Genomic DNA, 58,484 nt, shown 5'->3' on the forward strand with positions numbered 1-58,484 from the left:
AATAAATGAGCAACTGCTCAGTCTTTACTTTAAAATCCATTAAATTCACTTAACGGAAACACGTCAACTTGGGGGGGAAAAATAAACTCACATTTTTTGCTAAGTTTTTGCGCTCGGATCGGGTGGGTTTTCAAAATAGACGTAAACTGCAATGGAAACACATTCGTATCATACGTGCCACGTCTATAACATCCGATCAACAACCGGATGTTATATAAGTACTGGCGAAAACCACAAAGAATACGGCAGGAAGTGGTAGGAGGATAATGGCTTGTTTTTGTGTATTTGTTTTGTTTTTTTTCGGACAGTGTACACGTGGCCTCTCCAGACCTCTCACAGCATCGGACAGCTCAGCAAAGGTCGTTTTATCGCTCCAGCGCGTTGAGTCTCTGCTGTAAAATCGCCGACAACGTAGCTGCGCTCAAGTAGGCGGGGCTTGTCGCTCGTCTCCTCTGATTGGCTGACGGATGATTAGCGCCAGCGCCGTGGCTGAATGGCGGCTTGTTCTTAACCAAAGGGAACAAAACGAACTTGAGCCGCTGAGGCCGCCGCGGACTGGCGCCACGTTGCCACGTCTTCCTCCTGGATCCCACGAATAAACATTTATGGTCGTGGCGTATTTCTTGGTCTGCAAGGTGTTACACCAAACAAAAAACACAAACACTTTATTTGGGAGAGAGCTCAGATCTAGCGCTCTCAAGCTTTATCTGACGGCCGGTGCTTCATCCCTGCCATTGCTGCCAAAATTTTTGTTGACTTATCGCGTATTCCTCAGTGGTTTTATTTTAATGGAAACACGGCAATTGTGAACTTGTTTGCTTTTGTTTTGTTTGGGTTTTTTCCCCACATTGGCAGAGTATTGACAAAAATTTGCACACGACGTTTGTCATGGAAACGCAGCTGTGAAGTCATTGGAACCCAACTGATTCATGACCCACTAAAGCAGTGGTGAGCAAAGTGGGTCCTGGAGGGTCCGGCGTCCTGGAGGGTCCGGCGTCCTGCATGTTCTAGTTCTGTCCCTGGTTTAACGCACCTGGATCCAATGATGGCTCGTTAACAGGCCTAAGGAGAACATTGACCTGCTGAGAAGGCTGTTGGTACCACCAGGGAGAGAACTGAAACATGCAGGATGCCGGACCCTCCAGGACCCACTTTGTGAACCCATTTTATGACTTTTTTCTTTTTTTGCAGTGTGTGACTGATGGGAGATATTTTCATGTTTAATGGTGAGAAACCCCCCAGTGAGGTTCCGGTGGCCAGTCTCCTCCTTCCTGTGTGCTGTAGGCGGGCCCCGGCCCCGGCCCCCTCCCTCTCCGTCTGCATTAAATCCTCCAGCTCCTGTCCGGGTGCAGCACACTGCGGTCTCCTTGCAGGTGGGAAATAGCTACACACACCCAGGACAGTCACAATGTAAGTATTTACAACATATCAGGACATTGAATGTTTTTTTTTTTCCTTCTAAACTCCTCAGTAAGGTGCATCTGATTTCTAATGTTGTTGAATCCCCTCGGCTTGACGTGCAGGTAAAGTTAACGTTTGCGTCATTTATTTTTTTTCTTCTTCTTAAGCAGCGCGCGCTTGTATGCGTACGTCGCTGCGCATTATCTGAAACGGCGCGTTGATTTTTCAGTCATATTTAGAGACATTACTTATTATTATTATTATTATTATTATTATTATTATTATTATTATTATTATTATTATACATTTTAAAGCTCTTGGCATTCTTTGCTGGTCTAAGCTTTTCCAAACATACTCGGGTCAGGAAGATGGAGTCCTGCTGGTCGCGGCTCCTTCCTGACCTTAAAACGCCTTTGGTTTGCAGGGCAGACTGATGATGCAGCAGATTTCTCTCCCTCTCTCCTCGGTGCAGCAGGAACAGGAACACGTGTCCAGTTTCATCTCTGCAGTGATGAAACCCAGTCCTGACTGCAGCAGCAGCAGCAGCAGCCTCGTTCCTGACTGACACCTTCCTCTCTCCTCCTCCTCTTTTGACACTTTTTTTTTAATTTTTTTTTTTTAGTTTTACATCTTTGTTTTCTTCGTTCACTCTCCGCCATGTTTTCTTTGCTTTTCCACTTTCTGAACGCCGTGTGCAACATTTGCAGCTACTTCTTTAAAGCTTTTTTCAACGTGGCCTGAACCAAAGCAACAAGAAAAACAACAACAACAAAAAAATGTTTATGTGAAGAAACATCTTTATGTGCTCTTCTCCAGGGCTGCCATCATTGCCGTAGCTATTTTGGCCCTGGTGGTTTCCGTCGAAAGCAGCGTGGGGTAAGTCGACGGCTTCAGTTGTTTAATGCGAACGCGACGTGGATCACGACCAGACACGATTTCAACCGGAACTCTAAACCAATGCTGGGGAAAATCTCGTGAAACGTTCCAGCTACAGCGACTGTCTTGGAGTATTTACAGATGCGGCGCAAATAGATCAAAAAATCATTAGAACTATAATCGAAACACTAAATTATTTCAGTGATTCTGTTCTAAAAGTGACACTGTTCTCAGAGTGATGCATCCAAGCATCACAATGGAAGGTTTAGTGGAAGGAAAAGCTGTGATAGAAAAAGACTCACAACTGTTAGGGATATATTTGGGGCTAAAATACAAAAAAGTTAGTGGTGAAAGTGTCAAAAGTGTATAAATTGTCACCTTTTTTTTTTTTTTTTAAGGTGTTTGATTTTGATAAACAAAGCGAATCACTAACACAGCTATGTACAATCCAGACTGGACTAGTTTTATTTCCCTTTAGCCATAACGTTTCATGGACTAACAGACCTCCTGAAGCATTCTGCATGCCCGGCTCCATGTGGATTTTATTAAGTGGACACGTGTTTACAGTTTACAATAATTCACAAATGTGTATTTAAGAGGAAAATCAGCTGAACTCATTTAGCACAAATATGGCTCCCAACGCTGTACAGGCAATGAAATATGTTTAATATCCACTAAAAAGGCTATTTTGAAAAAGCACTTTTGACTCATCGGGCATATATTCTAATTTATTGAATCCGACTATAAATTAGGGACGGGCGTTTATCGTACCGTTTATCGTGTATCGTGAAAAATGTATCATGATCAGCATTTTCACTTGGCGTTGTCTTGATGAATTCCAATTAACGTTAAATAGAAAACGGTGTTATAAGAGAAGTTCTGTTTAATGTTTACTGTTCCACGAGAGCATCAAATGAGTACATTTGAAAATAGGATTAAATGCCGTTACTGTGTAGTTTATATAAATCGCACTTCATTAACTAACTGTAACCTTGAAGAAGACGATGTGAGACGGGAATGTTTTTCTAGAGAAATATTTGTGTTTGATGTCGAGCAGTCACGGCTTAAAAAAAAGAATATATAATTTCTTTTTATCGTTATCGCAATAGCGCCACAATATCACCACGAAGTTCTAAGTCCATATTGCCCACCCTGACTGTAAATGATTTTTTCCCCCCCCCCACTGCGTTGCAGACCAAGCACCAACACCAGCTTCTGCACCGAGTCGAAGGAATGTCTGGAATATGAACTGGTCTGCAAAACGGACGAGTATGAAGTGAGTCTGAACTTCCGACAAGAAGCGAAAACACACCTTTTTTTCCCCCTCTCCTCACATTTATAAGTGTGTGTGTGTTCAGGTGCGACACCTTACCCCCACTCGCTGGGTGTCGACAGACGCCGAAGCCTACTTCATGGGAGTGGGAGCAGCCCTGGCTTTCAGGAGACTCTTCCAGTACATCAACGGAGCAAACGACGAAGGTGCGAACACGAGGGGAAGAGTGCGACTGGGCGCGTTTACACCGTTTCATTTGATTGATTTGATTTTTCCTTCTGTGGCTGTGTGGGGGTTTCCGGGTTTAGGCGTGAAGATGGAGATGACCGCCCCAGTCCTGGTGAAGGTCCCAGAGGAAACCAAGCTGTGGGAGCCGGCCGTCTACACGCTCAACTTCCCGCTGCCGGCGGCCTATCAGGACAAGCCGCCCGCGCCCACCAACGACAAGGTGAGCTGGGACTGCGGAAGGATGCGGTTTCTTTTGCGATTGTCGGCTTGCAGGTTAAACTCTGCGGTGCAGAATTCGATCAGGGCTTTTAGCTTAGAGATCAATAGGAAGCACCGAAGCAGAAAATTGAGTCTGACGTCAGACCAGGTTTCACTCAGAGGAAGAGGAATAACCGGAGTAATGGTGGCACCTGAAAGGAACCGTTTTCAGAGCTTTACAACATGTAATGATGTGATTCCTTCATCAAAACATACCTGGAGTGTTGTTGATTCTTTCATGCATGTTTGAGAAATCCTTGAATCTCCCGTGGCAACCAGTCAGCTGTGCAAAACAAATAGCAAACACCTAGTGGAACCGCACACCTGCTGAGTTCAGCATGTGAGTACGGCAACCTTTCAGGGTCATAGTATGTTTCTGCCAAAAGCTCGGACATTTTGAGATTAATCTCAGAAATTTTCTTTAAAAAAAAAAAACGTGGAAATTTCCGAGATTAATCTCAAAATGTTCGAGTTTTTTTCTTGCAAATTTTGGACTTTTGTAGCTCAGAAATGTCCTTGTTTTTTATAGAAAAATTCCAAGATTATTCTCATAATTTCTTCGTTTTTTGGCGGAAATGTACTCTTTTTTTTCTATCTACAAAGGACCTATACGTCTTATACGAGCTACTTCTCAGTGCAACTCTGGTAAAATCATAGTTAAAAGGTTAACAGAGGAGCCATGTCGTGATGATTTCCTGAAGGCGGAGCTTCAGAAAGAACAGGAGCTTCTTAAAGAGACAGAGGCCCAATTTCAAGGTGTTAAGTTACAAAGTAAAATTTCTCTTAAGTCAGATTTGATACGTATATAGCACTTTAATAAGAACTGAAGGTAACCTAGTTACTTGATTGTGCTATAAGATGATACTTTGTGGCTGGAAAATACACAATACTACCCCTTTAAAAAAATATTCACATTTTTATTCAGGACATTCGGCTTTTATTGGGCTTCTGTGCACAAAGTAGTGGATTATTTTTAAGTGGATAGAAAGTGGCTCACAGGTTTTATAAATAAAAATCTTAAAAAGAGTGGCATACATGTTTGTCCAGCCCCTCCAATGAAATACTTTATAGAACCTCCTTTTGCTGCTGTTGCTGTTTTAAATCTTTTTTTATGTGTAAGTAATACTTTATTGCAGGTCTTGATCCATGGACCTCAAGGCCCTAATGAGGTCCAGAGATGTAGATTGGAATCAGTCCATTAAGAGATCCCAGTATCTTGAAATGCACTGGCAGCCAATGAAGTTTCATTAGAATTGTCACATGATTTTCTGACTTTGAAAAATCATAAAATGTTCACGTTTTTCTAGAAAATTCCTGAGATTAACCTCAAAGTTTGAGTTCTGGCAAATTTTGGACTTTTTCAAACTCAGAGGTTCCCTTGTTTTTCTTGGCAATTTCTGACGTTTTTTCTGACGGACATTCTGTCCCTTTTTTCTATCGTTTTCATATTGGGGCCTTTTTTCGGCCTTGATACGCCGCCGTACATGGAAGACCACTTTAAAGGTCTCAACGCCAGGGGTTGGTTGTAGTTTTTGCTACTCACTAGTGTTTTCCTCGCTCTGGCTGCCCAGGTGTATTTTACGGCGATGCCGGACATGGACGTGTACGTGAGGAGCTACGGAGGCTGGATGTTGTCTGTCACCTCCAGGCTTCACTCCCACCTGCTGACCAAAGAGCTGGAGCGAGTTCGCGCCTCCTACAACCACACCTATCACTATGGGGTCGGTTACGACAGGTAGGGCGCGCGCCGCTCCCGTCCTGCTTGTTCCAGCGGGTTCCATCTTTATTCTTTTCAACACACTCCTGTTTTGCTCTCCTCTATGTGTCTGCAGCCCCTTGAAGCTCCTGAACCGGCATAACGAGGTGTGGTACGTGGCTGAAGGGGAACCGGTGTGCACAGACCCACAGGAGCCCACCCCCGCACACACTCCCCGCCCCACGCCGACCCACCTGCTCGCGGACTCGCCGTCAGAGATGCTGTCTGACTCGCCCTACCTCCCTCCGTCCAACCTGTCCTCAAACACCACCTTTAACTCCTCTTCTTCCGCGCTGCTGCCCTCCGACCCCTCGGCCGTCCTCCCGTCCGAAACCCCGGCGAGCAATGCGTCCGAGCCTCGCACCGAGGCCGCGTTCAGTCACCCTCCGTCCTCCGCCCTCATGGCAGAGGACCCAACGGCGGCCAACGCCTCCGCCGGCCCCTCGCTGGAGCCGGAGCGCGAGGTCGGCGCGTGGAACATCACGACCGGCGGCTCTGTGGACACACAAGCTAACCCTGGCACCGAGGTCCAACCGGACGATGCCCATTAGCAACACTGAAGCTATCGACGTTAGATATACAGAAGCGACGCACTCTTTGGTTGTTTATTTCTCCAGTATGCAATCCGCTCTCATTTTACCACAGCTTTGTTCCTGCTCCACCCACAGTATCTGTTCACTGTGTCACTCCCAAGTTATCTAACTGCTGCATTATAGGTAGATGTGAGGTTAAACTATATTAATCAGATTTAACTGTGAGGACTTCAATGGGTATCTGCTTTAACCTGATAACCACAATGCAGGGATTACCTACAGTAGACCGTTGTGTCTGTAGAAAGTGAACGGTCTTGATGTGAAGAAGTTCGACTTTCTGCGCAGCTCCATCGCCGACTTTCTTCTTCTGCTGTACGTGTGGCGACATGTCAGTGCAGTCATTGTAAAACCAGCGTGCGCGTTCAACGGGATCTTTGCTGCACAAATAAATAATCACACTAAAGGTTAACTTAAAGTAATAATATTTTAGCATTTTTTTCCTTGCATTTTATTATTTGAATTAGCTTCCAGGGAAGGAAAGAGCCATCTAACAGTGAAGTAAGCAGTCCTGCTTAAGGCGCTCAAACTTAACTAGGGCTTGAATTCTCAGTTAAAAATGTATTTTTTTTCCCTGGAAAATTCTGTAACATAAATAGCAATACATGTCCAGCACCTTTTAAAATCATTTAATTTCTGACAGCATTTGTATTATTTAAAATCCTCGATGTGTCTATAGTTTTTAGCCAATCAATGGTAATTAAAAGAAATCTGCGACCATTAGATTAAGTCATTTGTCAACGTTTTGAACTCTAAACAGTAACTAAATAACTAAACAGTAACATAAATGCTTGTTTTTTGTTTAGTTTTTTTTTTTCTTCAAAACTGAGCGTGGTTGAAAGAACGCCAACACAAGTTAATCTGTCTTTCCCACAGAAAAGTATCATTCACTTCACTCTGCTTCAAGTAAAACCGCTTAACAAATCCTTCTGCTTTCGTTAAACTGGCACTGCTCTTGTGTAATTGTGTTCTTTAACAGTATTAAAACTGCACCAAAGATCCCAGAGAAACACGCTGCACCAAACCAATGCAATAAAATGTATGTATGTAACTTTAAAACAATTATTCTGTAGCAATGCATCTCAGAGCTACGTGGTAAATCTTCTGAGGAAGGCGCAATAAAGTGGTACACTCTTGTTGAACACTTATGAATTATTGACTTGAATCAGTTACTCATCTCATCAACTCCATTCAATTGACCTTTGTTTTTCCCCAACAATCTGAAAACAAGAAGCTTGAGGAGGACTGTGGTGATGTACTCCTCAGACTCAGTTTTGGTTTCTCCGTTTTGAGATTTATTATAGTGTTCAAAAATGCCTCACATTTCTGAAATAAGAAAAAAGAATGACGTAATCCACTGGGATCCAAGTTTGTATTTATTGGTCGGCTATCAGCATTCATCTCCACCTGAGAGCGCGACAGTCCGGGTTCCTCTCACACATCATTCGGTATTATGCTGAAAGTTTACTGTACAAAAACATGTTTTAAAATCAGCATCTAATGCACACACATGGTCAGCTTCATTAAGTCACAAGCTTACATTGTGATGTCACTTCACCACATAGAGTAAAGATTCATTCATGCTGCAGTTACGAAAACTGCCAGAAATAAATAACATCCGAACGAGGTCCTCCAACTTCATCTCTGCATCTCTTGTTTATGGCTATTTAATGTGCTTTCATCCACATGGCAACAGGTACTGGGAGAGTGAACGTCAAAGTAAAAAAATAAATAAAAAATCAAAAGTTCAGTCAGTCGATCTGTCTTGCAAGGCATTTTTCGAGGCCAAGAGAAACAGGAACTATCCAAAAGTTGTTGTTGTTTTTTTATGTGCAAATAAAAAGTGTTGGCTTTTCTTTCAACGAAAAGTTCAAGTTTGAACTTCAAACAATTAATGGGTATAAATTGAGTAAATCAGCAACCTTTTTTAAAAGAAATGCCCCATGTCCTCTTTTAGAATACGCTTCTGTTCTGCTATATTTGCACAGTGGACATTTTTAAAGATGTAAAGGGAATAGAAGTATATTTTTCTTGTACTTAAAAAAAAAAAAAAAATCTAACACACGAGGATCCATCTGTGTTCACATAAATAACTTTGTTGTTTATCCTTTTTCACTGAAATAACCTAAGTACAGTCGTCCTCACTTGGAGACGGCCACCTTCTTAGTGACGCTAGCCCTCCTGCTGCCGCCGCCTCCCGCTCCGCCGCCGCCGCCCTGCCACAGCTGGCTGGGGATGGTGAAGGCGTCGACGCTCATCCCCATGGTTTTCGACGGGATGGAGCTGAACTGCTTCCTGTCGGAGCTGTATTTGAAGATGGACTCCACCTGGCCGGAGCAGACGGAGCGCGGCCCCACGCCCGCCAGCCGCACCAGCTCCTGGGTGTCGGGGTTCATGGTGTAAACGCCCCTGAACTGACAGCTGGAGTCGCGGAAGAGAATGAGGAAGTGGTTGGCGGAGCTCTTCTCCATTTCCTGGAGGAGGAGCAAAGTGAAGAAATTAACATTTTTATTCTGATTTTTTACGCGCAATCAGAAGAGTTTCTGTAAATTAAAAGAAAAACAGAGAGAAGAAATGAAACCCCCACCTCGACTATCTTGTTTTTTTGTGACTCGTTCACCTTTCCGGCCAGGCAGCAGCGCGACAAAGCGTTGTGAATAATGAACTTATTGGACTTGAGGCTTGGCTCTTTAAAGAGTTTTGGACCTGAAAAACAGAAAGCCGTGACCGAAAACTGAAAATGACGGCATTCAAACATGCGCCGTTTCCACCTTTTACTTTCTCCTTCGCTCACTAAGACCCCCGCCTCACATTTCACTGGTGTTCAGAATCTTATTGTCATCATTCAGTGAGTGCAGAGCCTGAAAACATTTAGTTTAGACAAACTTGCAATTGTGTTTATTTTTAAACGGGCAGTGTTGTGTAAAATCAACTTTTCTTGAGGTTTGCATCATGTAATGATGTTATTTCGTCATCAAAACCATAACTGGACTGTTAATTTGATTCTTTCATGCATTTTTGAGAAATCCTTTAATCTCCCACGGTAACCATTCAGCCGTCCAAAACGCCTGGGCGGACCTAGCTCCGCCTCACAGCGCACCACTCCTCCTCAACTCCCCCACTCAGCTCCTTCAGACTAGCCAGCAGCAATTAGCGAACACCGGGTGGAACGTCTGCTGAGCTCAGTATACGAACGACTCCTCAGAGCAACGCTGGCAAAAACATTGTGATGACTTCCTGAAGGCGGAGTTTCAGAAAGAGCAGGAGATTTTAAAGTGACAGAGGACTAATTTTAAGGTGTTAAACTACAGAGGAACATTTCATTTAAGTTACATTTGATAGCATTTTTTTAACAACTGAAGCTAACATACTCCAGCTCTTGATTGTGCTGTAAAATTGCATTGTGTGGCTGGAGAATATAATATTGCCCTTTTAATCACTTATCAGTTCAGCCAGGTCTGCACATGGCTCATGAAGATGAAGCTTTAATCACACTTGTAAGTGAATGTCTGGCTAACAACTATCCTTAAATGATGATAAATTCTTAAATATGACTATTACCTTCATCTAAAATTTGAATGTCTTAAAAGAATTTTGTGATTATCTTCAGTTTTTCCTTTTATTCTTATCAGTAGGAGTATTTTGTTTGTACTTTACTGCTAGCCTCAACAACTGATGTCACGTCAGTTTATTATTTTATAGATTTACGTTCAGGTGGGAAAGGTAGACGACTTTATCAACATCTTCAGGTGATATCTACTCTATGTCTGACTTGATCAACAACAGAACCGACCAATAGAAACGACAGGACTTGTTCCCTCGGAAGGAAAGCGACTCACATTTACCAGACTTGATTTGTTAGTTATTCAGCAGGAGACTCTGACGTGGTGCTAATATTTCTTACAACACTGAATGCATGTCTGCACCGTTTAGCGCTGTACCTGTGTATTCTGGGGCAGGCGAGGTCCCATTGGAACCAGACTCCCAGTCTCTGTCGCCGTTCTGATTGATGGGTCTGCTTGGCGTCACACATGGCGAAGGTGAACCAACACGGCTGCTGGAGAGAAGACAAACAGCAGAACGCTGAGCCTTCGTCTCATTACACGACCCGGTTCATCTGGAGGGACGAGACCCGGGGGGCCTCAGCTGCAAATGTTCCCTCATCATTGAATATGGAAAGTAGCATTTTGCTAAATCTGATGTATTTACAGCATTATTGGAAATGATGTGTTGGGACCATTGTTGATAGAACAAAGAGAAGGAGAAAATTTACAGCAAAAAATTCAGGGATTTTCTAGAAAAAAAACGTGGAAAGTTTTGAAAATTTTCAAAAGTACCAAAATACATTTTTATGCACTTCCTTTTGGAATAATTTTATACGGTAAATTTCAGAGATATTCTTAGCCAAGATTTTACAAGCTGTGACAGTCTGTGGCCCTGTTGGCAGCAATGATATGCACATTTCCTATCCAATAAAATTCCAAGAATTAAATTTCCGAATTTCTAAAGTATGAGTAAAAAAAGAAAGAAAGATGAAAAATCAACATTTCTATTTTTTTTTGCTTGAAATAGAGACTTTAGAACGTTGGGTCTTATTTTGAGGAAAAGGCGTAAAGCACTGTCCAACGCGGCGGCGTACCTCTGGGCTTTCTTTGCGGAGTCGCCGTTGTTTCCAGGCTCATCTGCAGCTGCAAGGTTTAGCGAGGAGTGTGAGTAGACCTTCGTCAGCTGAGAACCTGAGGAAGCAAAAGTTCAGTCAGTTCCAACGACTGACACACGCCGCTACCTCGTTTTTTTCCCTCCTTCTTCTTCTTTCTTATTTTACCAGTAGCCCCTTTGGCTGGACTCAGAGACAGCTTGGTTTCCTCCCGGGTCATGCTGCGAGGCCGTGAGCGGGTTTTCTTCGTGGCCGTTCGACCCGGGTGGTTGGTCGTTTTCTGCTTCAGGACTTTGTCCAGGTCCTCCATGATCCTCAGCTGCTGTCGCCGCTCGTACTCCCCTCGTGTGAAGTCGCCGCGGCGTGCGGGGGTGGCAGGAGGGGTGGGGGACGGCGAGGTGTTGGAGGGCGACGCCGCTCTCCTTTCAGAGGATGTTGGTCTGAGGACCAGAAGGAGGAAGGTTTACGTTACGTTAGCAGCTTGACTTTAAGCGTTATATAATAGGTCTGCACAGGATCCACCTGTTTTCTCTCTCCTGCTCAGGCCATTGTCTCCTCCGTTTCAGCTCCTCTGCTCTCTTCTGTTGTCTTTCTAACAGCAGAGCTCTCCGCTGAGCCATCTCCCCTTCACTGTGCACATCCTCCTGCAAACACACAAATGCGCCATCATCCACATAATTGGCAAAGTCCTAAAACGGGCAAAATGCAAAAAACTTTAACAGAAAACCAGGAACCTTGAAGGGGCGGTATAATGTATTTTCTAGGCTCCTAGTGCCATTTTATACTACAATCAAGTAACTAAGTTACTTTCAATCATTGTAAAAATGTTACATATGTCAAATATGACTTCAAAGAAACTTGATTTTGAAATTTGTCGCCTTGAAACTGGGCCTCTGTCTCTTTAAGAAGCTCCTGCTCTTTCCTGCTCCCTGCTTTCTGCACATCATCACAACAGTCCTCTTATATTAGGCCATTTACAACCGTCTGCACTGAGAAGTACTTTGTAGTTTTAATAATTAATTGAGCTTAATGCACTCTTTGATAATTAGGATCAACTGGAATGCATGTGTGATTGAACTGAAATGACTTTTTTTGCTAAGTGCCTCGAGGCGACACTTATTGTGAAATGGTGCTATATAAAAATAACTGAATTGAATTAAATAGCTTTCTTTATACTGAGATTAAATTAGTCACTAGTTGGTTGCACTGGATTTTAGCCAACAGTATCTTTTCAGACTTTTATTTGTAAAATAAAACGTTGAAAGTCAAGTTTAATTTTCCTTCTACTTTATAGTTCTGAATCAGTCTGCGTTGGTCTACCACATGCTTTATAAAATGGGGAACTACAAATTCTACATTTTGTTTTTCCGTTCTTATTCATGCTTGGAAAATATCTAATCAAACTCTGTGCATGTAGCGAGTAAACAGGAACCCAGGGAAACACTGGAAAGCAGAGAGTTTTAGAAAACTACATTTGTTCCTGAGTTTCCGATATGCTGAACTGCTGTGATTTTGTTGCTGTGCAGCATTTTTAAACACTAACCTTGAAGAAGAACCCGACTCCTCCTCTTGTCCCATGTTCTTCTTTCTTTTCCCCACCTGGTTCTGCTGCCTCGGTGGATCCGCTGTGCTCCCCTGCTGGTTCTGTTTGAGCTTCTGGCCCATCGCTGCCCTCTGCTGCTCGATTAAGTGGGTTTGTTGCGTCTTGCTGTTGAGGAACTGGTCCTCTTGCAGCCTCGGCAGCAGATTCTGTGTGGTCACTCATGGAATCAGAGGAAAACTCCTGGCCCTCATCAGTCGGTTCGTCGCTGCCCCCTTCTGGCCCTCCAACAGATGACAGAGACACCTCAATCAGGCTGCAGGGCTGCCTAGGGCCGTCGTCTCTTTCTCCTTCACCTCCTGCGCTGAACGCAGCAGAAAGGGACAGCGTGTCACTCTCAAACGAGCACTCAGAAGGAGCGCCGGAGCTGCTGCCTCCGGCGGCCCTCGGCCTCTCTTGTCTGAACTGAGCCAAGACCGGCAGTGCCCCGACGGACTCCGAGTCCTCCTGTTCCAGCTCCAGGCTGAACTGGGTGGGCGTCTCACTCGAGCCCGTGTCTGAGGTGCTCTCGTCAGGCAGCGGCGGCGGCTGAATGGGCTGAGGAGGCTCCTGAGGGGTCCGAGGTCCGCCGATGCGGAAGGAAGACGATGTCTGGACTTGACACTTGCTGGGAGAGACACGGCGCAGGTGCGGGATGGTGTCCACGTTCTGGGTTGGCGTCAAAACGCGGTTGAGCGGAGGGAACTTGAGCTCAGAGGGCCGTGGGTGGGGCTGGTTGTGGTGGGAACGGGTGCTGTGTTTGGGGCTGCGAGGAGAGGAGGAGGAGGAGTGGAGCTTAGTTCGAGGAGCTGGGCATGAGCTGGAGATGACCGCTTTGGGAGAGGCGGAGGAGGAAGGAAGGTGGGAGCGGCGGGATGGCAAGGGTGGGGTGTTGGAAGCGGCAGGGATCACCCAGGCCTTAGTGGCGCTCCTGGAGGGAGTCCTGGTCGGTGTTCTTGGTGGTGTCTTTGTTGGTGTGTGAGGAGGAGTTTTGGAACTACTTCGTGGGGTGGTTTTGGGCATATTCCTAGGTCTTTGGCTGCTCATGAGCTGCTGCTGCTGTTCCGTAAGTTTCTGCATGTCCTTTTGGAGAGACTGCAGGGCTTCACTCAACTTCTGCACCACCTCATTGTATTCCACGATGACACCTTCCCCTCCTTTCTCTGCGCCTTTTTTTTCTTCCACCTCAGCTCCTTTTTCTTTCTCGTCTGCTTTCTTACTGTCCACGGAGAAGGTGACCTGTTTCTCCAAACGAGGAGGGTTGGAAACAGGCGGCTTGTCTTTCTCCGTCTCCTTCTCCTCCTCCTGTTTCAGTTGCTCCTCCATTCGAGTCAGACGCTCCTCCAGGGTCAAGCCATCCTCCTCTGCGCCCTCCACTCCCCCCTCGCCTTGCTCTCTTTTCAGCTGAAGGAAAGCATTTTTTCCAAGTCTCTGCCTGTGCCTTGCAAAAATAGCTTCGATGCGTCTCTTTTGGGCCTCGATATTTTTGCGCTTCTCTTCAAGCCGGGCACCCAGCTCCCAGGCTTCAGAGCCCGGCTCTGGCCCTCTGAGCCCCGGACTCCCCTGCTGACTGGACACTGGCGTGGAGGGAGTGTATGGAGTGCCTTGGGTTGGGGTCGTTGGGGTCGGAGCGGAAGTCAACTCTTCCCCGGGAGTGGCGGGGTGTCTCCGTCTGTTGTCTCGGCGCTCGGCGAAGCTCGTCATGCGTGGGCTGCTGTTGCTGTGACTCTCCCTGCCGGCAGACGGCCGAATATTCCCGGGGGCGTTTCTGGGAGCGTCATCCGATGCTTCGGATGAGTCAATGCTGCCATCTCTCAAGACGGAGTCATCGTCACGCGACATATCAGAGTGCTTTCTTGATCTCTCTCTCCGACCTTGTCGTTCAGCACTCCCAGCATCCCCTCTGACCGGTCGGTGCTGGACGCCAGAGCGACAAGGAGCCGAGCTGCTGAGCAGGGGACCGTCCTCTTCAGCGGAGTGCAGAAAGAACCCTGCAGGAGCTCCCTCTGGACACAGCCTTGGCTCCGGCCGGCTTGTAATCCCATCGCGTCCACTCTTCTCAGTCGATCTTCCCTTCTTTCTATCTTTGCCACCGGGTATGTGAACCACCTGCCGGGCCTCCTCGATGGTCGGCAGCTCTCCCAACGGTGCCGTTTGTGCATAGGGCACCCAGGAGGAACGCTGTGATGGGGCAGAGGCGCTGACCAGGTGGCTCAAGTCCTCCGGAGGGCTGAAGGGGACGCGAGTCATCCCTGCTGCCACTGCGCTCAGAGCCGGGATGCCCGTGGCGAGGTTGTCGGTGCTGACAGAGCGAAAGACAGAATCTATTGGGTTTCCCATGACAATGTCAACATCACTGTCCAGGCCGAATGGGATGCTGAAAGTCACTGCTGACAGAGGACGACTGCGGAGGGGTGGGTGACGACACAAAGATGGATGCCAACGAGCGTTTGAGAAGCAGAAACCACAAAAGCCAACATAAGAAGAGTAAAGAAATTAAAATACGAATATGACACATTTACAATAATAATAAAAAAAGAAGCTTTCGTGTTTACCTACCTGATTTGTTTCTTTGTCCAGCTCTTGTTTTCTGCGAAGGGTTGTTAAACACAATCAATGAAAGTGTAAGAAAGTGTACAATGCTGCTGGGATGCAAAGTGTAGCTTATCATACCTGGAGACACTGGGGAGGAGATGGGCACAAAAGGCTGTTTGAAGATGAACGATGGAGAACCACTACCAGAGAAATGAGAGAGTTAGAGACATTCCATTATTTCGGTTTTAGCATTTCTGAGTGTTTACGTTTAACAAATTTACAGACAGCAAGCAAACATAAAAAACATCTCTTAAATAACCTGAAACAGAAAAGAAAGTTTAATATCATCCCTCTACATTGACTGCCTTTAAGCACAAAGGCGACTTCACTCACACCTAAGATTTGAACCTTAATCTACGAAACACTCTTTTCAGGTTGCTCCAAATGTTCTTGTAAAATCTGTCTATGCAAATGAAAGCCATGGATGTCAAAATGTGAGAAGTCTAAAGTCTCGGTTATACGTTCGCACCTGAAATGCCTTGAGAGAAATAGAAGACGAAGGACCTCCCATTGACTTTTTGTTCCCTCATTTGAGGTAAAACAGCATTCACTGCAGCTTTTGGTTTAACAATGGACGTCTCACCAAACGACAGCAGAAGTGCGTTTCTAATACAATTGTATCTTCTAGTTTTCCGCCATTTTAGAATAACAATCGCTTCTATGTTTTTATCAATTGCAAATGATTTTTGCAATTAAATGGTTTCCAATATCAAATGCATCAAGTGTGTCTAACAGGAAGCTGGTACCTGTTGCTGTTCCCAATGACAGGACTTGTACAGTCAAGCAATCCTGAGACATCTAGAAGATACACATGCAAATACAGGATGTGTGTTACCGAAACACGCACATAGCCATGATAGAAGCAAATGAAGCGTGGTGGAGGCACTAACCTGTGAGGTCAATGGTTTGGATGGGCTTCACAAAATCAGGCTTCTTCACCTCAAACCAGTCCAGCAGCTCTGCGATGAAGCTCATCATATTCAGCTGCAGGGGAATAAATAGTTACACTGCCATTTATTACAATACTGTCAGTCTAAATGATAAATATTGCTGATTGACATTATCCAAAGACCACAACAAAAAGCATTCCCACTAAATCCGTTGCTAAGGTCTCATGTCGATTGCTAACTAGCGGTCGCTAAGTGATCATTCCTTCTCCATCCCGGTGCGTCTGAAAAGCAATAAGTCGACCACATCCCACCCGACTGTTGTTCTCCAAGAGGCTTTTTGTACATACAAACATATACTTGAGAACATCTACACTTTTTTCATCTATAAAGCACTGTGCAAACATTTTAGACCAGCATTTCTTTATACTTTGATGTCTACTTAGCCCTCCACTTGTCCACTTTGTCATTTATTAATAGATTCCACACAGAAATAGCCAGCTGCTAGGAATAAGCGGAAAGGCACCCAAAGTCCAAAATGTGGAAACAGAAGAAAATTATGAAAGACAGCAATACCTCTTTAAATGATTAAAGGAAAGTCTGGCTTTGCTAGCTCAGAAACTAGCATAGAAACGAAAAGAGAGCTAGCTTAGCAACAAAATAATTAGAAATAGCAGATGACACAAGATCTTTGCAGGGTGCTTTATATTTGATATCTAGCAATATCAGCATCACTGTGACAGATCTGTATGCCTACATGCAGAGCTGGTGGAGCGTACAGCAGGTCCTCCACAGCCAGGGGGCAGCAGCTCTGTAAGTTGCTCTCACAAAACTCCTTGATCAGCTGTAGGTTGTAGACGCTGTCGGCCACAGACATGGTGTCCTTCAGACAAACATCTGGAACCAGAGCAGACAGCAACACATGAAAGTGTGCTTTATGGTGGTGATTCATGGATTCTGTTGAATTTCTAAATGTTTTAAACCTTTCCATTACTACTTTGACAAAAACAAAAACTTAGAGTAATTTTTTTGTCTGGTTTCTAGTGGAAATACCCTGGTACACTTGAAATAAGACAAAACTAACAAGTAACTTTTCAGCTAGATATAGGAATTTGCTTTAAGTAAATAATTCTTTAATATTGATGAAAAACTACTAGTTCCACTGGCAGATGTAACATAATATTTCATCCATGTAGTAAGTGGAATAATCTACCAGCAGAACAAGTCCTTTTTCAACAACATTAAGGAATTATTGACTTAAAACAAGTTTCTATATCTTGCTGGAAAGTTACTTATAAGTTAATTTTGTCTTATTTCAAGTGTACAAAGACCTTTGCACTAGAATTTAGACCAATAGTACTTTAAATAATTTTGCCTTTTTGCGGTGTGTACATGATCAGATGTTGGCCAATATGCATTTTTCTGTTGTCAATGCTTGACTTAAATAAACACATAAGCTTTAGTTGAACGGTATGTTTTCTTGTCTTTCTTAGTTTGATGTTTGGCCAAAAGAAGCAGATTTTCCAACATGTTATTTTTTTCCTTTTCATATAATCCTTGTAAGATTATGTTACTGCAAGAAACCATGATCGAGTCTCTTATTTTTGATTTTTGACTGCGGTGTATGTTCTTGTTAGTACCCTCTAGAGGTAGCAGGCTGGGGCAGTAGTAGTGTAGAACAGCAGCTATGGCGCAGCCATTAGACAGATCTTTGACCGCAGAAACCAAAGGGAAAGTGGGAGTCAGCTTGGACTGCACTTTGTCCTTTCTATAGCGAATCTAGAGGAAAACAAGACAGAACAGCAAAAGATGTTTGGACAGGGAGCTAAAAAAGGAAGAGCTCCCCAAACAGAGACAAAGGAAGAATAAAGAAAGATGAACTCAGAGAGGACAGGAATCAGTTGTGTTGAGCACAAGTGCAACTTTGAAGTAGGCTTAAAAGAAGCAAACAAAATAAACTACAGGGTTCCCATGCAGTCTGGGAGAGTTTGGAATTTGTTTAAAGTTATTTCCAGGAAAACAGAGAACTCTGAAAATGTGCGGAGTTAAGAATACTTTAGCTTAGACTGTTGGCCGTGTAGGAATTGAAGGTAGGAACCCTGTAGACATGAACCAGCCAGCACCAGCCTTCCATCGCATGAGAACCAAAAGCAATGACTCGAACTGTGAAGCCAGGCAATTTGCAGTGAGAAGAAAATCCCACACAAACAAAGCACAAGCCGCATTTAATAAATACAAACATACACACACGTACACCAACCAAATGGCTGCCGGGCAAAGCTCAATCGTGAAAAGAAACGGTCATGAAAACAGCCTTGGTTAGAAAAATGTGCGTGAAAAACAAGAATTTGTTATCCAGCGTCCATGCAACGAAAACAGAAAAGTTGGACCACTTCTGGTAGTTTAAAGTCTTTGAGATTAAATTAAAAAGACGTGAATGTTACTGCTGAGATGGTTTATTGTCCAGGTGAGACAAACGGGAGGGGGGGGGGAAGATGTTGCATGACTCTGAGTGCATTGACTGTAACTTCTGCCGCATTGTTGGAGGAGGTTGAAGATGTTCCATCATCAAACATCGACGATCTGCCTCCTTTAGCACGGCTTTCTAACACAGAAACATGAGTGGGAGTGAGCTGTGCTGAAAGCAGATGATTTAGATCCCAATCGTCCAACCTCGGGGTTGGAGCGGCTGTTAGTGCGAAATCCTACGGTGGCCCTGAAGTGCAAACCGCTTCAACAGTTTGCTAAACACAACTACAAATTTAAAGATACGACCTACTCAAAAATATAACAAATTTAGCTGAGTACAATTACAAACTACAAAACACAACGACATTAGCAAAATGGTAGAGCAAAATAGGAAACCTCAGACATCGCTGATTGGATGACACTACTTTTGGCTTCAGAACCAGTAGTTGTTCTGGTTTTAGCGTGTCTGTTGAAAATATGAATGCTAACGTAGCCACAGCTATCCAAGAATATTTTGAGTAAGGACATACTATGAAGCTCAGCCTTGTTTTTTTTTTTTTTTTGCAGTTTGGCCAAAACATAGCGCTGTGACTGACTTCCCGTCTATCTAAACAAAGATTATTTTATGGTTCTAAAGACAGAAGTGGAGTCGTCCAGTCTCTTCTGTTTCTCTAATGTCGTTGTGTTTTCTTAATTTGTGCTTGTGCTTAGTTAATGTTGTTGTGTTTTTGGAGATCTGGTTGTGTTTTTAAATGTGCAGTCGTGTTTAGTGGTTCGTTGACGTCGTTTGCACTTCAGGGCCACCGTAGAGGTCAGTCAGTCGGGTCGAAGGTGAGTGGTGTGGCGATGGATCGGTGGGTCAGTCGGATGGCAGTGAGAGAAGAGCGAGGTGTAATACGTTACCACAGGAGGCTTATTCCCCGACTCCTTCAAACAAAAAGCGATAGCATGCTGGATGGGGAGGGATGGCAGAGAGAGGGAAACAGGCATAAATGACAAGGGGGCCGGTCACTATGGAAACCTCCTGAAGGCGGAGGAGGAGAGAAGAAAAGAGGGAGGTACTGGGCCACGTGAAAATATTCAGACCTTTTGAGCTTTTACACATTTTGTCACATCATAATCACATTTGGCCAGTGATGGAGGCCAATACGATGTGGGATATATTTGTAAAGCTGAGGCAAAATGATTCAAGGGTTTTGAATTTTTTGGACAAATAAAAATCTGAAAAGATACCTACCAGTACGACCCACTTTAGTCTGATTCCCCCAAACAAAACCAGTACAACCAGCTGCCTTCTGATGTCTCCTGACTGGCAACTAGATTTCACCTGTGTGTAATTTTTAGAGGTGGGCAGATTTATAGTTTTAAGTTTTAAGTTCGGTGTCAGTATCGGATTGATACTAGCATGATAAGATCAATACTTTAGTTTCAGAGTCCCTCTTGAAATTCTATTTTATTTTTAGCATAGTCATTTTTCAACTCTATACCTCAAAAGGAAAAAAAAAAGTTTTGTTTTGATTTGTTCTTAAATGATCATTTTTTGCACTTTGTTTATGCAGGAGAAGTTGCACACAAATATGTTTTGTTTTATTGTTTCTGTTTATATAAGTGTGTATAAGACATCTATAAACTCTGTGATAGATGTTAACAAAAAAACAAACAACAACACAAAAGTACATAAAGATCAGAAATATCATGACATATTATACTTGAATAAAGAGTATTGGCATCAGTAAAAAGTATCAGTATTGGCGATACTGGTCCTGTATTAATTTATCTCAAAATATGCAGCATCACACACCTCTAGTAATTTCATCTAACTACAAACACTGCAATCCTCTGAAGGTTTGCTAGAGAACATTAGTAAACAACCTCAAAGAAGTTTCTCGGACTTTTTGGCTTGTATACAAAACTGTATGTGGGGGAAAACTGGGTGGAACTAAATAAAGGACAAAACTAAAAGAAAACTCATTAGAGAGAAAAACGAGCCTAAACACACACACACACACACACACACACACGCACGCACGCACACACACACACACACACACACGCACACACGCACACACACACACACACACACACACACACACACACACACACACACACACACACACACACCCAGAGCTAAACCAGAGTGGCTAAAAACATGCAGATCTAAATCCAGTCAAGAATTTGTGGAAAAGTCTTCAAAATAAAAATCTTTCTGAATGTGCAAAAATGTTACTTTCTAAATGTGCAGGGCTGGTAAATGGTATTGAATTAAGAAGTTGTTCAATGAAGTGTTTTAAAATTTATTTTTATTTCCACTTGTAAAAATGTTTGAGAATTTTTTTTTTTTTTTTAGCATTTTCTTCCAATTATGAACCATTTGTGTTGGTCTATTACATAAAACCGCTAAAAAATAAAAATAAAAATACAGTGATGTTTGTGTTTGTAATGTGACAAATGTGGAAGAGTTCAGCGGGCATGACTACTTTTGCATTTCACCTCCACCTTCTCTTTCTAACACCCCCATTCTCTCCCTCCACTCACTTAATCCGATGATTGAACGGAGACATCAGAAACATCAGAAACATTTGTAACAAGAAGCGCCTACAAGTCACGTAACACAAACAAATGCTCCCTTTAACTCCTCAGAGGATGTTTTCACCGTAATGATCCTTCACAAAAAATAAATCAATCAATAAAAAAAAAAAAACTATTTCCCAGGAGGACACATAAGAAATATGTGCGACATTTGCAGCAGGCACAGTAAGGTCAGCCACAGCAGACAAAGACAGTTTTAGAGACACGAACAGGACAAGAGAGGAGGAGGACACTTACGGGGACCAGTTTCCAGTACCAGCGGTTGGACTGACACTGAAGGGAAGCAAAGAAAGACACAGAGAGAGAAAAGACACAAGCAGGCCGAAGCCGCTGTTAGAAGCTGCGACGTCGCTAAATGTTAGCAATTAGCAGCAGTAAGGATCTTTAGCTATGGTTTTAGGCGCGGTGTTAGCCGTTAGACGACACAAGCTGCGTTTCCATCGACCGCCTGATGTTTCAAAACCGAATTTAATGAAAACACGGCAATTAAAAAAATAAAAAGTTTTCTTTATAAGTTCTGGCGCTAGGGTGAAGTGTTTGGTTTTTTTTTCCGTAAAACTGCAATGGAAACATTTGTTTTCCCCCCAATCGCACAAGTCACGTGATCAACAACCGGATGTTGCCGTTGGCGCAAACCGTGAAGAAGACGACAAAAAGGAAGTGACAGGAGAATGATGGCTGGCGCATTATGTTTTTTGTTTTTTTTTAACGATTTATCACTTAAAGAAACTTATTCATTTGTGATTTTATTTGCGTTTTCTTACTTAATGGAAACACCACAATTGCGAATTTGTGTTTTTTCGACGTTAGCAGAATATTTGCAAAGTTTTGCACACATTTGTAATGGAAACGCAGCTACATTGTGGTTAGAACAATGTTTGGTGATGGTTGAGGTTAGCAGATGAAGGCCAGTGAAGGTATCATGTGACGGATCTGTGAACATGCGTTTTAAAAATGTATTTTATTTTTTTTATTTTTTACCGATTCTTGAACAGGCTGCAGGTCGGTGCATGTTTGTGACTTGGGAAGCTCCTCTTCCTCTGTGCTTTCTCTTAACTTCTGGTTCAACTGAAAGTGCAGAACACATGAGAAACAAACACAAAGTTATTACCGAAATAAGAAAAGCATTCCTTAAATCCATCCATCTATTTGTCAACATTCTTTTCCACTGTCGCCATGTGCTTTCAGAGGATGAGGGATTAATGCAAAATCAATCGGGGAATCAACTACAGGCTTCCTTACACATCACCTGTTACCGGCTGGGCTTTTATGATCAACTCGTTTTAAAGTATGAGATATAAACTCATAATGTTGACTTTCAAAGTCATATTTATGAGATTTAAAGTCAAAATTATAAGATATAACATCATAATTATGAGATAAAAAGTCATAATTTCGACTTTTAAAGTCATAACTATGAGATTCAAAGTCATAATTTTGAGATATGACGTAGTAAGTGTGAGATACAAAGTCATAATTGCAACTGTTAAAGTCATAATTATGAGGTACTGGAGCAAGCCTTCTTTGAGAAACATCGTGACTTTCTGTCCAATAATTATGACTTTGAAAGTTGAAATTATAACTTTAAATTTCATAATTATGACTTTTATTCCTGTAAGTATGACTTTAAAACTCATAATGATGATGCTAAAACTCATAATTACGACGTAAAAACTCAGAATTATGACTTGATGTCTGACTTTTACTTTTTTCTTTTATGACAGAAATGGGCTTCTATAGTGTCATGAACATTTACCTGTGCCAAAAGTTTATTTTTTTAAAGTACATTTGATGAAGCCTAACAGAAAACTGTCCATTTTCTTTTCTTTTTTTTGTAGTAAAATAATTTAAATATTTCTTTGACTGAGATATTGTGTCTTCTTCATTTTTTCATATAAAACTACTGTCTCTTTACTGACTGAAACAAATGCTCTTAAAATTGTGATCACCAATATAAACTTTGAGAAAACCAGACAGAAACCAGAACTCTGGTCGGTACTGGAACCTCACCCGGTTGACCCAGAACAGCAGAGCGTTCTCCCACGGCGCCCCAACGCCGATCTGCTCCGCCTCGGCCGCCATCTTGACCTGCTCGGTCGTCTCTTTGGCGGACAGTGACATCAGCGAGTCGATGAGGGCCAGATGCGCTTTCTGCATCGATCAGACGCACGACAGTCTGATCAGTACCAAGGGAAAACGGATCCAACACTGGCAGCAAACGGATCGATGTTCTTGGTTTTTACTGTTTTTTCAAATCGCTGATGATCAACAAAATTTTAATGCCATAAAGCCCCTCAATGTCAAAGTGAAAACTTATTTCTACAGGATGATGATTAAATAAAAATATTTTACATAAGTGATTCCCTTCACTAGATGTGGATTAGGAGAAGAGAGAATATTTATTCAGTCACTCATTTCATGTTACGTGTTTTGAATTAAATGCCCTTATTTTGTAGAAATCATTTTCACTTTCAATTGAAGGTTTATTTTTGTTATTTTGCCAAATTTTGTTGATCACTTTTGATTTGTGAAAGCAATGCAGATATGTTTTCTTTGTACTATCGCAGCATAATGTGAGGATGCACCGATATAAACATTTGCGGCAATATCAATATCCGATATTAGTATTGCTAACCGATATTTACCGATATTCTATGCGTGGACCGTCACACGACCAAACAAACATCACATGATCATCCTCTTTCACTCCCCTCCAGAAACAAAGGGACACATGGTGGAAATAAATATTGATTGCAGCTTTATTGATCGGACCAATAACGCTATGTTAAAAAATAACTAATATCGTCCGACACCGATGTTGGTGCCGATATATCGCGCATCCCTGGTATATTATGCAAAGTTACACGCTGACTTTGACACAGTTCATGTTATAACAGTAAATGCTTACGTAAATATAAATATATATTCAACACTTCCTTCTTTTCATTGCCCTTCTCTGGAGACCTAGCACACTCAGACTCACCGTGTTGATGGGGTTCTTGCTCAGGTCCCCCTCGGTGACGTCGGCCTCCTGCACCTTCGGGCAGAACCCTTTCTTGGTGAGGAACTGCAGCAGAGCCGAGTTGTCGGCCGGGGGCTCCTGTGGCGCCGGAGCGGGGCCCTTGTTCCCCTGAGCCAGCAGGGCCTGAGTTCGACAGTAGATCTCTGGGGAGAGGAGCAGCTTGGCGACGGACGGCTTCAGGTGCTCTTCTTCGTACTGGTCCCTGTACAGCGGCTCCCGGAGCTCCACGGGGACGTTTTCTGGCAAAGTAAAGAGAACCTGGAGTCAGACAGTCCGTCTGGACGCACAACTTTGAAATAGACCAAACTTCTAGTCAGATTTAGGATCCTTAATCAGAAGATGATCAAGAAACTCATCTACAGGGGCTTGCAAAGGTATTCATTAGCCTTGGACTTTTCAGTATTTGTACTGAGATTAGGTTACACACAAGTGGTCAGGCAACATGTGAAGGCAACTCAGCAAAATGGGGAAGGTGTTTTTGTTTTGTTATTAGTAAAAAACTAAAAAAAAATGTAAAAAATAATTTATTTTTCGCTTCACAGTTTTACAGCACTTTCTGTTGGTTTTTCCACATAAAATTCCATTGAAATATACTGTATGTATGTCTGTGGCTGTAAAGTGACAAAAATATGGAAAAGTTCAAGAACTATGAATACTTGCATTGAAGACTATAGAGGAGGTTCACTGAGTTGTTTTAGTTAATGGCGAAAAACAAGACAGCTGATGCGACACAAGAATATTTTCTTGAATAGGCTGAACGTTTCGGCTTTGTAAAACACGTCCAAGGAAATATTTGAGTGATCGCGATGACTTTAAAAAGTACGATGTAAATTCAGGCTGTTTACCATACAGTGCCTTTAGAGACGGGAAATGATGGAAGGTCTTCTAATTTTTTTGGGGGGTGGTTGTTAAAGCATGTTTTAGGTGAAACAAATTTAATTTGCTGGTTCCTACAGAGAAACAATGAAATATCATCATTGGCTCAATAATAGCGAAGGAACTGTGGACACGTAAACTAATAGAAACTCATTCTGAATATACATTTCTACAAAAGAGGTGATTTGTTGATGTATTAAGATCTATGTCAGTTTATATATGTTATATTTCACTCTAAAATGTGCCAAGTACATAAAGAGACCTCCTGTTTTGTCCTTGTTAGCTAACCGATAAGTAAGGCTGAAGCTGAACAGTGATGACATCATGGCTACTAAGGAGAGCAATACTCTTTGTGCCTGAAAAATGAAAGATAGCATAAAAAATTTGAACGAGTTCATTAAAAATGATAAAAATCTTCATTACAGCTGTTTAGAATAAAGGTACTTATCTATGATTTTACGCGCAGTAATTTGGTGCAGATAGAGGAAATGTTTGACCTTTCTGCAGATATGAGATGTAAGAAGAAGAAAGAAAAAAAAGGTCAGCTCTGCATTGTCCTCTGATAAGGAAATCCCTGGTGAGGCTCTGCTGCAGGTTGGAGCACTTGAAACTGCAGCCTTGCTGCGCTGGGTGATGTGGAAGGAGAGAAAAGAAAAGAGAAGGAAAGATTAAAAAAAAACCCACAGTAAGTTCTGGAAAAAAGCCAGAGGCGATTTTCCTGACAGTGGGAATTAGGTGACGGTAAAGTCAGGAGAGGATAATGTCATCATGTGCATGAACAGCTCAACTCTGGCATAGAGAGAGAGCAGTCATCTCAGACCAGTGTGAGTGGATCATTTCATGACCCACATTCCTTGTTCTGGATGATCCTTAAAACTGGAAGGAAACAAAATCTCAAGACTCTGCAGCTCTTCCAAAGCAGCTGCTGTTTTGTGTCTGAATGTGACATCTAACGAGGCCAAGACGTGATTTGATCTCTCCTGATTTGCGTGGCGTTTCCTCGTGTAAGCCCCGCCTTCCCCTCATCCTCTGACCGCGGCCCTTCATCAGCAGGACTTTACAGCCGAGTGACACGATCCGCTGAGCGGAGGCGGGGGGGGGATGCTGTCTTGCTCTTTCTGCTGCTCCACGGGCAAAAAGGGGCCTTTGGTCGCCATGGAAACCGTGCAGCCATTTGTCCCGATCAGGGCTGAGGCAGTGAGACGGGACTGCAGAGCACGGGCCATGATGTAAACAACACTAACAAGAAATAAGTTACATTTTGAGGCACTGCACAAAAAACACAGACGTGGGAAAACAAACATGTTTTCAATCTCAGCAGGGATTGGTTTGTAGATTCCATGTTGTGGGAAAGTCTACTTTTCTCATGTTTAGGTCCACAAATGAAGAAGTGCTTTAATGTCACCATCAGCGCACATTTCTGCTGAGGCGCATCGCATTTCGCCAAAGAAACTATAATTACGGAGAGAGAAACGAGTTACGGATCTCGGAAATGAGATAAGATCTCGTCATTACGCGAAAAAAGTCCCATGATTACCAGGAAAGATCGAGTATTTACGCAATCTTTTCTCCAGACCGCTCAGGTCTCCGAACATGAAGAAGCTGTATTTATCTTCTATGCACCACAAATCCAGCATAGAAGGATGCTGGACTTGTCCCATTGTAGATAAGTCCCATTATCTACATCAAATAAAAGATTCCTATAAAAGCCTTTACAGTTGAAATGTAATGGTTTTTGCATGAGAAGAAGCCGGGTCCTTTTTTGTGTGTGTTTTTCCTAACTAGAGTGTAAAACACAGTGACATCACCGTGTTACGCAGCAGAGTTTGGACCCTGACACGACCAGCCGATGATGAACGAAGGACGTCTTTAATTCACAAGCTGACGAAGCCAGAAAGAGAAAAGCTCAGCTGGGTCAAGCCTCAGATTTAGCCTCTATAATGTGCAGATTTCAGGCTTATCCACCCAAAATACCAGCGACTAATCTGTCGCCCTCTGATGAAAGAAAATTGGGCAATTAAAGTCCAAGAACAACTGGAACAGCAGTGGGATTTTTCAAAATAAAGTCATGCTGGCCAAGACAAGAAAAATTTGTCACCTTCACAAGTGAACCCTAAAGAGCTTTCATGGTCAGACATGCTGCTTGATCAGTACGACAAGCAGAGAGTTTGAATCAATCAAGGATTAACTTACTAACCTTACTATAAGGCCTGGTGGTGGTGGTAGCATCATGCTGAGGATATGATCAGGGGCACTGCCAAGAATCTTGGACCCCCTGACAAAAAATTTTATTGGGCCCCCCCACGCAGCTGCTGCTACAATTTCTTGAGTCTATCTGATCTATCAAAAGCGTCACAATTTTAAAGGCTTGAAACGGCCTCACTTTCTTTGTTCCAATACTGATAACTAGCACAATATTTACTGCTCATGAATTTTACATCAGACAGTCTGCAAACAGTTTGCAAGTAGGTTGCGTAAATATTTTTCTATTAGTTTTAGATTACTGAAATATTGACCTCAGTGAGCTAAGCTAGGTTGGCTGTATCAACTAACTCTTTCTGTGGTTGCCTAGCAACAACCCATTGAGTAACCTGGGCAGCAGCAGCTTCAGATTTTGTCGCCTTTACTCACAACTGCTTCAAAATAAACAAAATATAACCGTGTGAAGAGAAAATTGTGGATAAAACAGGAAAAGGGGGATGCCCCAAATTTGGCAACATTTCAGTTATTGATTTCGACAAAATTATCGACATCGAGGGATATGAAAAACTCATGTCGTAATTTATTGTGATATTAAACTTGTCATCAGCACCGCCCGTTTAATATCTTAAACTAAAACATTAGATTCAGAAACGGCAGAAAGGTGTGTTTCAGTTAAAGGTGTCCGTGTATGGACAATCTTAGAGGTAAAAAAAAAACTAAATCTGTTTCTGCATTTAAGAGCATTTGAAAAGTCATTATGATGAAGGGTTAGTGTTGAATTAGCTTCAGTTGTGTTGTGTATTTTTGTAACAGTCTTCTGAATTTTCTTTTTATGCTAATAAAAAGTTCATTCATGATTTCTTTTACTTGTTATACTATTCATATTTATTGAGTGAATACAATTTGAATAAATGAAGAATATGAAAAGAAAAACAGATTTTCGACGATATTCCAGGTAAGACCAGTGGCTGGACAGATCATAAATTAGCCTAAAATGAAAACGAACGACGGATCGATGCCACGTTACTGATCGATAGGAAGAAAAACGTCACCCAGGCATCAGAAAGGCAGCACGAGACGAGGCTGCAGCAGACTGCGCGTTCTGTCTGCGCGCGCGCATCTTTGGAGAACAAATGACGGCGAAATGCTGATTTCGCAAATGTGTCTCCATGGACGTTTTTGTATTTCCGTTATGGTGACTGACTTTTGTAGCAGATGTTTCCTTAAAAACAAAGAAACAAAGAAAGAAAAAAATACTCCGTTTTCTCACCGTGTCACCTTCACTGTAAACCAGCACGCGCTCCCGCAGGAACCACGCGTGCGTGCGTAACACTGACACAATTATGAAGCTGTGACCCATTTACAGCCGTGTGCGGCGCACGAAACCCGGTTCCTAACGGAGACGGGCAGAAATAAAGCATCTTCTGTTCGGACTGACTCGGTAGAAATAAATTAAAACCGCTCCACGGGGCTGACGGACGGACTCTAGTCTCACAATGGGCTTTGTTGCATTGCAGCCCGTGCAGCTCCTTCACGCGTCACGGTCCACGGGGGGGGGGGGGGGGGGGGGGGGGGGGGAATTTCCTCCTGATAAGCCTCATTTTCACGTCTAATACTTGGGTGAAAGCCTCGCAGCAGTTCAGCGCCCCATCTACGGGGGGGAGTGAGGAGGGGGACGCCGGTAGGCCGCGGCGGCAGGAGCGGCGTCAGTCCGTCCGGGCTTGTTCACTAAGGAGGACGCCGAGCGGAAAGATGCTCACGGTTCCCCCCCAGGAGAACAACAACAGCAGCAACAACAACAACTCAGAGCTCCATTTATAGCGGGATCAGTCATTAAAGCGCCCCACCCCAAGAGGCGCCCCCCCGGTGATGGGGGGAGCCTATACCTGCAGAGCCGTACGACTTGGACAGCAGCCACCGGACGCTGGCGCACATCCTGGCCCGGGCGAAGTCGTACTTGTCAAGCGGCTTGATCTCCGGCACCGTGAAGGTTTTCTTCATGGCGCTGGGAGAGTCCACCATGGCTGCGATGTGGAGGAAGAAGGAGCAGCAGCAGCAGCAGGATGATGATGAGGAGGATGAGGTGGAGGAGGAGGAGGAGGAGGAGTAATGAAGGAGGACCCTGTGATGCAAACACGGGCTCACACACACAGGAAGCTTAAAAATGTTTTAAATACATTTGCTGGTATACGTCACTTACGGTTGGAATTTATTAATAATCACTGCATGTGGAAAAGACAACGATTCACTTCAATCAATGAAAATGATTGAATGGTTGAAAACGCCCCCCGAAACGTCACATCTCTGACAGAAAGCAAGCTGCGCTCAATATCTGCATCAAATCCTTTATTTTTGCTTCGTTGACACCTGTAGACGTCAAGTCGGACACTTTTTATCCTTTCTGTGTTTTTTTTGTTTTTTTCTTTGTTTCTTTCTTAATAAATACGAAACATAAACGCCCTCGGTGACAAATTTGAAGATTTGCGTTTGGGGAGATTCCCGTAGCAGTATCCCGATCTCTCCACAAGAGGGCACCCTTCATCAAACACACATCGTCCTGATTCACTACGATTTCTAATCGATTCATAATCAGATGAGATCTTTAAAATTACTTACTATAAAGGGTGAACGCCACACTTTTCGAATCTTTATTACATTTAGAATAATAATAAAAAAAAACAACATTTTGGTGTCACTTTTCAAATATGCCTTAATTTTTTAGTCTATGAGATCCATTCAAAACACGTGAATTAGATTGTGAAAAAGTTCAAGATTTTATTTTATTTTTTTTTTTGCTGAAGGATTAAACAGTGCTCTGTGAGATGTTCAAAACGTTGAATAGCATAGCATGATATTATATCCCATTTAAACAGCGAGCTTCTTCTCTGACCCGTTTTATCCACGATGATGTTTAAGGTTCTCCAGCAAACTTCACCCAACCTTTACAGAACCGCGACGGCATATTAGGGCCATTGCACATGGAAAAGATCTGAGTTTGAAAACTAAAAAAAGATTAATCCAAACATTTCAGGGTTTTTTTTCTAGAATAGAATAGAATAGAATTACTTTATTCATCCCAGCAGGGAAATTATTTAATATTCTAGCAAATTTTAAACTTTTCAATCTTAAAAACGTCCTTATATGTTTATAGACAAATACTGAGATTCTTTTCCCGAGAGGTTTTGTATGCTGCACATGGCTGTAAATGGGTCAGAACTTCATTAACACAAAACAACTGTTTCAGTGTTTATTAAGTTTCTGGTGGAAAACCTATGTCGGCTCTAAGACGAAGCGGAACCGAACAGATGAATGTATCGTGAGAAGTACAAGCTCTGCCCACTAATCAGGTACTTTTGAAGGCAACTGGTTTAACGTGATATTATTTATTGGCATCAGAGTAAAGGGGCCCTTAACACAAATGCATGTCACTTTTCAGGTTTTTATTTGTAAAAAAATAAAAATGCTGGACAACATTTCAGTTTCATTCCACCGTGCCATAAAATCCCAACAAAGCACATTTCTCCAGTGCAGTTTGGCAGTTTTGCACATGACTTTATGTGCAAGACGCGCATCCATCTAGAGGTCAAACTTGTTCTCCGTGTCTTTGGAGCAGAAAGCGGCGTCAGCTCTGGAGAATGTGGAGGAACCGGTTTGTTCTCGGTTCTTCTCAGAGCCGGGAACCATCAAGGAAATAAAGTCAAGGTGTCTCGTGGTCGATCTTTCCATCAGATACAGAGAGGGCGGATCTTTGAACGATTCTTGACGATGATACGCGTATTAACGGACTCAGACAGGTGTGAAGGCTGATCTCAGGAGGATCGAAGCCGACCGGACTGAGGTGAGTCGGTTTCATTCTGTAACAAGTTGCTTTGTTTAAGCAAACGCTGCGGCCATTCCTGTGTTTGGATGGTAAATTGAGTCTTACATTGAAAGTCGTCTCACTCTGTTGCAAGCTTTAAATGTTTACTTCATGTAGCTACCTTTATGTAAAATCTAAAAAGGTTGTTTGATTTCTCTTTTCTTGTAACATTCTCGATTTCAGTTCAAATACATACAGTACAGACCAAAAGTTTGGACACACCTTTCTAATTCAATGGGTTTTCTTTATTTTCACGACTATTTATAAGGCAAGAAATCCCACTTATTAACCTGACAGGACAGGTTGACCTATGAAGTGAAAACCATTTCAGGTGACGACCTCTTGAAGCTCATCAAGAAAATGCAGAGTGTGTGCAAAGCAGTAATCACAGCAAAAGGTTGCTACTTTGAAGAAACTAGAATATAAGGGGTATTTTCAGTTGTTTTACACTTTTTTGTTTAGTGCATATTTCCACATGTGTTATTCATAGTTTTGATGCCTTCAGTGTGAATCTACAATGTCAATAGTCATGAAAATAAAGGAAACTCATTGAATTAAAAGGTGTGTCCAAACTTTTGGTCTGTACTGTATATTATTAGGCCGGTAAAGAAACCAGCCCCTTGTCCTACTCTGCTGGCTTCTTACAAAAGTTCACTATCGCTTCCTGGAGGCGTGGTCTCAGTTGAGGTTTTGAATTTGACCCAATCGCTAATCGTTTGGTCGTGACGATTAGCGACTTGACGCTATTGAACTAATCGAAAATTTACTCCGAAAGAAATATTTAATAATCGTCTTTAAAGAACGATTTTTACCGTACCAAGATATTCTGGTGGGAAATGTCACACCAGAGGAATATTTAGCTGATTTTTAACATCAGCTAAATAATCTGAATATTACTTTAACCAAAACGGATGTTTTATTTGATCTCGTTGAAACAGAATTTGTATATGGTGCTAACTTTGTTTTATTTTTTTTAGCGTGAATATATTCATACCTCCAAACATTTTCAACAAAAGCATATTTTCCAGATTATATTTTCCAATATTTATATAGAATCCTTCAAACTAAATTCAAACCTATAACTACTCAAATCATACCTGCAACCGATTTGATTTTTAACATTAGAAACTATTTGTTCTGTAATTGTTAGCTGCATTTGTGTTTATAACTGTTCACGTTCTGTTTAGTCTATGCCGACGTCATCATTCACAACGTTTTCTATTCGCTGATTGGCTCGTTGAAATTCTTTTGGCGGGAATCCGAGCGAACGAAAGTCCAGTCCGAGACGTGAAGAGAGATTATAATTGGCCAAGCTGATATATCCCAATGATATGTTTATTTCATTGCGTTTGTTTTTTTTTAATTTAAATTATATCCAACTTACCTGTGATTTTTTTATTTTTCATTCCACAGATATGGGCGACTCCTGCCTGACAAAAATCTTCTTTTGGAAAAAGAAAAAGAAGTCGCCCTTTTGCAACGCCTTCAAGGACCTGAAGAGGGCGCTGCCGAAGAAGAAAAGGAAGAAAAGCAAAAAGAAAAGCATTCTGAAGCAACTTCACCTGGAGAACTTGAAGAAGGACAAGAAGCCCAAGAAGAAGTTCGCCTCGATACCTCTGACACGAGACAAGAAGGCGCCCAAGTCGACGAAGATCCTCTCGCTCGGCAAAGAGAGGAAGGAGTCAAACGCTTCAGAAGGACAAAAGGAGAAGGACAGAGACGGGCTGGGTCGAGTGGGAGACAAGATCAAAAAGACATTCTCTCCGGAAAACAAGAAGGAGCTCAGCACGGAGCCAGAGGTCGCTCCTCTGAAAGAAACGCATGAAGGCAAAACATCTCTACAGAAACTGAAGGACATCATGAAACCCAGACGCCAGTCGGAAACCAACGCCAACTGAAGGGAAAAAGAACAAAACAACTTTAATTGGAAGAAAAGAGACAAACATGTATTTAAAGCTTTTAATGACAGATTTATATCGTTGCTAACCAAACAAAGAGCTGTGGTAAAAACTAGAAAGTTTGTGACTTATTAGCCTGTCAGTTTCACTTCATGTTAAATGTAATTTGCTTTATTTCTAATCCTGGTTGCTGCACAGCTTGATACCAAAAATAAAAGAAAGTAGAAGCAACATCGGTTTGATTTTTGCACGAAGCCGAGCGGCTCCTGGGATATCAGCACAAAAACAAACAGATCATCTCAAATCAGCCCTTAAAAAAAAGTTTGGAGTACAGAGACGTACTGTGCAACACAAAACTTGCAGCGGTAATTGTTAGAAAAAGAAAAACGCACAGAGGCTCTCTGTGCGTGAGCCAGCCTGATGTGTAAAAACATTTTAAAACTCAAAAACACTGCAACAGTATCCACAGGCGTTGAACGTTTCCCACATAAAACCCACAAAGTATACATTTTACTGGGATTGTGTGTGAGAATCCAACAGAAAGTCACATTATGTGAAAAGGGGAAGTGAAATACGAGATGTGTGGCATTCATCTGAACCCCCCAAAAAATCAAACATAACCACTTCCCTTCAAAACTCACACAATTAGTTACATTTAGGCCTTTATTGAACAGATGCAAGAAGAAATCCGTAGGCAGCTAACATGCTCCATGAAATCTCCATGAAATCATGTACTTTACTTTTTTTTACATATTTTCATTTTGCAGTACTTTGTGGTGATGCGTCACATAAAATCCCCAGTAAAACATATTGAAGTTTGTGTTTGTAAGGTGACAAAATGTGAGAAAATTCAAAGGGTGTGGATACTGTTGCAAAGAGCTGGACTGGGATAAATAAAATAGTTAAAACAAAATAAAAAATGTAGCTCCTAAAATCTGATTCTGATTCTAACTGATGAAATCTCCCAAATAAAAACAATAAACCATTAAAAAAAAAAAAATCTAGTTCTTAACTCTAAAATAAAAACAGTAAAAAGGAAAAGGTGTCAGCAAGTCCTTCCTCTGCCAGCTCAATGTCAGATTAACAACCAACAACGAGACGGATTCAAGACGGCACAAAAAAACAGTGATAAGTTACAACGTTAACTATTTACAGTTAATGGCTTGCTTTATAAAATAATCTCTGGTGCAAACAGACATCATCATCATCATCATCTCTAAGCTACGTCGCAAACATTTAGCTGCCTTTTTGTAGAAAAAGCGGGAAACGATGGAGGGGAAAAAAAGTTTTTCATAAACTAGCTATTTATAATCTGGATTCTTATGAAATCAAGGTGAGATGGTAAGTATTAAATGTCCCACAAAGCGTAATTCGGAGCGTTTTTTAAGCTACCGTTGTTCGCTTTAGCAATTATGTTTCTAATCTACAGGAAGAGAGGTTGATGAGTTGATGTAGCAGCTTTTGCGCGCACATAAGCACAGTGTGGCAGGGCTTACATTGCATTGGTCTGTTTCAAAATGGCCACCTTGGTAACAGTCCTTTCACTTCTTCTGCACGCCATCATGCTGTTCTTGCTGCTGATTTGTGGAGTGCTTCTAAAACCGGAGTGCAGCTCGCATTCAGAGACAGTTCAAGTCTATTAAAAGGAGGATTGAAATCGCTCGGATTTCATGTCCGCCTGCTGGTCAGAGGCGCGCCATCGTCTTTTGAAGCATTCGAACATCGGTAGATGCCGTCAAGGGAGCGTTTCAGGTCGTGTCAGTGGAAGCCGTCTGAGGCGGCGGCGTGATCCTCCGACACGTGGTTCATGAGCGGCGTCCCGTTGGTCTTCGTCGCCTTCCGGATGGTACGAAGCCTCGACTCCTGCAGGCAGACAGCAGGAGAGGCGAAGATGGGAAGAAGAAGAAGAAGAAGAACAAGAAGGAGGAGAAATAACAGGTTGTTTGCAGAAGGGTGAGTGGAAGTGGAATGGAGAGAAAAAGAAAGAAAAACAATGGAGAGGGAGTTAGTCAAGTCCAAACCAGCAAAAAGAGGCAAAGAACCCAAGAAGAGAAAGACATGAAATAAAACACCCCAACCCAACCAACCAAACAAACACAACTGCTAGAGTGGCGCTTTCTTTTAAAATACAGTCTGTTCAGGGTGCTATGTCACAAGGGGGCGCCAAAGAGCAATAAATAAATAAATCTTTAGTTTATGACAGTTATCACTATTTATGATCCAACACTAAATTAAGAGGTTGATTTTTTTTTAAAATCTGGACCGTTTTAATATTAGTGTAATCATACATATTAGAACTAATCCAACCGCATCTGGATTCAGAACCAAATTTGACTGAAACGAGAACAAAACCCAAAGTAGTTAAGACTGGGTGAACATGGGCTCAATAAGAGATTACAGACATTTTAAAGTTATTTTGTTGTCCTCAGTGTTTATCAGATAATAAAGTTATTGTGTGTTTCTTTGCTGCAGCATGTCATTAAAAAAAAAAAAGAAAGAAAAACGAAAGAAAGACGTTCAAATGTTAAAATGTACCAACCAGAAGTTTTGGTTCATTTTATGCTGATTTTATGTGACAGACCAACGTAAAACCAAACTGCGACGTGGAAGGAAAGCGAGATGGAATTTGTCTTCATTTGCTTTACCAATAAAAACTTCAAATCATTGTCATACGTTTGAATTCAACACACTTCCCCCTCCATGCTGAATCATCTGCTGCTGGACTTACAGCTACAACTTTTTTTTCTTTGTTTTGGAGGAGGGATTTATTTATTTTTTTTTTTTTACCAGTTTAGCACATGAAGACACTGAAAGAAATTTGGCAATTCCTTTTTTTCACAAAACCTGTCAAACTCAGTCAGAGTGGCAGGAGAGCATCGTTGAAACAAACGTAAAAGTTTCACCGCAGATTCTCAACGCTTTGGATCTGGACTTGGACTGGGCCATTTGAAAAGCACGGACATAATTTAATCTAGAGGTTTCAAATGGAGTTCTGGAGGCGTGTGTCTTAGGGTCCGTCCCAGCCAGGCGTCCGCATGATGCTGCCACTACCATGATTCACAGCGGACATGTGAACCATCTTAAAATGAAAGTTAAATATCTCAGTGTGAGATATTGATATATGTAACAAAAGACGTCCTAACCAAACAAAGCAGGCGGACAACGAAATAAAAACACACATGTAGCCATGTTGGACATTTATTTTCAATAGTTGTAATGTTTTTACAAAAATAATATGAATATAAAATGAAATCCCAACACCATCACTAAAATATCTATATTAAAAAAAAGTATATATATGTGTGTGTTAATGACTTAACTGAAGTGTAGACAATGACTTTGTGCGGCTATACAAACGTGGTTGTCATAAATGAATTACAGTTTTCTTTTAATTGCACAAGGGAGTGCAGATCTTGCCAACAAAAGCAGAACGGAGGACGAGAGATATTCGTCTTTGTCCAGCCTCCACTTTTTGATCTGGACATTGAACAACAACAACACACACACAAAAAAAAAACAACAACACAGAAAACATTCTCCTGGCGCCCTCACGTCAACACGTCGACGTGAACACGGACGAGATTCGTGCGACTGCATTTTCCTGCTCGTGTTGCGCGAGGGCATGTTTACAACGCACGTGCCGGAGTAACAAGTCAGAGGATGTGTGGCAAGAAGCGTGACCTGGTATAAAACCCCGTAAACATCTGGATCAAGTTAAGACACTGCAACAAAAGAACACACGCAGACACACAGACTCATAAACACTGCACTGATGAGGCAGAAATGTTGTGGTGACGATCAACTAAATGACATTAGCATGAGGCAGCGGAATGCTTCCAGGAATTTGGGAGAGTTTAGCAAATAATAATAATAAAAAAAGGAGCCTTGGTTTGAGCACAAAGCAGTAAAGCCCTTAAAAGGTCTAGTCAAAGTACCTCCGGACTTTTTTCTGCCGAGAGAAAACATGTTTATTGAATTAGGTCGACGTGAACCGCAAGAGGTGCGGATGGAAATATTGCTACGAGGACGTATGACTAATCCTGACAGTGGATTGCTGAGGCCAGTCGGTACTTGCAGAGTAACTGAATATCTACAGTAGAATGTGCTGGATGTACAGAAGATCACCTAGATGGTAAAATCCCTGGAGCGCAGCACTCTGACATGCAGACATGATGCAGGAAGCGCGCCTGCAGGTGTGATGGAAATGTGGATGGGGGACATTCCGCGTAAAAAATAAGTTCAAAGAAAATCAAAATAGCTGCGATTCCATTACAAATGTGTGTCTATATTCTGCTAATTTAAAAAAAATATTAAAGAAACACCACAACTTCGCCGTTCCATTTAATAAGAAATAAAGGAAAAATCTCCTATGAATAAGCTTGTTTATGAAATAAGTCATTAAAAATCATAGCAGTAATGAATGTAAACGGTTCCATGAGATTCCAAGATCTTATTGCCGATCTTATCCGAAAATAAACAAGGTGACGTCTGCATGTTCGCGGTGAACAGGAACCCCACCGCAGCCATCTTAGACACTTTGTTGGTACATTTAATGACTATTTAGGCAACAAAAAAAAAAAAAGTATTTGTTAAAATCTGAATGGCGTTACTAAATCAGCCTTAAAAAAATCAATACAACCTTACTTTCAAGTATTAATGAGGCATACTAAATGAAGTCAGGATACGGAAACGCTGTTAGAAGCTTCCAGAGCGAAACCTGTTTTACTTACCGATGCATATCAACTGTTCAGCAGATGACAGGTAAGCGTAATAATCGTTTTCCTGTTAAGCCATACAGTCTGTCATTGGTTCATGCTCTCCTGCTCATCATAAGGAGCATCGACAAAAGTCAACAAAGATGCAAGAACTCGACACGCACTTTACAGAAAGGCCGAGGGGCTCGGACGCTTCGCAAGCCAAGCAAACGGCTGAACAAAATGGAGCCGAGGCCAGTGGACCGGATCGTGCATGGAGAGGATGAACGGATCACAACAACGAGGCTAAACGCGAGGCGACAGGTGTAGAGTTATGCTAAAAGTGAAAAGCCTTCAGGCTGTGTCTTTGTTCGCTTAGAACAGAAAGAACAGAAACACCAGTCTCCTTCTCACGGGAGGGTTCATGTTCCCACTGTCAAAACCGCTTCACGCAATTTTATCAAAGAATTTGCGACTGAAACATAATCATTGCAATATTTTATGCCTCTAGACAAAAACTATTTCTTGTGGTTTAGCTCAGTGGTCCCCAATCCCCTGGTCCGCGGACCAATTGGTACCAGGCCATGCAAGAAATAATTAAATATTTCCATTTTATGTATTATTTGAGTCTGGAGGATCTTTTATTTTGAAAATCCTTTAACTCTCGGTTACGTCTTGCGCCAACATTGAGCCACAAGCAGCAAAATGAGTCAGAAACGGATCAGATTCTTTGGAAAGTTTCTTTACAAAGGGAAAAGGCCCAGAGAAGAGACAGGAGAATGGATTTATCCCGGTAGGTGATTCCCACATTCCAAGCTCTGCATGATATGGTGACCGGATGTTAATGAGGGAATGAAGCTTCAAACTGCTTCACCACATAGAGACCAAGCACCCTGTGCATAAGCAACACTTCGGGTGTCATTGTCTCTCATCTCTCCCAGATGGACCGTCTGGTTGCAGAGAAATAAACTCAGGGCTCCCATTGGTTGTTATCATGAGTTAAGATTTTCACGAAAGTAAAAGTTCGTTTTTGTGGTGCTACTGTATCTTATTTTGAAGGGATATGTAAACGTTACCATAGCGACCAGAGTCAGAGAGCGTTAGGGATGAGAGAAGAGCTTGTGAGTTTTAGGTCTGGTTCACGCGGCACGGTTTAAAGATTATCGGCCGATAAAAGTCCAACAGGTTCAGTCGGTTCGTGTCTCCAGCCACACGGCAGGAGCAACACACCACAGAACCGATTCCACTCAGAACATCCCGATTCCAGAAGAAAATCAAATAAAACCCCCAACATACCAAACGTGAATTTAGAATAATCAAACACGGATGACGATGTAGAAGCAGCAGTGATAGTTTGTGGCTCATTTTAAGCGATAAAAGACGTAACAAAAAGAAAAGGTGGAAGGATCAGCTGCTCTATTTGCTGCACTATGATTTGGAGCCGAGTTATGTTTTTCATAGTTAACAGTTTTAACTGTATAAACATACTGTAAAAAAAAACAAACTGTAAAAGCACATGATAGTTTCCACATATCATCTCCGATGTCCACCAGACTCTCGGTTGCGCCATGTCAGCCGTTTGGGATTCCCCTCCGTGCTTATTACGTCACCGCGTTTTCTGATTGGCTACCTGTCACATTCAACATTCAACAGGTTGGGTTCTCGCTCCCAGTTAGGGAAACCAGCAGTAAAATAGCCAAGTCTTGACCGGCCCGCGGTGATAAAAAGGTTGGGGACTGGGGACAACTGGTTTAGCTGATATGGAAAAAGGAAATGACGTCAGTTATGTCCAAGTGAACTAACGTGACCAGAGAAAGACCAAATCCCGCACGCTTACACCAGCTATTTGATTAAACATAAAAAAAACCCAACCTGGAATTAAAGAGTTTGCCGCCAGCTAACTCTCTGCAACAACCTCTAAAGAAGTGGACGAAGATGTTTCAAAAGAAAAGAAGAAAATGTTAAAAATGAACAATTCATTGCATTAATGTGTAATTTTATAAAGAAAATACATAGCAAATAAAGTTTTCAGATTAATTTCAAGATGTCTAACCCTTTATGTCCTAAATTTAAATCAGAGTCCACATCTTTAAAATGTCTGTTATAAATATCCACAGTTTTTTTTTAAAAAAAAGAAAAAGGTAAGAGCTCATAAGTCATTGGTTACCCATTGATTAAACATTATTTGAATGCAATTAGGATGTATATTTAAAGCCAAAATTTGAAATGAAAATCTTAGATTAAATGTGGTAAACAAAAAGTAAAGCAAATCAAAGATCAAAAATCAACTCTACAAAGATTCAATTAAAGCATACACACTACAACTGAACTAAAATTAGAAGAAAATAAGCCTAACTTAATCTACAGACTACCTACGGATGCAAAAGCAATGACAGAAGACTGCTTAATTTACAAAAAAATCAAAGTTAATTGATAAACCCAATGTTGCCAAAAACATGAAGTTTCCAGCAAAGACAGAAACGTCATCTTCCGACATAATTTGGGGTTGTGCGTGTTTTAGCATGTATTCTTGCAATGTGATGATTATTGGTGTATGAATGTGTAAATGAGTGAAAGCTAGCATGAAAAACCATTTCAGTGGTCAGTGCGACTAGCAAAGCGTTACATAAAAATCAGCCTGTTTAGAATTTAATCATAACTGCAAATTACCGTTTATATTGGATGGCTATTCAGACCAGATACCTTCTACAAACTCCCTTCTAAACAAACAATAAAACACAAATTTGCTAGAACTAAAATTTGGTTAGTTGCTAACAATGCTAACATTAGCATCTGCTTCTTATTGTTCAAATTAACAGGTTATTTCAGTTTGGTTGGGTTATTGTAAGTCAGGACTACATTCTATTGCCCCAAATCCAAAATATAAAAGTACTTAGATTATTATTCCTGCGAGATTTGTTTGCTTGTACTCCAGCTGTACTTGGACATTTCTACTTTAGTGTTTAGATTTTCCAGTAAAATGGGCTAAGACACAATCAAACTGCCCAAAGGTTACTAGCAGCGCTCGGCTAAGGTGTCTGACTTGAAAACAAAAGCAGTCTTTATTGTGAATAGTTTTTCTGTGTGTGATTGGTGTTGTCATCTTCGTTGGTTTCAGACATTACCTCGAGGGTGGTAAAGTCATTATCAGACGGGCCCTTGCCCCGGCGGCACAAGCAGCACAGCAGCTCCTTGAAGGTTTTCCTCATGTCTTTGTCCCTGAAGCAGTAGACGATGGGGTCGACGAAAGAATTGCACTCGGCCAGCACCAGGAAGTACTTCTCGTAGTTCAGCACGTTACATGTTTCACAATAGAGACCGTCGAGCATCAGCAGAACGAGGCCCGGGGTCCAGCAGAGCACGAAGAGGCCTGTTGAGGAGAAATCAAAGATGTTAGAAGATCCTCAACTTAAAAATCGACAAAAGTTACGCTAACGAGAAGGTGAAGACGTTGCTAGGCGACGGTGTGATTTAGAAATTCCCTGACGGACTCACAGCGGACCAACAGGCCGAGAGACGCAGAACATGCTGGCTTGTGGAATGGGTTTAGTCTGTACGATCAGGTTTTATTATCATAATACTTGATTAGGGATCTCAGGAATGTGCACACATGCGGCACACTGAGCACTAATATATGCAAACTCTGGACAGAAATGGTAAAAGAATGTGGTAGTAAGCACTGGGACACTAAACATATCATGCATTCTTTAGAAAGCCAAACAAACCCCCAGTGGTCACAGTCACCTGGTTCTATCCTCTAAGTTTAAGCTAAAATTTCCCTCTCCTACTGCAGGTTTAAGACACCAATTAAGTCAACTTTAAATGCAAATTATTCAAAGTTGAAAGTACACATATGCATGGCGTGGACTACAAGCCGAGGCTTGCCCAGGATTGTCATCCAAGCCTCTTTTGAAAACAGAACTGGAATTATGCTTGCAGGTCCTGGCCCGGTCGCGCTCGAGAGTTTACAGGTCAGTCGGCTGCTGAGTGACAGGACAAAGGCTTGTAACACTTTTTAAAAAAATTTAAGGAATTCAATGAATTCAGTGGCTCTTGAGGAGCGGCAAAGGAGGCAGGGAAAATTTGGAAAAAATAAATAAATAAGGGAAAGGCAACAAAAAAACAAGAGCTGAGTGAGAGGAAAGGAGTGAATGCAGGGATGTTGGGGAAGCAAGGATTGCCCTGACAAGCACAGACATGTAAAGGCATTTACAAAGCAGTGCAACTATTTTCAGTTCTCAGAAGGAGCAGTTGCCTCTCAAACCAAGTAACTGGTTTTATTTAATACTTATGTACAGTATATCCAAGGAAACCAAGTAATTGGATGAAATAAATCACTATTTCAAAGATAATTTTACACAATTTGGAGTTCATCTTGAAGACATTTAACATGCGTTTCTGACTTACCTAGGATCATTGAAACGGTCTTCATCAAGCCGAGAACGGTCTCTCTGTGTCTGGTCGGGGTTGTGTGCTCAGACATCTGCCTGCTCTTGTGCCTCACATAAAAGAAGATCCGGGTGTAGATGGCCACCATTATGGAGAAAGTAATCAAGTTGATAAGCGCCCAGAACACCAGGAAACTGCGACTGTAGAGCGGCGCCATAGTGGAGCACCTCTTCAGGTCACACAGACAGTTCCATCCCATGGTGGGAAAAAGGCCCATAATAATCGACACCATCCAGATGAAAAATATGATGATGAAAACCCGCCGCGTGCTCATCTCGCTGTGCAGCTGCATGTTGAAGATGGTCTGGTGTCGCTCCATGGCAATAGCAAGAAGATTGAGGACGGAGGCCGTGAGGCTGGTGTCGATTAGCCCTTGGCGAAGAAACCACTGGTACTGAGATAGCTTCATGGTCCAAGGGCCAGTGTGAAACATCAAGTGGAGGTAGGCAACGCCTGAGGAGAAAATTTGCAAGAAATTACTAATCACAACCCAAAAATGGTTATCACTTTTGAAGACGAAGGTTGTTTTCCCTTCCCCTGGTCTGAAAAAGTATGCACCAGTTAGTGGAATTGTTTTTCCCCCATTTCTTCAAGGTAAGACTTTCAAATATCTTTCAGAAATATCTTATATCTACTGTATATTCAAATATCTTTGAATTTAAAAGGAAACAGGGTTCCTTACTAATTGACAAACCAACACTGCATTTGACTAAGTTTAGTCAAGGGTACTTCCTTGACTTCCTTTGCGTCAATATGTGACGACTTGGGTAGGTCACATGTTTTACGTGGATTATTGACACGAAAGGTTCTCGTAACCACTGCCGAACTTTCAAAACCCGACAATTTGGTTAGGTTTAGGGCAAAAATTACGGTAAGGCATAGGGTAAAACCCCTCACGTCACATATTGACGCGAAAGGGGTACCGCACGCGTCAACATGTGATGCCGACGGACCTTCCCCTGCGTCAATATATGACGAGTAGGGAGTGAGAATGGGTTGGAATACTCTTGCAAACCCATGTAGATACCTTTACTAAGGGGATTATTAGGTTTGAAGCACACTGCAAAACAGCGTTGAATAGGACTGTGTTTATTTAAACTGGGTTAAAACTGTTCACTTTTTCCTGTACAGTGCCCCTAAATAGCATTTTTTTTTAAATCAGTATGTTGTTGAATCTAGAATTGTGTGTCCTGAAAAAGTAGTGGCGATTAAATAATTGAGAAATGAAACATTCAAGTGTTTTCATAGCTCCATTCAAAAGCAGATATATTCAAATTTATCATTGCAGATGTGACACCATCCAGACACTCCTGTGTCCCTGGTGTGGCATACGTTAACGACAACAAAATGGCTCTGAGGCAAATTCCCAACTGGTTCAGCAGGTATCAGCTCTGCCTGGATACGTTGTAGCTTTACCCAGTAGTGTTGGATCCTTTTCACTGAACCAGAGATAAACATTTAAATGAATTTTAGAGATAAGTTATGTCACTAGTGGCTAGGTCAGTGACCTAGGTCATGCAGGAACAAGCATGTATAGATCTACTAACGTCTTTTCTTTTTTTTACCAGAGAACAAATTCACCACAGTCAGCCTTACAAAAGTTAGTGAACATACAGTGTCTATAAAACCAATTCACCACCTTAAATGTTTTGCCCTTTTGTTGCTTTTGCAAATATTTTGCCAAAAAATGATTCACAGACAAAACCATGCAATGTTATCAAATAGGGTAAGTGCTTTTTGCAGGCACTCTAGCATTCATTTACTTAAGTAAATGTTACTGAGTAAATGTAAAGTTGCTCTAGTGGAGAAGAGGATTTACACTACAGGGTAGGAGAGCCTGAGGTAAGTTGAGCCTTCCCTTGCTTCTAGGAAATGATTTCTAAAAAAAACCCATTGATTATGTGACTAGATAATGGATCATTTAATTATATGTGTGGCGGTAAGAACATCATGGTTAAAGTGGTTAGACATAAGTTTTACATATCAATTGTACCATGTATGAGAGAGAACATGGGGTACCGTAGCTCATGTGTAGCATTTTAAGTGTGGGCCCAAATAAAGTAGAAATGGTAGGTTTGGGGTAAACTATGATTCCAAAACAAGGATTCAGTTCTAGTGCTTTTTTTCCCTCTAAATGTTAACGTTCACTTCCCAAACACACTTGAAAACATGGATGGTGTACGTCGAGTCATCAGCCAACTCTTTTTGGAAATGCAGTATTATCTAAACAGTTATGTTTACACTCGTTCCGACTGATTGAAGAGATGCACAGCATTCTGAAATATAGGCAGATGTACAAGTCAGCTAACAAACTACGGTGGCAGTGAAGTAAATATAAAAAATGGCTCATCTTACCCCAGTCTCCTCCATTTCACAAAACACTGAAATCAAGCATTTCACTTCAATTCCTCCTGAAGTGAAATGCTTCAGGAGCATACCACAAACCTTACCATACCACACAAAATGGTAGAAACTTTACCATTTTGTGGAATAAAATTTGCCACAATTTTTTTGGTTTTAAGTGGACATTTTGTCAAATATTGACATCTGATGTCAGCATGGCATCCATAGCTGAATGCCTGGCAACCTTTGGCTGTCTCATACCCATTAATACATTTTTTTAATTTTTTGCATTTAGTTCGCCTTAATGCACTTAAATGCAGTGATTTACTATTCTGAAAAAAACTTAAATATTGTTTTAATTTGCCTTTTAATTTCAAAATTAAAGTGTGCCTATAATAGTTAGGAAAAACATGACACATTTTTAAACTTTGTTTCAAACATTTAAACAATTTGAAGTGTTTGTTTAAAATGTCTAAGCAATTTGAAATGTTTGAAACATTTAAAATGTAAATTTTCTTTCCATTTCCATCAGATGAAATTTAAAGAAAAATATTTATGATATACATTCATAAATATTAACTATATAAATATAATTTTTACTATACTGTCCCAATAATACATGTTACAATCTGACTCGTTTTTTAGTTCTGATGACGCCACGTGTTATTTTGTGAAAAGTTTCTTTGATGAGATATACAAATAGAAAGATCAGTGGCGTTTTGCCCAACAATTTATAAATTACCTCCAGCATTAATAATCTGTTAAGGTGTGATTATAAAGAAGTCAATTATGGAAGATTAATTACGAAATTAAGAGTGCAGTATTTTAGGAAAAGCAGACATTTTCTTAAATTCAATGCATTTCACCTGGGCTTGCATAAAATTCACAATAACTAGTAATTCCAATAAAATCATATGAGAGAACAACTAAAATGACATTACCTGAAAACAAGTCTGAAACAGCCAGATTACCCAGCAGGTAGTAGATGGGGAAGTGAAAGCGGCGGTTTTTGAAAATGGCCGATATGACCAAAAGGTTTGAAAGGATAACTATGAAGCAAACAAGCAGTCCCAAAGAGACGACCGCATAGTCCCGTTTGCGCCAGGATGGAGAAATCTTCTTATTGGCGTTATTGTAAAAAAATTCCACAGTTTGATTATAGTAGCATACAGTGACGCTGGAATTTGTGCCGGACATGGCGTCAGAGAAGACTTGAAACAGATGGACGTTTAGTCGATGGGCAATAGAGCCCAAAGATTGTGGCGACGTTTACAGCTGTGTTCTTCGGCAGGTTGGAGGTCGGCTTGCCATGAGTTGGAAGGCCGACTAAAAAGATCCAAAGTCCCAAGCCGTCACCTATTAAGGCGTTTCCAACAACATCAGGGAAGTCTGCAAAGAAAAAAAATACCAGATTAGAGAGACAACCATAAGCATTAATTATAAAACAAACTTTAGCAATAGTGTATTTAGTACACTGACTCTAAAATAGAAGTCAAATCAGTAGAATTGGATCTTTAATGTCTTTATAGCGGGTACCACAGAAATGCTGGCCTCCTAGTGCATTAAAGTATAAGCAAAGGTCAAAAATGATAAAATCCTCAACTGCATTTTGTTGCTTTGTACTTGTGACATGTGCAATGACAATAAAGTTGAATTCTATTCTAACATGAACAGAGTTTTTTGTTTTACCAGAGGAAAACATACTCTTTTACTAAATGTTTCCAATCCACAAACAAATGGAAATGTGTTGTTATCAAAGCTTGTAATGTCAAAAGTACATTACAAAAGACATCGACTATGATGGGTAAATAATGGAGAAGTTTCATTGTGATTTAGCAGTTTGCCTGATAAGCTCATCTAGTAAATCTTTTAGATTATAATATTCTGAGTCAATTATTTTATGATTTAAATTACTAACTAATATTAACTGTGAAACACAGTGGTGAGAAAAAGTGTTTTCCACCTTTTGTCACACTTGAGTTTATTTTTGAAGCAGCAGATATAATTGTTGCTTATCTCTTCAAAAATAAATTTGATCATGGGATACAACTTTGACATTTTTTGCACAAATACCATGTTCCATCTTAGACAACGTTTTTCACAGTGAGATAATCTAATTCGAGCGCAAGCCTAACAGAAACAAGACAAACACAGACTAAACTTCACGGATGCGATTCAGGGAACAGACCACGGTTCCGAGCAGAACTCCATCTTCACTTTGAGACCCGGAACCAGCTGTAATCTTCTGTTTACGGTAAACTTGCATTTAGAGTCACGAACATCGTCTGACATTACTTTCCAAACTCCCATGACACCCAAAGCAGCGACCTCAGATCCAAGTTCAGCCCGCTTGGCAGTGGGAACAGCGGAGCAGCTCCAAGCATCCTGAGACACGCCTCGCAATTACGCAATCCAACTATGTAACTCCATCTCAATCCAAACATCCAGAACCAGCATGCAGTATACACACACGCACACACACGTTTGTGTGGCTATCTTTATGGGGACTTTCCATTGACTTACATTCATTTCTACAGCCTAAACCTTACCCTTACCCTAACCCTAACCATTACATACCTAACCCTAACCAAAACTCAATTCACACCTTAGTCCTAAATTTAACCCCTGACCCAAAAACAGTGTTTCCCTTTGTGGGGATCAGGCTTCGGTCCCCACAAGGAGCAATGGGTCCCCATAACATAGTGCCAGGAAAATGGTCCCCACAAGGTATTACAAACACACCCCCCCACACACACACACCCACACACACACTCGCAGGGAGGAATCTTTAGTGATCAGCTTCCTTCACCAAGGGTATGTGGAAAGAAGCGTCAAATCAAAAACAGAAAGAAATGAGGAGACTAAAAGGGTGGGATGAAAATGAAATATTACCAAAAAAATGCATATAACATGAAAGCTGTCTTAGGAGCGAAATAACTTCAACATTTTAAAAAAAATGTTGAAGTCACTAAAAAAATAAAAATAAAAATAAAAAAGAATTTAGACTCTTTTTTTTCTCAGAAATCAGAATCAGTGGTCCTTATCCACCTCTGCATCGCAGGACACAGAAGCGGATCCACAGAAAATTATACATCATTAACTAAGTATATGTGATGGTCAGATAAGTGGAAAACAACCTGATTTCTGTTGGTCCTGGTACTTTGTTTCAGAGATTCAGACCATGTGCTCTGTGTTCAATCTGCTGCAAACAGCAGCAACACAGAAGAAAAGGTGAGTACTTGGCTTTAGCAATTTAAAAACAAAAGCAAAAGGTGCAATGAAATCTGGATGCAGTACAATTACTAGATAAGATCAGCGCATTCCTTGGTGCCACAGAACAGCTAGGCATGCTGTAGCTGGTGAAAGGAAAAAGCTTCATCATATCTGGTCTGAGTAGCGATGCAGGCTTCTTCCACTGTCTATCTGGCTCAATATTACATTAGCATGAAAAATGCAAGGCCGTAGCAGTTGGCATATGTTAGCCAACAACTATAGCGCTCCAAACAATTGTTTGCGGTACGAGTATTGCACATGCTGAGAATATATTCTCCATATATCATGCGGCCACACCTTGGAGAGAACAAGCTCCTTCATCATGGTTTGAGGTCTTAAACTGAACCTACCAAACCTGCAGAAACCCTTAAAATCTTTACTCTTGCGCTGTTGATTCAATATGTTTAGAAAACAAAAGATAAAGCTATGCATGTTTCAGGAAATGCATTGCTATAGCTTTCTGATCTGAGGTAGCCAGTTTGAGCAGAAATGCCAATAATCTCTCGCAGAAACCTGCAGGAGGAAGTCAATGCCAAGAAGAGGCAGCACTTTCCTGAACTTTCTCTGTGTGAAGTGGGACGAATTTACAATACAGACCAATTTACCCCAGATTGTTTGTAGATGTAGAAGATGTCTACGAACAATCTGGGGTACACATCCCCAGAATGGCGTCGTCCTCTGACTCGGATTCTTCTCACTTCGGCGATTTACTCATTATGACGTTTGTCATCACCTCCCTACCATCGGCACACAAAGATTTGTAGACAGCGGCTGCGTACTGGATAACCTTTGTCCACTTGGTTGTCTTTTTCCAGAGTCTAAACAGGGCTGTATCTCTATGGTGTTAACAATCAGATCTTTTGCTTTAAATTATTATTTTTTGTTCCAACTCATTGGACCTTGGATGAAACTGGGTGACAACAGCGTTTCCTGGATGTTTCTTTTTCAACTCTGTGACTGGCACGTCGTGACATCACTACGGTTGTTGGAGACAACTTTAGGTGTAGAGTTTAGTCTTATTCTTCTTTTGAGCTGCAGATGTTTGTTATTGAACTTACTCGTCCCCCGTACCATGTGCAGTTGTTTGGTGTCCTTTTAAATATAATAAGGATTTCATACATCAGTTTTTAGCTTTTTATTTCTACCTATGGTTACTTTCTAAAATATTGAGACTTTAATATCCATGTTTGTTGTCCTTCAGATCCTCTAGCCCTTGAATGTTGAAGGCTTCTTTTATCATCTCTTCATGTAATTCAGATAGTAAATGGGCCAACACATCATCTCAGCCACACTTTTAACCTCGTGATTTCTCATAGACTAGCCATCTTCCTTTTTGGGAACTATCTGAATCTGCCATTTCACACAATTTCCCGAAGATTATTGATTTTGTTGTTCCACTCCCATCAGAAAAATACGCAGACAGCAGGTTTTTAACTACTGAATTCTGACAGTGGCAACAACTGGACAATTTTCTGCTGCTTTCATGGATTTGCGGTCTGTCCACCAAGCACTCAGGGGACAGACAATACCATAAAGGTGAACGAAAGACAAATTAGACGTTTTCCTAATCAGATTATTACTAAATCAGAGTATTTCAGCGAAACAAAAGCATGACTGCAGAATGACTGTAAAAGTCTGCAGCAGCAGCAGCCGGAAGTGAAAGCACCAACCAGAGCGCTGTCTTCCAAGCTGCTCTTATATAACCGACATTCACAACTTTAGCGACGATAAAGATGCATCAGATCTGAAATAACGGATCAAACTCACATCTCTCTTACTACAACAACATAATGTTAGTTCAGCTCATGCTAGATACATTTTCTTTGTTTCTGTAACCTAAGGCAATGCTGATCCTTAGCTTTCAGCCTTAACCATCTAACTTAAATTATAAAGCGGACGACATGAGAAGGGCTCATAAAATGAGGAAAGACAAAACATTTTTCATTGATTAATTACATTCTTCCAACACAGAGCAACTTTCACCCACACACACGTGTTTGTCACGCTATCTTTGTGGGGACTTTCCATTGACTTCCATTCATTTCTACAGCCCAACTCTTTCCCTTACACATCTAACCCTAAACAAAACTCAGTTCTCACCATAATCCTAACCTAACCCAAAAACAGCATTGTGAACTCGGTCCCCACAACGTAATATATGTCAGGAAAACAGTCCCCACAATTTACTATATGCATGGTACACACACACACACGGTCCTGATGCTAGAACATATTTTGGCTCTCAAAGTTCACTGTGACCTTCTAGACCAGATAGTGTAGGGGACTCCACTTAGCGTGATAGTGTGGTAAATAGAACAACCCTAGCTCTTAATTTAGCAGAAGTGACGCCAAACACAGGAAAGCATGAATCATAAAGTCTATCTTTACTGTCAGAGAATAAGTGTGAGAACATAAGAGAGGAAGCTGAATTTCATTTACGTAAAAAATATATATAAAAAAAGCTAAACAGTTCAAGTTGAAGACGTTATGTTTCATAAAAACAAGCACAGCAAGTTAAATTGATTTGCAGTGCAAACACCCAGAGTATTATTACATTATCGGTTACATTATTATTAGCTGGAGGTCAAGCCAGATTAAAGAGAAGAGTCATTATTAAATTTATTTATATTGATGCACTTATTTTAAAAAAGTATATTAATAGAAAGATGTTGCATGAGGTTTACTGAGCTGCTTACAGCCTCTTAACCCGTTCATGTTACATGTGCGATAAACAATACTATTGTTGATGGCATAGTAATGCAAGTTCCTCTTCTCAAAGACTAAAACTCTAATTTTGTACAGAACACTCCACACTGCAACTGGAAGACATTTTAAATATACAAAATAAAAACAACAACCAAAAACAAAAACCTTTACACAACTGAAATCGATTATTAAGTCTCCAATCAAAATTGCCCATAAAAAAAAACAGAATCGGAGCGGAAAAGATGAAGCACGTTCTAATTTATCATGACTAATTTATGGTTTATTGCGACAGACTGTTAAAACCACAACTGAAATCCATCGAGCTCATAAAAGACAGACCAATGTGAAGCTCAGCCAGATGTGACTGAGACAGAGAGCGTCTGCAAATGGAAAATGTTGACTGGAGATCTCACAGCATGATAGTGCCACCACTGTGTTTCAGTGAGAGTGTTGTGTTTTCAGAGTGCCTCATGGTATGAATTAACACACAGTATTAGATTTAAATGTAAGCAGCAAAGTTCAGCTGTGGTGTCGACACCCTATTTCCCCATGTTTGTGGTCCATTGAATTGCAGCAAACTTCAAACAGGACTTCTCATATCCTTTTTTCCATCCTCTTAAACAATGACTTTCTTCTTGCTTCTCCTCCATAAAAGGCCAGAATAGTGGAATACATGACTAATGCATGTCCTGTCCCCGACACCAGAACTGTGGATTTCTGAGACTCCCTCAAAGTACCCACTGGCCTTCTGGCTGCTTTTCTGGTTAACGCTCTCTCCTTGCTTGGTGTGACGGCTCAGTTGTGCAGAAAACTTTAGAGTTGTCTCTTGGAAAGAGACAACTCTAAAGACAACTCTCTTTCCAAGCGTTGTCATAATATTAACATTTTAAACTCAATAACTATACTAAGAGGAATATTTCATTCTTGAGTTTCATGGCTGCGTGTACTCCTCCCAGAGCTGGATTTACAAATCCAAAATCAAAGCTAGAGGCTCATATTTAAATTTTGGACGTAACAAATTAAAGCTTTTTATTATGCTTTAATCAATTCAACAATGTAACAGCAAGAGAAACAAATTAACATAAGGTCACGTTGTTTTGATTTGAATTTTTATTGAATTTTTTTTCTCTCCATGTGCCTGTACTTTGCCACCAAAATCTTTGGGGGGAAAAAAAAGTCCTTTCTCTATTTCCCTTTCGTTTTAAAAAAAATCTGGCAACCAAAGAGACAGTCCTTGAACGGTTCTGCTCCAACTGTATTTTTGTTTTTTCAGATTGTTTTCAGTCTTTTCGATGTGTAGAAGAAGAGCACCTGTTGCCTGTCAAGTCTGTTAGGCTCAGAACCGCCCCTATCTGCATGACACTGAAAATCCACATTACCTACATTAGCTACATGCCATATGCCTAGCTGGTACGGTCAAAAGAGTCAACATTGAGGGTAAACAAGGTAGCACACAACCAGTCAAACGTTAATCAGCAGCACAATATGCACAACTGCTATAGAAATACAAAAGCGTATAGAGAAAAATGCAACATTCAGAGAAAGAAAAGTTCATTTAAGTATTTAAGTCTTTGAGGTTTATGGTTTTTAGTTTGTGAATCAAGAATGTTTTTGTAACAAGTCTGTTTCTAGCTGCGTTTCCAAATTTCGCAAATTGGACTTACAAAAATAAATTTGCTTAATGGGAACACGGCAATTTCGAAAGTTTTAATGCCAGGATGAAGTGGTTTTTATTAGCGTATTTCGCAAAACTGAAATAGAGACGCTTTGTTTTGCATCACCAGTCACCGGATGTTACTACTAGCGGAAAAGACAAAGAAAGGAAGTGGTAGGAGGATAACGGCAAACATTTTTAATGACTTATCGCGTAAACAACCTTATTCATGTGTGATTTTAATTGCGCTTCTTACTTGAGTTTTCCTGACATTAGAGGTATATGAACAAAGTTCATTTGTAATGGGAACACAGCTGCAGTCACTCCCTTTTATTGTAGCAGATGTCAGTTCAAAACCTTGAAATATCAAGAAACATATCAAAGGCAGAAGAAAGAATACAGAGTGCTTTGAAACGATTCACTCATTTTCAGAAATGACCATTTTTACTCAAAGTTGTTGGCCCAAAAGAATGTCATGGTGAGACAGGCCCACTAGGAACCAGCTAAAAACAAGAGGAAGGCCAATGTAGCAAATGGCTGATAAACTAGGTCAGTGTGTGGCATTTTTCAGTATTATCAGTCAGTCTGTGCGCTGCTGCTGAGGTAAGTGATATAATCTGTGTCATACAGTACAAACACACGGAGAAATAAGTTCTTAAAAAAAAACCCCTCAAAAATCTAACCTTTATCAGATCCATGAATGCACCATGCAACTCACTGCCAGTTCATGAAGACAACAACAAATGTTTTCAATGTGCATGCCGTCACTGAGGAAGACTCAGAGTTAGCTATGTTTGGGATCAATCAAGTATTTTGAATCAAACTCAGAGGAAGAACAGAAAAATGAAACTCTGTTTAAAAAGAAAACACCAAGTTAGATGACGAGCGTTTCACTCAGGCGGCAAGATAACAAGGAAGCTAAGTGAGGTTTAGCGAAGTGGAACTGAAGCAAATGAATCAAGCTAGCTAGTTGATGATTTAACAAGGGGGTCGATACTTTTTCCACACGTGGCTGCATGAGTTTGTTGTTCAAAAACAGTTTTGGTATATGTGGTAAAGTTATATTTGTCTCATCTTAAAATATATTACATGGAAAACACTTAAATGAGAGAAAAAAAGTAAAGGCCAAATTAAATCTTTGTCAAAGGTTTGTAGTTTTTATAGACTAATCAAAGATTCGCAAACACAAGGGATTATTAATCTGACACAAATTTCTGATGGTCTCAACACCAGACATGAGGGATGTGAATCTTTTAGTGTCCAGCCATTCGATTCAGATTTTTATGGTCACAATTAAGAAACCATTTTCAATTAGGAAATCATTTTTGAATCAGAAACCAGTCCAAGTTATGTGACTGACAGGAGGAAAAGAGTGTAAATAACTAGTTCATTTATCTAAAACAGCTTTATAGCGTTCCATACTGTATCAAATTCCACACTATTTTTGTATATATTTAAACAAAATAGGTTTGTGCATTAAATTCTGAAACTTTAATAACCCGTTTTACGTTAGCTTAGCAGCTAAACTAAGGTAAGCTAACATTGTCAGAACGAGTGAATGTATAATGTGATGGACGATATACTCACAAAAAGGCAAAGACTTACAACTTAAACAAATTTTAAAAATGATTTTGAATGCTTTGAATCCATTCAAAATTCCCAGAACTAGAAATTGCACTTCTCTATAGAATCCACAGATATAGATATTGTCCATTACTGTCCCCTAATTTACAAATAAAGCTATCTGCCATGCAGAAAACCAAACTAATTATCTCTAAATAAAAAATATCAGCCAAATCTAAACAGTTTCACAATTAGGCAAAGGGATGTTATTGTGTGACAACCATAAAATTAACCATAAAATTAAACTCTGCCTCAACAAAAGAAAAAAAAAAGACAAAAACAAACATGCACCTCAACAAAAGTCTAGTCACAACATAACACAGTCATAACTATGGATATTCTAAAATGAAACAGATAAATGGAGCAGAATTGAGGAAAAGGCTTTATTCAGTCTATTAAATTGACATTTTAAAATCAATGATAAGTCCTCGGGGTGTGCTGAGAAATCCCACAGCACCTAAAGAGAGTCAACATGGAGGGCAAACAAACAACAGCATTGTTAACTCAACACCTATCAGCTACACATGAAAGCTACCTTTATTCTCCACAGAACGCTGGTACAAAAACCCCACGCATTAGGAATGGGGAAGTTCAGAGGAGAAGAAGAAACAAACAAGGGTCACATAGCAAATACCTCACAACCCCCGACTTCAGACACCCTCATCGTTTCCTGTCACTTACTTACTCTTCCCCCACTTTGCTGTGGTTTGAACACTCAGAATCTGTGAATATGCAAACGTTTGTTCACATATAACCTTTTTTTTTTTTTTTGCCAGTAATGAAACATCTTCCTGCACCTCAAGCTCGAACCATTCATGTCCGAGCTTCACGTTTTATGGCCGCGCCGCGTCCACCGTGTCACTTATGCGGCTCCGAGGAGTTGCGTGGCTGTGGGGTTTGTCTGCGGATCACGTGCCTGCATTTGTGTGTGAATGAACCAGCTGGGGTCAGTAAACACCAGTTCGAATGCAAACCGGTCATTAAAGTGAGGAGCCACACCCAGGTATGTTCTCCCTCCTCCTGTCTCCAACAGCAGAGGAGAAGCAAGGCAAATGCGGCGCCAGAGACAGCCGGCTCTCTCTGAGACTCCTCAGTATGGCTCGGACTCTGCTCATCCTCACCGGGGGGTCTGGCATCTCTCTGGGACTATTCCCTCTTGCAGAAAGCTGACATAACTGGAAATCCAGGCTCGGTTTCGTCTGTTTAATTATGCAACAATGCAAACAAAGGAGTAAGTGACTTCTCCTGCCACAGCGGGTAATCCATCAGATTTAGCTCGTTAGCAAGACACAAGGCCACGTTACATAAAAACGAGGTACAAGGATCTTATGCAATAAATTTTATGTGGCTATTCCTAAGAAGAAAGAGTTCACTTTTTTGTTTTCTTTTAGGTTTGAATGTAGGGAGAGGTGCAGATTTGGTGCGTCGGTTATTTTTGCAAACTTTGACATTTCAAGCCGTCGCAGAGTTTGTACATACAAAGTCAATTTATTTCAGGTAGAAAGAGTTGCTATGGGAGAGAGTTTTAGTATTTACCCACTTGGGAATTTTTTAAAGAAAAGAATCAGCTATGAAAACGTGTGATTTACAGCTGATTTTTTTTTCTATAATCTTCTGAAAGGAAATGTCTTGAGATTAGCAAATAAGACCCATCAGGAGGTTCCCAAAACCAGGATCAATTCATACAAGTAGAGATTCACCTATCAGGATTTTACTAGCTAATAACTTTTAATTTTATGTTGTGCTTCAGCAACATGTTTTGCATCGAGATGCTATTTTAAGCTTGAAGAGTTTTATTGATAGGCCACTAAGCTCAGCCTTACAATTCTCTAACAATGTAAGATAATGGCTACTGGCTGATTCAATCATCATAGATTCTAATCAAAACGTTTAGTCAGGATTTATTATTAAACGAAATTAGCTAATCCTGCAAGAATCATCATGATAATTATGCAAAATGTCTGAGCTAAATTTGCTTAATTTAAGCAGATTAAGCAGATTCGTTTAATAACCTTAATAACAGTTTTTACAGTGCACAGATCCCCCGTCTTTCTCAACCAGTTGTGTGCTCGCTGTGTTGTCTTTTGGCGGAATGTGCAAGACTCATCCGGGAAAAGGAAGAAACAAAAATGAAACGTCTTATCTCAAGAGATAACGCGTTTCTTTTTTTTTTTGTTTTTGTTTTTTTTGGGGGGTGAAATACGATGAATTGGCTGCTGCGGCTTAAACAGACAGAAAGTTAAGACGTTCAGGTTGTAATGAAATCCAGACTCGGTTCAGCACATCGACCTTCAAACACCATTAAACTGCACGCGTGCGCATTATTCAACCCCACTTTAAGGTTTCTCCACACAATTTAATTTTCGGACGAGAAAATAATAATAATAATAATAATAATCTTTTTTTGTTTAAAAAGTAGTATTAACTCACCTTTTCCTTGCAACTATGAACTTGTCCCGCAGGTACATCCAGTTCAAATTTCGTGGAGTTGTTCAACTCTAATGTAGGTCAGGCTGTACCTACATTTCAGATCACCTGAGGACTCTGAACGCCTCTTGAGCACTGAGACAAACAAAAAGAAGAAGAAGAAAAAGAAAAAGAAGTGGCTCGAAAGTCAACAGAAACTGCTGTGTGGGAGGTTTCTACACTGCCGCTCCGTTTCTTCTTCTGAGAAAAAAAAAAACTTTAAAGCGGTCAGCGTCACCTCAACTTTCCTGCTGCTTCCGGGAGTTTTCAGCGCGTGCAACCTGCGCACAGTCATCCGCTGAGGAGGAGCAGAAAGGGTGCGGCACTCTCCTGCGCTGCCGCTGCTGCTGCTCTCTGTCAGCCCGGTTCACTTTCACAAGGGAGCGGTACCTGTAGCTCTGCGCTGCCTCTGCCAATCTGAGAGCTCCATATCCGCCTGCCGCTGCCCCCCACTCCTCCCCTTGTTGAGTGACGACGGGATGGACGAGCCAATCAGAGGCGCGCCGAGGAGTGAGCGACGTGAGGAGGGAAAGCGAGGAATTTAAGGATGAAAGTGGGAGGTGGATTATGAGTGATAATGGTCGGCCAAGGAAGCAGAGGAATGTCGTAGCGGAGTTATTTGTGATCCATTTGAACAAGCAGGGCATACGCAGCCCACACATATTTCACAAACAGCCTGCTTGCTTTACCTCTCTATATGGCATAAAATGAAAAATCCAGAAAAAACCAAGGACAAAACGCTACACTGATGTTTCAACCGTAAACACGTCAACATGAGGCTTTAGTCATTACAGTTAGAAACTAGCAAACAGGCCTGAAATCTAGGCGCAGTGGTGGACTCAGACCTTAACATCCAAAGACACATAAAGACAACCTCAAAGTCAGTCTTCTATCACCTGAAGAACATTTCAAGACTAAGAGAATCTCATGACTAAAGAATCAATGTGGCTCTTTAGCAGGGGTGAAAGTAGTTTTACATTCTTGAGGGTGTATATATACTATAACAAAACTATACTATAATATATACAGTAGCGATAAGATTAAAAACATAACATTCAGTCCGTTACAATATGAGGCTTGATATTTATGTTGCAATTATTAATAAGCGCTCTCATGAACACAGCTGTGTTTGATGAGCTAATTTTAAACTCCTGCTCTCCTAGTAAAAAAAAAAAGTTGCCTTTTTTATTATTTAGGTAATGGAACTGAAATGCACAGAATTGTGCAACACCTTGTTGAAATCATAATTACTGATTTTATTATTTTTGTTGGGTCATTCATTTGAACACGTTTTGCTGATTTTTTTTTTGTTTTTTGCTGTTCTTTAATAAAGTTACAAACGTTTTGCCGAGATCAACGTATTGCATCCCTGCTCTAGGAAGCACGGACTGTTCCGAAACAATATGAGAATTGAGGAAAAATCAGCTATTTATTAACTGATTACGTCATGTTTTAATTTAGACTGTTCTTGAAAAACCAATCAGTCACGGTTGATTAGTGGGTGCAACGCGGCTCCAAGTGCAGCTCACTGATTCTTTACAGCAGCCACTCCACTCTCTTGCTGGTGTTACCTGTACTGCGTGCCCCCGCCAAATCTTTTAGTGGTACGCAGTACCCGACCGGACCCTCCTACTTTCACCCCGGCTCTTTAGTCACATTGATTCCTGCAACAGTGTCTATTAGTCAGTCAGACGCAGTTGAACCAGAACGCTGCTGCTCACGTTCTCACTAAAACTAGGAAGATAGACGGAGCACATCACTCCCGTTCCAGAGTTCTTCCATACGCTTCTTGTAATTCAGAGAGTAGACTTTCAAATACTTCTGTCAGTTTATAAATCACTGGACGGCTTAGCATTATTGAGGTATTAACCATCCAGACCAAAGACGTCAACAAGATAATTTTGTACAAAGCCAGCACTGCACCTAACCTACACAAACAACCACATGTGCAAAATGCAGTTGGCACACAGAAATAGCAATGTAGATCTGACCACAAATAGTGACTTCCTCCTGCATGAATATGCCGCAAAAATGCTTTATTCTTCATAAAATACACAAGACGTGGAAACTTAAATTCATGCAGAACACTACCACATCCGTCAGATGCATTACAGAAAGTCAAGTGCAAGAATTATCTCTGCAATCATTGGCCTCCTTGAAGCCTAAATCAAATCAATATGTCGGCTTTTATTCAAAAGACTCTAAAGACCTAAAGAAAAACCAAAGAGTAAGGTGCTTTTGTTTCGATAAAGAGTCAGATT

The 58,484-nt window shown here is 41.2% G+C and overlaps 3 protein-coding genes across 8 annotated transcripts; 1 reads left to right on the forward strand and 2 right to left on the reverse strand.

Moving 5' to 3' along the window:
• Positions 1-1,305: 1,305 nt before the first annotated feature.
• LOC102237170 lies at positions 1,306-7,524 on the forward strand. Its single transcript, XM_005800429.2, has 7 exons — positions 1,306-1,410; positions 2,218-2,277; positions 3,472-3,553; positions 3,636-3,756; positions 3,859-3,998; positions 5,608-5,771; positions 5,869-7,524. Coding segments are annotated over exons 1-7 (1,044 nt in total). The 5' UTR covers positions 1,306-1,408; the 3' UTR covers positions 6,344-7,524.
• Positions 7,189-29,326, reverse strand: LOC102226907 (calmodulin-regulated spectrin-associated protein 3-like). Of its 6 annotated transcripts, none has more exons than XM_023333942.1 (19): positions 29,145-29,326; positions 24,142-24,419; positions 23,169-23,309; positions 22,140-22,226; positions 21,396-21,431; positions 19,473-19,520; positions 17,741-17,879; positions 16,858-16,997; positions 16,104-16,197; positions 15,960-16,011; positions 15,292-15,353; positions 15,178-15,208; positions 12,583-14,920; positions 11,562-11,683; positions 11,208-11,479; positions 11,022-11,118; positions 10,324-10,439; positions 8,970-9,088; positions 7,189-8,856 (listed from the first exon to the last, which is right to left on the reverse strand). In XM_023333942.1, exons 1-19 carry the CDS (start codon positions 29,278-29,280, stop codon positions 8,524-8,526), a joined length of 4,641 nt encoding a protein of 1,546 aa, XP_023189710.1. In that variant the 5' UTR covers positions 29,281-29,326; the 3' UTR covers positions 7,189-8,523. The 6 variants fall into 6 exon arrangements, with proteins under 6 accessions (XP_023189710.1, XP_023189706.1, XP_014324767.1 ...); XM_023333938.1 differs by having other exon boundaries at positions 10,324-10,436; positions 12,583-15,022; XM_014469281.2 differs by having other exon boundaries at positions 12,583-15,022.
• A 4,650-nt stretch (positions 29,327-33,976) lies between these two features.
• On the reverse strand, positions 33,977-56,660 carry LOC102227163 (lysophosphatidic acid receptor 2-like). The gene is made up of 5 exons (XM_014469289.2): positions 56,188-56,660; positions 45,443-45,890; positions 42,117-42,611; positions 40,835-41,079; positions 33,977-34,878 (listed from the first exon to the last, which is right to left on the reverse strand). The coding sequence occupies exons 2-5, from the start codon at positions 45,696-45,698 to the stop codon at positions 34,774-34,776; spliced, it is 1,101 nt and encodes a 366-aa protein (XP_014324775.1). The 5' UTR covers positions 45,699-45,890; positions 56,188-56,660; the 3' UTR covers positions 33,977-34,773.
• Between the last annotated feature and the right edge of the window lie 1,824 nt (positions 56,661-58,484).

The sequence above is a fragment of the Xiphophorus maculatus genome, chromosome 5, assembly GCF_002775205.1.
Source record: "Xiphophorus maculatus strain JP 163 A chromosome 5, X_maculatus-5.0-male, whole genome shotgun sequence".
NCBI classification, from domain to species: domain Eukaryota; kingdom Metazoa; phylum Chordata; class Actinopteri; order Cyprinodontiformes; family Poeciliidae; genus Xiphophorus; species Xiphophorus maculatus.

What these genes read in the sequence shown, in the direction of transcription:
- LOC102237170 (XM_005800429.2), top strand. An exon ending in GCAAAACGGACGAGTATGAA is followed by an intron (nt 3,554 to 3,635) that starts GTGAGTCTGAAC and finishes GTGTGTGTTCAG; the next exon opens with GTGCGACACCTTACCCCCAC. An exon ending in CAACGGAGCAAACGACGAAG is followed by an intron (nt 3,757 to 3,858) that starts GTGCGAACACGA and finishes TTCCGGGTTTAG; the next exon opens with GCGTGAAGATGGAGATGACC.
- LOC102226907 (XM_014469281.2), bottom strand. Translation starts at nt 29,280, where the DNA reads ATGGTGGACTCTCCCAGCGCCATGAAGAAAACCTTCACGGTGCCGGAG. An exon ending in CGGGGAATAAGCCTCCTGTG is followed by an intron (nt 17,880 to 19,472) that starts GTAACGTATTAC and finishes GTTTTCCTCTAG; the next exon opens with ATTCGCTATAGAAAGGACAA. An exon ending in GCCTGCCCCAGAATACACAG is followed by an intron (nt 9,089 to 10,323) that starts GTACAGCGCTAA and finishes TCTGTTTTTCAG; the next exon opens with GTCCAAAACTCTTTAAAGAG.
- LOC102227163 (XM_014469289.2), bottom strand. Translation starts at nt 45,698, where the DNA reads ATGTCCGGCACAAATTCCAGCGTCACTGTATGCTACTATAATCAAACT. An exon ending in TGTTTCAGACTTGTTTTCAG is followed by an intron (nt 42,612 to 45,442) that starts GTAATGTCATTT and finishes TTTTCTCCTCAG; the next exon opens with GCGTTGCCTACCTCCACTTG. An exon ending in GACCGTTTCAATGATCCTAG is followed by an intron (nt 41,080 to 42,116) that starts GTAAGTCAGAAA and finishes TCTCCTCAACAG; the next exon opens with GCCTCTTCGTGCTCTGCTGG.